Below are 71,413 nucleotides of genomic sequence, written 5' to 3'. Positions count from 1 at the left end.
AGAGGGTCCCTCACAAGGAGCTGTGGCTCCTCGTCCATGATCCGTGGACCAGATGGTGCTTTGCAGCCTGAGCAGAGGAAGGCGCTGCCCTCCTCCAGGGTGCTGGCCCTTGTCTCTGTCTTTCTTATCAGTGTTGCCAGGCAGAATTGGCATGTAACGCTGGGTAAAGAAAGGTCTCAGGTTACAGCATTCCATGTGGTGGGACAGTGGGGGAATTTGTGTGAGACAGTGTGCAGCAGTTTGAAGAAGAAGAATTGGAACTGTGGACAAGACTGAAGACTTTGTCAAAAATTGCAAGAGCTTGCAAACAGCTGAACTCAGGACTTTTTACACAGCAAGGACTTTGAAGCAAAGAACCCTCTCTGGGCTCAGAGAGCGAGAGAGAATACTACCTGTAATATCTGTAAACAGTGTGTATATGAAGAGTGTGTGTTGGTGTTATCATGGTAAGGATTACTCTGCTAAGCGGCTGTTTTCTGCAGGGAGCTTAACTGATTGACCAAGCTTCTGCAGCTCATACACTCAGCACCCAACAAAGCAACCATCTTTGGTTTCTGGATGGGGCATATTTGGGTATCCCTGTGGAACTAGCCTGACTTGCTGGTGTTTGCTGTTGGAATACAATGGGGAAGTTGATCTAGTTTATGCACTAGTTTAGACACAAAAAACAACCAGTGTGTGGAATACTAACTGCAGCTGAAATAAAATTGACAGAAGGTTCAGGACACTTTTGCAGACGTCAAAATAAAATAGATTCCACAAAGGAACATTTTGAAAATAAGAGTCACGTGTACATAAGACAGCCTCACCACATAGAGGCAACTGTTGTTGGGGGCCTCTGCAGCATGATATTGTTATTTAGAAACCATATAAATGTAACGTAGGGCTTTTGAAGTAAAATAAGTCTGGCCTCAAAATTGTCAGTCACTTGCCCAACCAGGTTCCCAGGGAGGGCTCGTCTGAGGAAGAGGCATGGGCGCCATGAACTGGGGATACAGAAGAGCCTGCTCCAGTCCCAAGGCAGTCTGGTGTGTTTGATCTCATGAAAATCTTGCCTGCCACCCAAACACCCCCTCCAATTTTCACCCTGAAACCCCTCTTGACCCCCCTAATGGTCCCCCTTTGCCCCCCTGGATCTCAAGAGTGGCAGCAGCCGCTGCCCAGTGGGAAGCCAGGGTGTTTCTGCCAGGAGAAAAGGTCTACTTAGGAGGAGGGAGAAAGCTGAAAAGGCTTGACTGTGAACCAGGCAAGGGCAAAACAAGACCCTCATATTTTCCTGGGCCTTTGGTAGCTTATCACCTTCAACTGCCCTAATCTCTCTCTTTCTCTCTCAATCTCTCCCCCCCCCCCCCCATTGTGAGGTGCTGGTTATAGAGCAAAATCCAAATGTTGAACTCAAAAAAGAGACATTTTGATCCCACATTCCTATATGGCAAGGGTGTCCAATTCTCAAGAGATTGCGATCTATTTTCAGAATTAAAAACTGGCAGTGACACCCCCCCCCCCCGGTTTGGGGGGTTCAGCTAAAGTTGTTGAGCTTTTTAGGGAGGAGAAAAGCCCCATTTTTTAGGGGTTATAAAAAAAGCTTGGGGGGGAGTTCTGTTTTGCGGGGGGTTAAAAGGACAAAGGGGTATAGTTACAGAAAGAGCACTATAGATCAAAACAGCAGCCAGACAAAGCTCTGTCTTCCCTTCCAGAGATCATACAACAATGGAGGGCAGGGCAAGGGGGAATGGCAGGAGTCAGTTTCAGCGACGCTAAGGAAAGGGAGCCAGAGATAGACCACAATCTACCAAAACCTTGCAGGGATCTACCAGTAGTTCACGATCAACCTGATGGACATTCCTGCTATATGGAACCTCCAGGTTTTGAGGCAGCCTACCTCAAAATGTCCATTGTTGGGCAGGGGAGGGGAGGGTGATCAGGGTGACAGATATCTTGAAACCCAATGGAGATGCTGCAGCAAGAATGGAGTCTATTCTTATCTTCTTGCTTAAATAGAAATTGAAATTTGTGATGGTTCTACTAGCTGAAAGATTTACAATCACTGAACATTATAGACACAGCTAGTTCAGGTGGATTTTGTCCCTAGCAGACCAGTTCTGCACCATCCATGTGGGAAGTATGTAGCAGCATTCATCTGCAAGGTTTTGTTCATAGGCTCTCTCTTGGAATTGTGGTGCGAGGAGCAGAAAAAGCATATGATCGTCTAGAGTGGAAATTTCCCAACACCACAAACTGAAGGATTATCTCTGGGCAGAGATATGGCAGGGACTGACTGTGGCATCCGCATATGCTCAACAATTGGATACTTCTTCATTAAGGATGAGGCTCAGTGCCCCCTCCCGTATTTATTACCTCCTTTTTTGCAGTGACAGTTACAGTCCTTTACAAAGGTGATCAGGCTGAATCTTAGAATTCAAAAATGGGCCCTACACAATGCCACTTACTAATGGGCAGCCGTAAAGTAAAGTAAAGTAAAGTAAAGTAAAGTAAAGTAAAGTAAAGATTCAGGTTTAAACTTGATAAACCAGAGATCCTGGGCCGAGTTCTTCTCTTGTCCGGAGTAATTAAAATTCCTGTCACTGAAAGCAATCTATAAGAGAATGTGGCTAAAAGCAGAGTTTGCAATAAAGAGTATAATGAAACTGAAGCCTTGAAACTCAGCTGAAGGAGATAGCATGGGGAAATGTCAATAATTGTGGCCTGGCCAGATTGCAACTGTGGAATTGAGCATTGTTAACTGGAATAAATCTTTTGCTTCAGGCAAATGCTTAAAGAACCCGTGTGGTGTAGTGGTTAAGAGCAGTGGACTCATAATCTGGTGAACGGGGTTCAATTCCCCACTCCTCCACATGCAGCTGCTGGGTGAGCTTGGGCCAGTCACACTTCTCTGAAGTCTCACCTCACAGAGTGTTTCTTGTGGGGGAGGAAGGGAAAGGAGATTGTTAGCCACTTTGAGACTCCTTCAGGTAGTGATAAAGCGGGATATCAAATCCAAACTCTTCTTCCTCCTCTTCCTCCTCTTCTTCTTCTTCTTAAAAAGGAAGAGTGGTTAAATTTTTATTATGGGGGGGGGGCAGGGACAGGATGGGACAAAAAAAATCTCTTTGGGCAACTTAGCAAATGTCCATGGGAACACAGTGAGGAGCCTTGTACAAAGTGAGACCATTGGTCCCTCTAGCTCAGCATTGTCCAGACTGGCTGCCAGCAAGAGCGTCCAGGGTTACAGGGTGAGGGTCTTTGCAGCCCTGCCTAGAAAGGCTCCTGCATGCAAATGTTGTGCTTTGCTACTGAAGCATATTGCCTTCCCTTCAGAGAGGCAGCATGGGACTCCCTGGGGACTTGTCCTATATGACCAGAACTCTGTGGGAGGTCACTGGAGAGGCCACTTCCCCCAGGGATTTTCCTTTTGGCTGGATCCATTTTGGGGATGAGAATAAAGACTAAGCAACCAGATGGCAATGTGGGAAGCAGATATTGGGGAGAGATTGGTTGGTCATCTCAAAACAGGCACTAGAACAACATATCCTGACCCTTATCAGAGAGAGAGAGAGAGAGAGAGAGAGAGAGAGAGGGAGAGAGAGCGGTTTCCTACTGAGATGCTACATCAAGCCAAGATGGACTTAAGTTGTAGATTGAGGCTTGTTTTATTTTGTTTAAGAAAATGTTTAACTACTTTAGTGAAACCTCAAAGCAGTTTTGCAAGAAATATTAGAATTTTCAATAAGGAACAATTACAAATGTTTAAAAATAATTACAATTAACTGGGTTGTTTTAGTTCCTCTGGAAAAATTGCAGGGATTGTTGCAAAGGCTTCAGTAGTCATAGCAGTTATGATTCACTAATCAAACACCTAGATACGGCACAGAGATTAAAATATAAGGCAGCCTCTCTCACAGCCTTATAGTTTAATAGAAACAGTACAAAAGGAAAAGGGGGTTGGGGAGGGAAGAGGAAAAGAAGCAGCAAACTCAGCTCTCATTGCCATCTGTTCCATATTATCAAGGACTCAGGCCTTCCCCCTTGGCTAGCGGCAGAGGTCAGAGGGCATTTTGCCCCTTCAGCCCTGTAGTCAGAGGGCAACTGGCAGATGGAGTTGATTTCTCTTTGGATAAACACTTGCTTGGTGTTCTTGACTGTTTTGCTTCAAGAGGAAGAGGTTGGAGCAGTGGTTCCCAAAGTGGGGGGTAGCGCCCCCTGGGGAGTGGAATTATCTAAGGGCAGTAAGAGGAGCGCTGATGGTACAAATAGCTATCAAACTTCTGAAAAGCGGGTATCATGGGATCAAGTTAATCAGCCTTTTTTATTTAATCAAACAAAATAGTTTTAATCGGATTTTTAGTAAACGTGCAATTAATTGGTAGTGTCTCGAACTTTATTGTGTTATTTTCTTCCTCCGTGTAAACCACTAAACAATCCTCCTTATTGGGCAGGGTAGGGAGCACTAGGCCTGAGTTTATGGAACCAAGGAGACAGTGGTCCCGTCCCCCCAAAGTTTGGGAACCACCGAGTTAGATATTGTGCACATGAGAACTTTTCACCTCTCTCCAAAAATAAGCAAAGGGAACTGGTTCCAAAAGGGCTTCAGTTGGCAGCACCTGCAAGGATTCAGTTCCAGATGGAGGTTTACTTACCTACCTACCTACCTACCTACCTACCTACCTACTTATTTATTTATTTATTTATTTATTTATTTATTTATTTATTTATTTATTTATTTAAAGCTAAGTTATGACAAGTGTCCCTGAGGTGGTGGTGATGGAGCTACGCTTGGTGCATGCAAAATGGTGAGCTTTTATTTCTTTTAAGAGTGAAGCAAGCTATAGCCAGAAGTAGGCATTGATTTGGGGGAAATGTTGATGATGGAGAAGTTTTCTCACCTAGTGAAGCTGTCTGAAGGGCTGAAGGAATCAGAGGACTGTTTTATAAGTTACCTATTCCTTTGAGAAAGGGAGGAATCTGAAGTTTGCTTGCATCAGTTGAGAGAATGACTTCCGGAAGACCTGAACCCAACCAGGCTGCGTGTGACTGCGGTGAAAGGCAGGGCGGTGGCAGCGGGTGAGACCTCAGCCTTTTCCGTGCAGCTCCTTTGAAAGCGGACGTGTCATTCCTGAGAGCCTCCTTTCCTTTCGCAGCCTTTGAACTGCTGGGAGAGGAATGGGAAGGCCGCAGGGAAGTGCAGAGCTGAATGCTAAGTCTCCAAACTGAAAAATATGTGAGGAAAACACTGCCAGAATGAGAGGGGCCTTCTGCCGAACACCCAGTTTAGCAGAAAATGTGGGATGGCACATTAATTTAACAAATCTCCCCCAGAAAAGCTTTGTCTGCCACCCAGCACGTCGCTCCCCCTGGCCCCTTCTCTCCCCCCCCCCCCCCGCTTCTGTCCCCACATCCCCACAGCCAGGCACCACCGTACTGGAACAGGCAGCTCGAAAGTAAACAGTGTCTGAAACCTATTCTCATTAGGCTAATTTACGAATAAATTACCATATTCAATGGCCTTATTTTTACTGCTCGTTAACAGGCCCATGATAGGATGATAATTATGGGATTTTAAGTGGCTAATGGCAGCTGGGGCTTGAAAAGCCGTTTTTACGAATCTGTTTATGGCAGAGAAGGTGACAAGGGGGTGGAGCAGTCGACGCTGGCATCTCATGTCAGGAAGACAGCTTTAATTGTTGAGTATTTATTAGAGAGGAGGGAAGACTGTAATTTAAAAATGAAACTTTGAAGAAACAAAAAGGAAATTAATTAGCCTGCCGGTGCTGGGGTGGCTGGCGTTTCAGGAGGCCACTGAAATGCTCCTGTGCTTGTGCATCACTTTCAGGACTCCACTGGGCTGGTCCTGCCGCCCCTCCTCCTCCCTCGGCTGATTTGGCTTCCTGTGCCTGCTGCAGCTAAATGGGGTGTGTGTGTGTGTGTGTGTGTAGCTGCAAGGCTAGAAGCAGCCCATAATCCTGCTTCATAATCCTTGAAGATTCTGGAACTAGATTCTAGATTTTGTGCTTTTGGTGGAATCAAACAACCTGTGCTTTGAACACATAGGCAGTGTCTTAATCCATTATAGGCTAAAAATGCTACCTTCATCTTCTGTGCCTCTCGTAAACAGCCATTGGCTGGGTAGCTGTGATGTTCAAGCAACTTACTAACAGCTCAGGACAAAGTTGTCAACTATAGAAAGCAAAAAGCAAAAGTACTGAAGGGTCTGAGAAAACTCACCCAAGTGGCCTAAGCTGAGGAGGAATAGTTTGCAACAGAGGAACTTCAGCAGCTCTGGAGCCCCCCGCACTGAGCAGCACTGAATGGGTTAGGTGACTTTTGCGGATCCTGAAGCTCCATGGATCTCTGAGGGAAGGGGAAGCAAAGCAGCATTGAAGTCACAGTGATTCATGGCCAGCTAAAACCCACAGGCCAATCTGACACAGCCAATCCAGACCTGAATGGGCGTGTGCCAATTTCCTTCCATGCCTTTCTTGTTCCTGCCATCCCGAGGGCTTGGGGCAAGTGGCAGGAGAGCTTTGTGGAGTTTTGCTGATCTCAGCACTCCAGCATGATCTCTCCCTTGACCTAATGCTGTGGCTTCTAAACTTCCCCATCCCCCCCCCCCCCCGACCACCTGAAAACTGCTGAGGGTCTTTGAGGAGGACTTAATGATTTTTCTGCCCATTGTAGCTATTGTAATTCCATAGAATTGAAATTGTAATACAATAAAATACAATTATATAAGGAGTAGAAGTTTATACAATAAAATACAATTATATAAGGAGTAGAATGGCTCTGCTATTGAGTTGTGACCCTTCCCTAAAAGAGGTTGAGTACATGACATTATACAATTAAAATTAGGTTACTTCAAGCATCATTTTGAAATTCGGCTTTCCCTATCTTTGGCTTCCAGTTTTTTGCCATCCCACCCTCTCTATCATGCCTAAATTAATTCTGGTTACTCTTAAATACATTCTCTACAAACTTTTGATTGCACAGGTAAGCTATAATGATCAACCAGAGATCCACTGGCAACAAAATGCAGCTGTGTTTAATAGTATCTATTACTTCAAATTAGCATCACTTTATCCCTCTCTTCAGGCACACTAGTTTGCTAGTGAGCTGGGTTTGAGACGCATCTGCTGTAAGACCAGGGGTTGTTTAATGGGCTCAAATCTGTTTGAATGCCTTGTCTTTGTTTTTATCTAGGTATTTGGTGATAACTGGAATTTTTTAGTTTTCTTAGTGTAGTTTTGCTTGTTTGCCTCATGACAAAATTGCTAGGTTGTCATTTATTGGGCCTGCTTGTATGATTTTTAATTTGGGATACATTGTTTTTCTCTGTTTAATTTTATTACATTATTCCCTCTCTGGGATTGAAAATATTCAGTGAAGGGTGGGCTATACACACTGTAAACAAAATAACTAATATTATTCTGAATTTAAAGGCAGCCATTGTGGCCCGTAAGAAGAAATTACAAAATCTACATTTGGGGAATGCCTTTATGAGGCCAGCCACCAAAATGTCACAGAATAATATGCAAGCTTTTCAGCTCTCCAGAACTCTCCAGGAAACTAGATGGCAAACCAAACGGGGGGGGGGGGGGGCAATGGTGGTTCCTGGTGATGGCACCAGGGGTGTGCATCTGGTCACAGGCTCAAGGTGGAATGGGGGAGGGCATGGTCACAGATGGTTAGGCCTGAGGCCACTCACAACATGGTTGGAGAGGAGAAGAAGAACCCAATGGTTGATCTTCCATTCATGAAGATGTAAAATCCAACTGTTTCCCAGGTCTGTCTCCATCCTGAGGCAAGGGACAATGTTTCATTCGGTTCCTTAGTAGGCAGAAAAACAGAAAGAAAGAAAAACTCAGCAGTTTTTATATTAACAAAACTGGAGATTACTTTTAGGCGATGCATGGTGGATTAAAAACAAAAACACAAAAAGAGTCAAATTGAGTAGCTCAGCTAGCAAGTTGGAGAGAGTTCTATTTTTGCACAGAATAAAGTCCTCTCTTCAGGTGCTCCTGTCCTCCAGCTTGTTCTCCATGCGCAGCCTGCCCTAGTTATGATTACATAAGATGTACATGAGGAGCACATGGATCTCTAAATAGTGTTAATAACAAAAATGCCTTCATTGGGAATGAAGCATCTTGGCCAGGGCTATATCTCGGTCTTATGTGTATGCTGAGTATGAAACCTTTGATGGAGTTGTTTTTGCAAAAGTTTTCTGGAACGATACAAACAGAATGTTTTGGATACTGATCCCTTTCCACCAAAGGTAAAGGTAAAGGGACCTCTGACCATTAGGTCCAGTCGTGACCAACTCTGGGATTGTGGCGCTCATCTTGCTGTATTGGCCAAGGGAACCGACGGTTGTCCGCAGAGAGCTTCCGGGTCATGTGACCAGTAGGACTAAGCCGCTTCTGGCAAACCAGAGCAGCGCACAGAAACGCCGTTTACCTTCCTGCCGGAGCGGTATGTATTTATCTACTTGCACTTTGACATGCTTTCGAACTGCTAGGTTGGCAGGAGCAGGGACCGAGCAACGGGAGCTCACCCCGTCGCGGGGATTCGAACTGCCGACCTTCTGATCGGCAAGCCCTAGGTTCTGTGGTTTAACCCACAGCGCCACCCACATCCCCTTTCCACCAAAGGTAGTGGTGTGTTATTTGCTGGTTCTAACAAAGACTGATGTTTTACTTCTTATTTTCAAACCTTACTTTGTTGAATGGTCTCTTTAAATTTGAATAGTATAGCAGGTGCGGCTAAGTTGTGTTAACAGTATAGCAGGTGCTGCTAAGTTTTGTTAATTAAGCTGTGTCAGCAATTGGGTGTAGTATATAAAGAGCAGCACCTAGCTCTCTCAGTACCCTGGGGGATGGGTTGGTGGTTGGGTCATGCTTGTTGATATGTTTAGTGTAAAAGGAGTTTTTGTTTTTGTTATTAAAACCTTGTTAAAGTTATTTTTGAGTTCTTTGTAATTTTGTAATGCGTGGTCTCCCCAGCAAGCTTTCTGCAGTGCAATTAAACTGCAAATAGCCAACACACTTTGCATAAAACAGTGCAAACCTTCTGTAAGAAACCCCTTTAAAATACCAGTAGCTTTTTCTTTGAAAGGATTTATCTAAAAAGGATGATCGTTTAAGCTTTTCAGTGGCATCCTCAGTTTGGTGGTTGCAAAGCAAATTCACTCTAGCAATATTTGCCAAAGACTGACTAGAAATTGAGCCTGTGGCCATAGGTGACTTGGTGCACTGCCCCCCTTTGCCCCGTCCATCTGACTGCCCCCCTCTCGCACTACAGCCATGCTCAGGCCTCTTCTGCTCTGCTGCTTCCCCCGCGCTTAGCATGCCATGCTCGGAGCACAAGCGCCCACCAGACGGTCAGTGGAATGGAAATGGTGGAGGAGAAGGCGATTAGCATTTGATCCCAGCTGGGCCCCTGCATGATGCAGCGCTGGAATGCCTTGGCAGCTCTTTAATGCAGGATAATTTGATTAGATCAGTGACTGAGCCCGCTGCTGCGGGCAAGATAAACCTTCCAAAGTCAGGGCAGGGCAGAGGGAGGGAGGGAGGGAGGGAAGGAGAGAGAGACATCCCCCCTCTCCTCTGAAGCTTCTCTCCTCCTCCTCCCCCCTTTCCGTTCTGTTGGGCTTCCGCTTTTCCCCACTTGGCCTTCCAAGTCAGCTCTGAAATTCCGCCTTTGCTGGGTCTTTGCCCTGCACCCCTCTCCCCACCCGGCCAGCTTCCGGCCTTTTCTTTGACCCCTCAGCCTCTGACCCTTCTGATGGGAAAGCTGGGTGAGAGAAGGAAAGAGGCCCAAGGCCAAATGGATGAGGTGGGGAGCACCATGCAGCGCCAGAACCATCCCTGGTCCCACAGAGAGCTTTTCATCTGCCATTACTGTATTTAATTCTCAACCACGAGGTTTGGTGGAGCTCAATCTTTGCAGAGATGCTCAGCCTGTGCTTGCGTGTTCTAAGAGCCTGTGTGACATAGTGGTCAAAGGGCTTGTCCACACTTACTTTTCCTCTGCTCTTTGCAGGCATGGACTGTTCAAGCACCCTTTTCTTTTTGCTCCAGACCTTCCCCCCAAAAACCTGAATTAATGTTCGCTCTAATTCAGCTTTAAAGAGGGAGTTTTCGCAAAGAATGCTCGGGGGGGGGGGGGGGAACCAAACTTCAGACATGGAGTGGTTAAGTGTGGAGCTGTGCCTGGAAAGAGAGGGGCAAAAGAGAAATGTGGACTAGGACTTGGGAGAGATCTGGGTTCAAATCCCTTACTCATCCAAGAAGCTCCCTTGGGCCATTCATGGCCTCACTCAGCCTAACCTACCTCACAGGGTTGTTGTGGGAAATAAATAAGGAGGAGGAAACCAGTGCGTCCCAGGTACGACTTTTCTTTGGACGAAGCCTCTCAGTATTTTACCCTTGTATTGCTTTCTTAAATATCTTATGTATTTCTTTACCATAAATCGATTCAGGACACCTATTGATCTGAGAAGCAAATATATAAACATAACAAACTTACTAAGCTAAGCATTGTGCTCTCCGAAAACCTTTTGAGACAGTGCAGCAAAGTCATAAGCAAACTCTTGCACGTAAATCAGCAGATAGTGGTGATGACTGCCCAGCGAGGTGGCCGGGTGTGCACAGAATCAAAAAGAGCAAGGTAGAAAAGGGAAGCTTTTGGGGCGGGGGGGGGGAGGCTGCTGTGGGATGGACAGGGAGAGATGCTTGGTCAAGCGAACAACACTTAGGGTCTTCTTGGGAAACTTCTGGCTTATCCACACTTCCTCTTGCCCTGCTGCTTCCTCCCCCCTTGAAACTGCTCTTTAGTGCTCAATTGGAGCAATTCAGTTCCTCCCCCCAGATTGCCATTTGCTCCTGGGGAAGGAGTGGGGCAAGGGGGAATCCCTCGGAGTCGGGCTTGCTGGGCACGGAACAAGTGGGAGCGCGGATGAGCCCAGGATTAGTTTCCACATCCCAGGCAGTCTCCTGTTTTTGTGCTGCAGAACCCAGAACTAGGCTGCTAGCTTTCTGGAGAAGGGCAGTGCTTTTTCCCGGGGGGGGGCATCCCCCTAAACATTTTGGGAATCTAAGTTTGGCCTCATTGAGGGGCAGTATTTCAATATGAGTAGGAAAATGAGAGCACGCCTAAACAGTTTTAAAGAAAAAAAGCATTGGAGCAGGGCATGAGGCTTCCCAAGCTTTTCTTGGTGTTGAAATCCTTGAAACATCCAGGAGGAGCCTCCTGCCTTCCAAGGGGAAGCTTTTCACTTCTGCCTTTTGCCATTTTTCAGCTGGGGCTGATTTGCGCCCCCCAGGGGGCTTATCTACACATCCTCCTCTTCTACTGCTGCTCTCCACTCCCAAAAAGCCACTTCAGCACTCACTTGGAGCAAATGGCAATTCAGGGTTTCCTCGAATTGCCATTTGCTCCGCTCTATCACCAAAGAAAGGTGCAGAGCAGGGGAAAGCCGCTGGCACCTCTGCTTCCCAGGCAGGGCACAGGCAGAAGTGTGGGCGATGCCTCTGGTGGGCTGGCTGGCTTGCCACTGCAGCCTTTCATCCTCAGCGCTCGGAAGCCAGGCATTCTCTTTCCAAAGTGCTGACAGGCCTGCACACCCCGTTGTGCCTGGCCCTGGAGTGCTCGGCGCAGTTGTTAACTTGTTAGACAGCAGCTAGATTGCAATCATAAATAAATGATTTGCTGTCTCCTTACATTCAGACATGTAGCTTTTAAAGTGTAGCTGTCATCCCAGCATCAGATTTAGTCAAATGCTGCGTAACTGCAAAATTATCCTCCCTTGCCTTTTCTCCCTCTCTTCTTATTCTCTGTATAACAGACAGTTAAATTGGATTTTCAAATTTGAAGTGCATATTCTGCCCCCCCTCCGAAATCCCCTAGAGGTTTGCTATTTTTTTATATTATTTCTAAAGCAACTCACTAATGTTTATCATTACCACACAGAAATTTCACTATTCTTAAGGGGCACCTTAGAAAGTTGGCGGAGGGAAAGGATGCAATTGTGTCTCAAAATGAAATCAATTTCGCAGCTGATTTGCAGTTTATTTACATGTTAGCATTTGATTTTCTGCTGATTTATAAGCCACCCACCCACATGCTTCTGTGTCCCTTGACTGCTTTCTAAACAAGCAGGCTTGGCAAGGGGGGAGGAAGAGGACTGGGAAGAGAGAGGGGGTGTGCTTGGGATGGCGCCTTCTCCGGGATTAGTACAGCAGCCTTCCTCTTACACCTCCTGGCTGACGGACAACACACCCAGCCTTATAAGTCATGGGTGTTTCCATCTGCTTTAGAGGGCCGAGTCTGCTTCAGGCACCCACCACCCTGGTGGGTGATGTTTGCTGGGCAAAGGAAGCAGGAATAAAAGCAGTGCTTTTGCCTCTTTGGGATTGTCTAGTCGCCTGGATTGTGAATTAAGCTCTAAGGAGTATTGTTTAAAATTGGCATTTTAAAATTAATGTTGTATTTTAAGCATTGCAACCCACCCTGGGACCTTGGGTCGAAGGGCGAGTATTAAATTATTGTTGTTGTTTGGTTGTAGAACTGTGCTGCAAAATGCCAAGGCTGTACTATAGTTTCCCTAGAAGAGGGGCAGTAGCAAGGAGAAAAAACAGGCCCTTTGTTTTGTGAAATTCCAGCCCAGGCAATGAGACCTGCCCAGACCATCGCCTGAGGTTCACTTAAAAGAGCAGCGAAAAGGTTTCCTTCAATATGGTCTTTTAAGATTTTGTTCTGCTGATTTTTATTTTTATTTTTGGGTTTGTTTTTACAGACACTTTGCTGAAAGTGGCCCCTCAATAAAGAAGACCACTGCTGCTTCTAAACACCACCATCTTTATCCAAAGCAAATGTGGGCTCTGCTCTCTGAGAAAGAGAGTTGCTGCTTCTCCAGAGGCCTCGGAGACAGCCCAGCCCTGGGGTGGCCCTTCCCCGCAGCCCTGCCTGCTGGGTGTGGCTGGCTTCTGCTTGCCACCTGAAAGGCTGCCTGCAAGGGCCGTCTCTAACTACACATCCCGGGGCCCAGCCAGGATTTGTTTGCTATTGCCTTTCTATCCACCTTTCCTCCAAGGAGCTCAAGGTGACGTACATCGTTCTCTTCCCCACCCCCATTTTATCCTCACAGCAACCCTGTGGGGTGGGGTAGGCTGAGAGGCCGGGACTGGCCCAAGGCTGCTTTCCTCCGGGGAACCTGCTCTTCACTTCTGAATCAGAGCAAACGTGAGTCGGGTTTTTTGCAGGTGTCCCCAGGGCAAGTGGAAAAGAAGTGCTCGGACCCATGCCAGTTAAATACAATTGTTTAATTGACACTGACATGGCGAATGGCTGTGTGTATTGATGAAAAAGTTTAAAATGAGGAAATTCCACTGGAGTATACTAAGTGGCTGCTGAACTCCTTGATGGGTTGATAATTAACTATTGGTGCTTTCTACACGTGCAAGTTTAGCCTTAGATCAGGTGGCAAAGGTGTTTGGTTGCAAATCTCCATTTTGAAAGGGAGCTGCCTTTGAGTCACTATTCTCAGGCTCTGGGAGTGAGATGCTTGTCCAGGAGGACGCAGCCTCAGGCTGGCATGGAAGCTGGAATGCAGGAGAAACAGAGTGATGACCCCAATCCTGTTTAAAGTTATTTCTAAGATGATGAAGAGCCTGTGCTGGATGAATACCAGATATGGAGTTATTTGGATGTATCACCTACTGTTTTTTATTCTGTTTTTGAAGAAAGATCTGCAAATAAAGCATTAATGAAACTTGACAATGTTTTACAGTATTTCCAAAAGGAGTCAGTTTTTATGCATCCAGCCGCTTCAAGTTGCGCAATATTAATATCTGCAATATTATTGTTTTATCATTTATTAAATTTGTATACTGCCCTATCCCCATAGATCTCAGGGTGGTTCACAACATAAAATCACAATATCAAAAAACAGAAAGTACATAATAAAAAGAAAGACAACCCAATAATACCCCCCTTTCCACAATAGTGCTTAGAAAACATGGGACAAGCAGAAAACCTCTTGGGCGGAAGGAAGAGTGGACAAGCCCTCAGTGAGCTCGTGGCTGAGAAGGCAACTGAAGCCTGGTCTCTCCCAGGGCCTTCTTCAGCGCGCAGAGATGGGAAACCTCCAGAGACCAGGGGTGGGCGAGGCCAGGGGCAAGGCAAGTGAAGCAGCCAATGCAGCTCTGACTGTTGCACACTGGGGCACATTCCAGCCACACAAAAGCCCCTTCTCCTGCCAGGAAGGCGAGAGGCTTTCTTGCCCCTTGAGGGCACCTTCCAGCCAGGGAAAAGCCCTCCTGGAGGGGGCGGAGCAGGGCTGGAGAGGGGGTGTGGCCTGAGGAGGCTTGTAGGGCAGGCTTTGACCCCTGGGCTGGAGGTGAAGGGCACCTTCACGTTCAAGGGCTGCCCCCTGACGTGCAGGGCATGCAAACACCCCATGGCAGGGCGTGCTGAAGGGGGAAGAGCCCAAGTGGCCCTCCCTCCCAGTGGGGTGGGGGGAAGGGGTTCCCCACCCAGAGAGGAGGTCTGCATCCAGTTCCGCGCTGGGGGAGAGTGAGGCTCAGCCAAGGCAAGCTGGATGATTACCGAATTGCCATCATCCCTGAAAGATCACCAGGCAGATCCCAGAGCCTCGCCTCCCGGAGCAGAAGCAGCAGAGCCATTTGCACCCACGGAGTTTTCTTTCTCGAGGGTTTTGACCCCAACCCTTAACGCAGAAAGCCAAGCCCCGACTCTGCGCCTCAGTCACGGGGGAAAGACACCTCTTTGGCGATGGAAGGTGCCTGTGCAAATGCCATGGATAATTAATGCCTTCCTTAATTCAGAAACATCAAAGGGGCCTCTGTTTAATTCAACATCCTCCGAGTGTTGCAGGATGACAGAAGAGTGATGGCAGCAGTGGCAGCAGAGAGCATCAAGCATGCCTCCGAAATCCACCCGCTTCTGGGCTGTGTGGGGCGACGGGTGTGCCTCCCGCGGCATTAATTAGACAAGCAGCTGCCACGCCTGCGCCAGAGGGGGCTCTCACCCAGCCGGGCCCCAGAACCACCCCTGCCACCCAACCCAGCAGCCTGGAAATGCTTGGCAAGGGTTCTGCAGGCAGTGAAAATGGGGAAGACGTCCGATCTGGGCAGCTCCTGGCAGCAAGGCAGTCTCCTGCAAAATGCTGATGACCACCCAGCCCTTTCTAGGAATATACAACAAAAGGATCCATTCTGTCATTTGTATTGAAGTAAACCTCTGGAATGTATTTTGTATAGCTAAGCATTTAGCTCTATCTTCAGCATATTGTATTTTATTTTATTGCTATGGCTAGTGGTTAATGCAAATAAAGTTTCTGTGTATGTACGTGCATGTAATATACAACAAACATTGTGTGTCCAATGCAGACACGGTGGCTTCAGTCTGAAGCTACTTCGCCTCTCTGGCTCATCCGTGCTTTGCTCAAGCTCCAGCCTGGGGAAGAGTTCTGTCAGACTGAAAAGCCGGCTCACTCTTTTGGGATGTTTAGGTTGGTTGTCATAAAGGGACTTCTCCACTATTCCAGAGGAAAGTGGTGGCTTAGCCATTAGCCGCACATGTCTGCTTAGCTTTTTTGGTGAGGGACTGTCTGAAAAAAAGCTTATTCCTTTGGCCTGCAGCAGACTTGACAAGCACCAGCCCAGGAGATGATGCCACAGATGCCATGGGACAACTGGAGGTGCTTCATTACTGACCGCCCCCTCCTCACCCCTCCACCATGCCCCTCAACCTGGCCCTAGGTTTGGTCACCTGCCAAGAGTGACCAAAGTTTTTGGTCCATTTGGACCATTTCACTTTAAACATTTCCACGGGTTGGGGGGGGGGGCACACACTCATTTCAGGCGGCTTTCATGCCTCCAAACCAAGGAATGATCACATAATGTAAATCAAATCCATGCTAAAAGAGCAGAACCCACTCAGAGAAGCAGTCATGAGCATTGTAGGAATGCCCAGGAAAAATCAGTCATGATTATTATGATTCTGTAATGTTACTGTAAACAGAGGCCTGTTTTATCTTGGTGCCTATAAGGTGAATGAGTCTGTCTGGAACAAAAGCGGGAGGGGATTCCACCCCACTCCTCGGCCAGAGGAGAGATCCCCCTCCTTCCTATGTGGCTCCTCTGGTTGTGGGGCCACAGGTGGACTTGGTCTCCAAAGGTGTCCACAAGGTAGAGGCAGGTGTGTTCTGGAGACTGGAGAAGATGGCCCCAGAGAAAGGTCTGGCCAGGAGGAAGAGAAGACACATTCCCCCACAAGAGACACCACTTGGGTCTTTGGGATTCATTGCCACAGGACATGCTAGGGAAGAGGAGGAGGCGGAGGCGGAGTGTGCTGGTCCCGTGGGTTACCCGAGAGGCAAGGTTCAAGTCCGGTCCGTGGTCAAAAGTGCAACATGGAGGCAGTCCATAGTAGCTGGAGCTGGGAGCAGGGCAGAGAGTTGGGTGAAGTCAGGAACAGACATGCAAGCAGGGAGCCAGGGCGGGTCAGGAGCTCAGGCAGGAAAGCAGGACAGGGTTCCAGCAGGAACTAGCAACCAACAATGTTGCTCCCACAACACTTGGGACTGGGGCTGGTCGGCTTTTATCTGCCCCGAGGCATAGGGCGGCCCCGATCCTTGGGTGACTCGCCTCTCCTGGCCTGGAGGCGAGCACTTCTCCTGCGGGAACTTAGTTCCCTCCACCTCTCTGCCCTAAGCCTCTGCAGCTCAGGAGAGGCTGGAGGGTGACCGGACCCAGAGGCAACCTCAGCTTCCCCTGACGGGGCTGAGAGTGGAGCACCTGCAGGCAATGGGTCCTCCATCACCTCAGGAGCCAGAGCAGACTCAGCTGGTGCCTGCACCTGAGAATGCAGCACAGCTGAGGACCCTTCAGGCTCATGCCCCAGCCCCGGCTCAGCTGGTTCTGGAGGCAGGGAATCCTGTGCAGGCTGGGATCCCTCAGGTTCAGCATCCAAGTCCGAATCCCAGGCCATCACAAGGAGGAGGCAGCGGCATGGGAGGACTGAAGAAGCAAAGAGAGATGGAAATCCTCCTGCTAGCTACTCAGATGATCTGGCTGTCAGAGCAAAGAATGGTTCTGTTGGGCCAGGCGAGCAGCCCCTGGCTCATCTTTGAGCTGCAGCAGAGAAGCCACAAAGTTGCCCCCCTCCACTGTGGTTTGCTCCCCCCCCCCCGCCCCTCAACCAGGCAGCCCCTAGTTGGAGGTGCCACAGAGGATGTCTCAAAGCAGCAGCAGGCTGAACAGAGCCTCCCCACCACCACCAACACCCTGCCATCAACACATCACCCAAACCTGTGGCAGTCAGGATGTCCAAGGTAGGGTTACCAGACGTCCCCGTTTCCCGGGGACAATCTAATGTCCCCGGGAAATGTGGCAGTGGCAGCCTCAGCAGCCCGGAGCCAGCCTGGTAGCGCAGTTGGCTCTGGCTGGCTTCAGAAGCTGCTCGCTGCCGTGGTGCCCGCCATTTTGCCTTGCTGGAAGTCCCCATATGATGGTGGTGCAGGGGCTCTAAGATGCAGCTTCTGGGCTGCCTCCACCTTCCCTGACCCCAGCAACTAAGCTGTGAAGGGAGGCTTCATGCTGCCTGCCGGAGCAGCCCTGATCCCAACTCCTACTTGTGTGCAAGCAGGAGCGGGGCGGGGATCTCTCAGATAGGCAACGGGAAGCCTCCCTTCCCAGCTCAGGGATCCCTGCTGCTTGCTAGGAATGGGATCGGGGCTGCTCCAATGGGAAGGGAGGCATCGCGCTGCCTGAGCCTCGCTGCTGCTGCTGCCGCCGCTCTCGGCCCTCCTTTTCTGCCTTCTGTGCCTGACCCACCACACACTGCTTCCCCACCACCACCACCGAAGAACCGACAACTCCCGGGCTGGCCAGGCTCATGGAGAAAGGAGATAGAAGCCTTGGAGGAAGGGGAAACGTGGCAGTTGAGGTCAAGGCAGCGGCAGCCCCTCTGCCACCGCCATCGCTGCAGCATCAACATCCTGAACGTGATTGATTGGTTGATTTAAAGTGTCCCCAGATTCACTGAAAAAATTCTGGTAACCTTAGTCCAAGGTAGAAATCTCTAAGCAGAGCCAATGCAGGTCCCTGCAGGCCCTGAGCTCCCTGGGTGACCTTAGGCCAGCCACTGCCTCTCCCTCTGACCTGCCCCACAGGGTATGAAATGAGGAGGAGGAGAACTCCCTAGGCCACCTTGAGCTCCTTGGAGGAAAAGGCTATATATGAATAAATAAAGGGGAAGTAAGGCCTCTGACCAAGTGCAGAGTGCACTGCCTTCCTTGCCACATGACCACCCGCAACCAAGGTGAGGAAGGGCTTCCTGGCCAAAGGATGTTGCTTCCTGCTGGGCTTTAGCACTGACGAAGCTTCACAGGCGTCCTGTATCCTGGAGGAGGCTTTCCAACAGCCTGACCGTCCGCACCCCCAATTTGCGGAGCGGGAGACTGAGGCCAAGGGAGGGGGGGTTTCCTTCAGGCCACCCAGGGTCTCCTCTGCTTACGCTCTTCACCGCCACGGCAGCTCCGTTACTTAAGCTAATTAAACGGCTGATAATTAATTATAATAATAATAATAGGTATTCTTATCAGCCCTCCTAATGTCATCCGACCCAGGGAGGAAAGGAGAAGGCTTGGCTGAGATCCAGCCGGGGGATCCGAGGGAGGCGCCTCCTCGCCCGCTTCCCTTCTAGCCGTGGCCGGTCCAGGAAGCGGGGCTTGGCCGTAGGAGGAGCTGCATTTGCCCGGCTCCCGTCAAGGCATAAGGCAGAGGCTCCCCTGCTTTCTCCTTCCATTTTATCCCATCAGCTGCATTTTGGGGAGGGGGCTCACCCCCTCCTCTCCCACCTTCATGCTGCTGGCTTATTTATTTATAGTTATTTATTTATTTATTCATCCATTCATTCATTCATTCATTCTCCCTCTCCTCTCTCCCTGCCCCCCCCCCCGGTGCTGAGGGAGGGGATTCTGACAGGGACAAGTGACAGCTCACTAATTATTCCCTTCCTGCCGCGGCTGCTCCTTGTTTTGGACGTGTTGCTCATTTTCCTCTGGCGCTCGCCGCTGAATAATGCATGGGGGTCCCGATCAGTATTCAAGCGGGGGACCCTCGGGAGCTGCCAGACTAACTAGCTGATAACTGATGCAGTTTGTAACCGGGGCCTTCGGGGAGTTGCAAGGAAAAGTAGCCAAGAACAAATTTAACACTTCTGTCTCATTCCGGCTTCAGAACGTCAAGGAGGAGCCGCCGCCGCCGCCGCCGCCGCCGCCGCCGCCGCCGAGGAGGAGGGAGCGGGAGGAGGAGGGCAGAGGAGGAGGAGGAGGAGGAGAAGCCTGGGTCCTTGGGTGGGCGGGAGACCCTGCAGCGGGGAGGTCTAGCGCTGCTGGAGCTGGGGGTCCCACGGGTGCTCCATTGCCCCACAGGGTCTCGCTCGCCCCAACAACAGGTTCTGTGACCTAGTGTGGCATCGCCCGGGGCCATGAAACTCCCCAGATGTTGAGATCCTGAGCTAACTCACTGGGTTGTTGCGGGGATTAAATGTGGAGCAGAGAGACCCACACCTGCCAGCTTGAGCAACAAGAAAAACCAGTAAGGGTCCCGCTTGCCCACCCCCTTTCCGGCTGCTGCAATTACAGCCCCTCTCTTCCCCTCTCCCCAGATGCAATGAAACTCAAATACTGCTTCCTGCAGACCCTCCAAGTGTCCCTATTTTACAGGAACAGTCCCGGATTTACAGAAGCCATCCCAGTTTCTGATTTGATCCCAGAATGCCCCTATTTTCCTTAGGATGTCTGTATTTTCATTGGAGAAATGTAGGAGAATATGGAGTTATGTGAGCCCTGAGCCAAGGAGATAACTATACAACCTTTAGAAAGCTCTGTATAGGGAAGTTTCTAATTTCTCCCAGTCAGTTGGGGAGGGTATAAATAATAAAATTATTATTATTATTGCTCTTGATTTTAGATTTGTGGGTTTGAGGCCCATTTTGGGTGAAAGTTTCCTGCTCTGCAGGGGGTTGGACTTGTTGATTCTTGTGGTCCCTTCCAACTCTGCAATTCTGTGTTCCTATGATTCTGTGGAATAGGATGACCCTATTTTCATCAGAGAGATGATAGAGGGTATGCTTCCCGCAGCACATACTTTGCACTCAGGAAGGATGAAGCAAGTGCAGAGTTTTCCTTCAAGTGAGGCAAGGAGGGCTCCCTGGAGCTCTGAAACCACTTGGGGCCTGATCTAGGACTGCTGCCTCTGGCAAGGTGGGCTCTAAGCCCCACAAGCTTCATGCAGAAGAAACCTTTAAGGTGAGGCCAGGCTCTGCTGTAGAGGCATCTCTGCGTGGGAGCAGGCTTGTGTCAACCTGAACGTCTTCTGTGGTTTATTCCCGTAGCTCATGGCATGAGTGATGATTGGCATGGCAGAGATCTCCATTATGGACATTTCTTGACCCGGGTACAAGTCTTATCTCAAACGTGTCCTAGAAGGCTTCGAGGAGACAGATTGAGCTCCTAATACTTTGCTTAAAGATCAGCCCATGTCATCTAGTTACCAGCAAACGTTGAGCAACACCTCCTGCTCAAGAATGGTTCCCACACAGATAACGAGTAAGACAGGAAACAAACAAGGACAACCAGTTCAGTCATTGCTCACTAGGATTCCCCCCCCCCCTACTTTCAATTAAGAATAATAAAAAACAGCCAGGAAGCTCTAGGAAGAGAACATAGGCAATAGAAATATTGGAATTATAGGAATTGCTCATCTGAAAGCCCCCTCCCTTCTCCATTAGAATGGATTGGCTAAAATTAGTACAAAACCCCTAGATTTTCAATGGTTAGTAAGCTCTCAAATCTCCAACTTGGACTCAAGGAGCCAAGACATGCTTTGCCTTAGGAAAGGTCTACACTTGCTGCTCCATTTCTTGCCTTGCTCTTAGTGTGGGTTCTGTGGCAGAACTCACTTTCTGTAGGCTTTTGAGAATATTTAGGGATCATTTTACCCTTTAGCTCAAGAAGTGTATGTATTGTAGGGTTTCATACCCTCCAACATTTCTCCAATGAAAATATGGATGTCCTATTCCATCATCATCATCATCACCACCAACATTTTATTATTTATATGTCACCCATCAAACATTAAAAAACGTTCCTATACAGGGCTGACTTCAGATGCCTTCTAACGGTTCTATAGTTACTTATCTCCTTGTCTCCCAGGGGTGTTGCATAACTCTATACCCTCCAACAATTCTCCAGTGAAAATAGGGATATCATAAAGAAAAGTGGGACATTCTGGGATCAGATCAGAAACAGGGACAACTTCTGTAAATCCAGAACAGTCCCTGGAAAACAGGGACACTTGGAGGGTCTGAGGTGTGCTGCCTGCTTAAACTGTAATGTTGTCTGAAGCAGCATTTATATATTCTGTCATTTTTGTTTCATGCAATAACCAATCTTCCTTTGTTCCTTTTGTGTGAGAACTTCTTGCGGGCAAAAGGTTAAGAGTAAACACGTATTCACAATGAACAAACACCATAACTCTAGCAAAAGTTCCTAAACCTCTTGGTTGCTAGACACACGTGTGGGTCCAAACACATGCACTGTCACAGCTGGGGCTGCTGGGAGTCAGAGCCTGAGCACATCCATAGGACCACAGACCTTCCTCACTCCCCTTGTAGGGAATAGTCCAGATTTGGTGGGAAAGAGCATTGAATAAATCTTTTACTTCTAGCCCAGGAATGGGGGTGGGTGGGTGTAACGTTTTTCTATTAAGCTGAAGCTTTTGCAGCCACCTCCTTTCCGAGGTGTCCATTTAAGTGCCGTCAGTGAAACTGGCAAGTGAGAGGGCACCTTTGTGCTTCTCAGCATATGAGATGGAAGCCTCCAGAGCTTTCCCACTGCTGCATGCTCAGGAGAAACAAATGGGGCGGATTTTGCACGGCTTCCTCCTTGTCTGTAGACATGAAGGAGGAAAGTTGGAGCAGACAATTAATTAGATTAAAACAAGTCAGGCTGTTAAGGCTCCCAAGTTACATAAAAGGCCCTCCAGGGATAAAGCAGTTAATGAAAAATGAAGAGAGAGAGAGAGAGAGAATCCCTTTGGAAATATGAAAAACTATCTCTTGCACTATGCAGACCTCTCAGAAGACCGAAAGCAGCAAGGCTGGGAGGGGCCTCTGGGGATGGAGGGACAGACAGACGGACAGACGGATCTGTCACTTTGAGTTCCTCTCAGTTTTCTCGTGTTTTTTCCCCAATCTCACCCCATTTCTATATCAATTTGCAAATTTTTATTTAAAAAGTCAGCAAAAATAGTATTTGCATGAATTTTCATGCACATTTCCCTAATATATGCATTTTTATTCAGTTTTCCCTAACATGCACGTTTTTTGCAATTCCCCCATATATAATATAGTTTAGTATGCCACTTTCATGAATTTGGGGGGAGGAGGGGCCTGGGAGAGGACAGCGCTCTCTCTTGGCCCCGCCCCCAGCACACCTGGCTCCCTAATTCTATCATTTTCATTGTATCCTGATGACACACCACTTTGACTGCTGAGAGATGCATTGAGGAGGCATCCTGTTTTCTTGAATCTTTTTTTATTTATATATAATTTTTATTAGGTTTTTTAGCATATCATTTTCAACAGTAATTAAACATACTTTTACATCTTATTCAAATTTTTGACTTCCATCAATCCTGTCTGAAAATTTTCCAATCTAATCTCTTAGTATGCATTTCTTATCTTCCCTATTACATTTCAAACTCATAACCAATATCTCTATCTTTTCCTACTTTGTAACACTTTGTATATTTCTCCTTACAAAACTTCTTGTAGTCCTACTACCATAATTTGTTGATTGCAGTTGCTCTTCAAACAGTTCCTATACCTGTTCCAATCTTCTGTAAATCTCTGGACCCGCAGGTTTCAAATCCTTCCTGTCATTTTGTCCAATTCTGCATAGTCCATTAATTTCGTCTGCCATTCTTCTTTCATTGGAATTTCTTCTTGTTTCCATTTCTTGGCTAACAATACTCTTGCCGCAGTTGTTGTATAGAAAAACAATCCAACATCTTGCCTATTAATGTCCTGACCTATAATACCAAGTAAAAATGCTTCTGGTTTTTAAAAAAATGTATATTTCAACATGTTTTTCATCTCATTATATATCATTTCCCAGAAGTTCTTTACTTTTTTACATTCCCACCACATATGATAAAATGTTCCTTCTTTTTCTTTACATTTCCAACATTTATTATTTGTCTTATACATTTTAGCTAATTTCACTGGTGTAATATACCATCTATACATCATTTTCATCATATTCTCTTTCAAAGCATTACAGGCTGTAAATTTTATCCTTTCATTCCACAACCTTTCCCATTCTTCAAGCTGTATAATATATCCAAATTCTTTTGCCCAATGTATCATTACCGATTTCATTTCCTCATTTTTCAAACACCATTTCAACAGTATTTTAGACATTGTTTTACATTCATTCTTTAATATTTCTATTTTGATTTTTGATTTTTTTATCATCAAATCCTTTTCCCTTTACATCCTCTTTATATATTTAATTGACTTGGCGATAGTGCAACCAATCATTTACATATTCTTTAACCTCTTCATATGGTTTCATTTTCCATTTATTTCCTCCCCCCCCAACAATTTCTCATAGGTAACCCAATTTTTACTCGTATTTATCTTTTTCACACTCATAGCTTCTAATGGAGATAACCACCACAGTGTTTTACGTTCTAATAAGTTTTTATACCTGTCCCATACTTCATATAAAGATATTCAAAATATGTGATTACCAAATCCTTTAGGGATTTTTGTTTTATTATTGTTTTGTTTATTATAGATATGCGTGCCAACCAAATCTATTATCATAACCTTCCAAATCCAACAAATCTGTATTTCTTAACAGCATCCATTCCTTTAACCAACAGAGGCATACCGCTTCATAGTACAACTTCAAGTCTGGCAGGGCGAAGCCCCCTCTTTCTTTAACATCTGTTAAGAATTTATATTGTATTCTCAGTTTCTTCCCCTGCCAGACATATCTTGAAATTGCTTTTTGCCATTCTCTAAAAATTGCTGCCCCCTTGATTATAGGAATTGATTGAAACAAAAATAACATCTTTGGTAGCACATTCATTTTTATAGTTGAAATCCTTCCCCAAAATGATAAATTCATTATTCCTCATATTTCCATGTCTCTCTTAATTCCATTCCACACCGGTGTATAGTTATTTTGAAATAAATCTATGTTCATTGTGGTTAACCAAATTCCTAAATACTTAACTTTTTTGACTACTTCTATACCAATTTCCTGCTGCAACATATCAACCAAGTCTTGTTTCATATTTTTAACTAATATTCTAGTCTTGCTTTTGTTTATTTTGAAACCTGCTACTTGTCCCAATTATTCTATTTCTTTAATAACTTCTTTGGCATTATTTAATGGTTCTTCTATAGTTAGCACCAAGTCGTCTGCAAAGGCTTTCACTTTATGTTCTCTTCAGCCAACTGAAATTCCTCTGTTTTCTTGATTGTAATCTGCTTTAATTATTTTATATGTAGTCTTGTATACTCATCCACACTTCTGCTTGTTCCATGCCTGGAAAGCATGGTTCCAGGTGGTTTTCCCCTTTTCCCGCTCCTTCCCCAGGCAAAACCTGCTCTTTGGTGCTAAAACAGAGCAAATGTCAATCTGGAGAATACCTGAATTGTTGTTTGCTCTGGTTGAGCGCAAAAGAGAGGCTTTTCCCAGAGGGGAAGCAGTGCAAAAAGAGGAAAGGTGGATGAGCCCTTAGAAAGGTTTCAAAATGGAATACATTTGCACTTGAGCCATTTGTGCACAAATGAACATGCATGCAAATGATACCTTTTTTTGGCCACGGCAAGGTGGTACCCCACCATCGTGACATCACAGTGGGCATGTGCCACAGCAGAGCAATCCCCCTTCCTGTCTGCCCCTCAGGACAGTCACTTAGTTTCCAAGGGTTCATTCACTTCAACCAGAGCCCTACCAGTGGGCTTACTGGTGGGTGTTTTAAACCCATTATTTTGTGAAAATCTAGTACAGTGGTAGCTTGGTTCTCAAACGCTGAAAATCCGGAAGTAAATGTTCTGGTTTTTGAACATTTTCAGAAGCCGAAAGTCTGATGCAGCTGTCGGCTATTGTTTCCGGGGCACCTGCACCAATCAGAAGTTGCACCTTGGTTTTCAAACATTTTGAAAGTCAGATGGACTTCTGGAACGGATTAAGTTTGGTCCTGTTGTTTTTGCTATTTATTTTGTGGTTTTGTTTTTGAGGCTTTTTTGGTTAATTTGTTTTTGTGACTGTGTGGAAGCCAGTTCAGCTACTGATTCATTGATTGATTGTGTGACTGCAGAAATGGACAAAAGCCCCCCATCCAAACAATGACTATCACCAGTGCAGGTAAGAAAAAAATAATAATTTTAATTTTTATCATCTACAATACTGTCTTATTTATTTTATAGTACAGTACACTGATTATTGCTTTCATTTTATGGATCAATGGTCTTGTTAGATAGTAAAATTCACATTAAATTGCTGTTTTTGGGGTTGTTTTTAAAAGTCTGGAATGGATTAATCTGTTTTGCATTACTTTCTATGGGAAAACGCACCTTGGTTTTGGAACACTTTGGTTTTGGAACGGACATCCGAAATGGGTTACGTTTGAGAACCAAGGTACCACTGTATACTGGGAAACCTGTATCTCAAAAATATAAAAGTTGTCTGTGCGTACACAGGTAAGCCAATACTTTTGCACCTGCCCACAAAGCACTGGTCCTGCCAAGTCCAGCCCACCTGAGTGTGAGGAGAGCAGCAATACTGTTGGTACAGCACACACAAATGGACAGTGTTTTTTGTTTTTGTTTTAAATTTTTAAAAAATAATTTCCCAACAATACAACTATTCACACATTAATGATAAAGAGTACGTTAATCATTGGGTTCCTTTTCGCCCTTCCATGGTTTCCTCTAATTCCCAATTGCTGCTGCATGTTATAATCAGTCTATACCTTCTTTTTCTCATTTTGATCTCAATATCCCTTTTACTGCTAACTTTAGTTGTTTTACCTGTTTACAATAATTCTTCATATTATCTACAAACATTTTCCATTCCTCCTTAAAAGATGTTTTGTCTTGTTCTCTAATTCCACTGGTTAGACTCACTAATTCTGCATACTCCGTCATCTTCAACTGCCACTCCTCTTTCGTGGGAACTGCCCCCTCCCACCAATTTTGAGCGTGTAGAATTCAGGCGGCAGTAATTGGGTACAGAAATAAATTCATTGGATTCTTTGGTGCATCTGACTCAGTTATTCCCACAGACAGACAATGGTGAAGCAATGTGCACAGAAGTGCTCTGGGGAAAAACATGAGCACTTAGCGTGCACCCACCCTTCCCCGGCTTCTTAGGGTACCTCTGCCCTTGTCTGTGGGGCGATAGCTCAGTGTTAAAGCCCCTGCTTTCTTTGCAAAATGGTCTAGTTCAATTCTTGGCATCTCTAAGAAAGGCTGGAGGAAAACACCAGCCTGGAGCTCTGGAGAACTGAGCCAGGTGGATCTGGGTTCTGACTTCATCTGCGACAACTCCTGGGCTTCTCTGGCCTCCATGCTGGTGTGAGCAGGAGGTGCAATAACAAGGAGGGTGGCTGTGCAAAGGCTGGGGCTGCTCCAGCTTCCAGAGTGCTACTTGCAGCCTCCCCTCAGCCACACACAACCACCTATCATAGAATCATAGAATCATAGAGTTGGAAGAGACCACAAGGGCCATCGAGTCCAACCCCCTGCCAAGCAGGAAACACCATCAGAGCACTCCTGACATATGGTTGTCAAGCCTCTGCTTAAAGACCTCCAAAGAAGGAGACTCCACCACACTCCTTGGCAGCAAATTCCACTGTCGAACAGCTCTTACTGTCAGGAAGTTCTTCCTAATGTTTAGGTGGAATCTTCTTTCTTGTAGTTTGGATCCATTGCTCCGTGTCCGCTTCTCTGGAGCAGCAGAAAACAACCTTTCTCCCTCCTCTATGTGACATCCTTTTATATATTTGAACATGGCTATCATATCCCCCCTTAACCTCCTCTTCTCCAGGCTAAACATGCCCAGCTCCCTTAGCCGTTCCTCATAAGGCATCATTTCCAGGCCTTTGACCATTTTGGTTGCCCTCCTCTGGACACGTTCCAGTTTGTCAGTGTCCTTCTTGAACTGTGGTGCCCAGAACTGGACACAGTACTCCAGGTGAGGTCTGACCAGAGCAGAATACAGTGGCACTATAACTTCCCTTGATCTAGATGCTATACTCCTATTGATGCAGCCCAGCATTGCATTGGCTTTTTTAGCTGCCGCGTCACACTGTTGGCTCATGTCAAGTTTGTGGTCAACCAAGACTCCTAGATCCTTTTCACATGTACTGCTCTCAAGCCAGGTGTCACCCATCTTGTATTTGTGCCTCTCATTTTTTTTGCCCAAGTGCAATACTTTACATTTCTCCCTGTTAAAATTCATCTTGTTTGTTATGGCCCAGTTCTCTAATCTGTCAAGGTCGTTTTGAAATGTGATCCTGTCCTCTGGGGTGTTAGCCACCCCTCCCAGTTTGGTGTCATCTGCGGAGGCAAAAGGAATGCTTTGTAAGGGGGTATTCCTGCATTGCAGAGAGTTGGACGAGATGACCCTTTGGTCCATGAGTCTAAGATATGAGGTAGAAGGAAAGGTTTTAAGGCAGGAGGAGAGGGAAACTCAAGAGCAAAGGTACAGAGCATCTGCAAAGAGGAAGGACCCTTGCAGGGCGAGGGTCAATGGCTGCTTGCAGAGCTGATCCAGGCTGGGCACGGGGTGAGGTGCACCGGAGGGCACACCTTACCCATAGAATTTTCCTTCTCTGGGACCAGCCAGTGACCCAGAGCAGAGGTCCAGGGCATCCCAGTGCTCCTTTCACAGCTGCCTAGTGAGGCCTCTTGGTGTCCATGAGGTCAGCGCTGCCTCTAGCCTGCTCAGGTTCCACCTGGCTGGGCAGTGGGTGCCATCCATCCCTCAGGTTCATTTTCTGCTCCTTTGTTCTGCTGCTGTTTGTGCTCGTTCTCTGGAGTTGATGCCAGCTCTGATGCTCACTCACCCGGTTGCTCCATTCTCCCGGCTGCTGCTGCTGCTGCTGCTGGCATCTTCCCAAATGACAGCCCAATCTCCAGTGGGTCAGGCAGCGCCAAACGGGGCTCCAAACAGGAGGCAGCCAAGTGGAAGCAATTTTCCCATGGAAGGCGGGGGTTGGCAGGGTGGGAGGGTCAAAGAGCCGCTCAACAAATTGAAGGCCTGCTTATTTTCATTATCAAGCTGGGCCATTGGAGTCGGTACATTTAAGCAGAATTCTCAAGCTATGGAGTGGAGGAGAAGGGGAAATAACAGAATCATAGAATTGTAGAGTTGCCCAGGTCAGAGTATTCCCCTTGAAGCAAACTCAGCAATAGGCAGGAGACAGCAGTGGCCTACTTTATAGGGCTGTTGGGAGGATCAAAACAAGGTAATGTATCTGAAGCACTTTGACCTGGTGTTTGAATATGGGGGCATGGCCAGGGAGTCCCCAGAGTCATTGCCTTTTGTGACGGCCCAGCATTATCATTTTTAAAAGCTATGGGGTCACAATTTGAATAAAATCAGAGGAAGTAGGGCCTCTGGGTAGTACTTATGCCCCATAAGCACTACTAAAGTTTGAAGGCTGAAAAGCACCTTAGAAGACTTATAATGCTGCTGCTGCTGCTACTGTTTAATGAACAAACCCAGCTTTTGCTAGAGACAGTAGCCACTGGCCCACTTTGCCAACCATGGGCTCATCGTTGTTGCGCTTGTGCGCCAAGTCAATGAGCTTCTCTTGTTTGTTCCCCTGCTCTGGGAGACTTGAGGCCCAAGTCAGGTTCCTCAGCATCCTTCTTTCTTCTGACTGCTTAGCCACAGGGATTGTGTGTTCTTAGCAAGAGCAGCTTCTTGGCATTCACCGTAGAACTTCACACCCTCCGATAATAGTAATAATAATAATACCCCTCCCATCTGACTGGGTAGCCCCAGCCATTCTGGATGGCTTCCAACACCAATAACAACAACAACAACAACATTACACATTAGAACTTACCTATAGAGGGACTGAGGTCAGTGCTTTAAAGCTCCGTGTCTGTTTTTGTTTTTTGGTCCTGGCACTTTCCCTGGAGGAACCTGCATTTTACCTTTGAATTGGAGCAGATGGCAATTCATGGAGAAACTGAATTCAGTTTGCTTTGATTCAGTGGTGGAAAAAAATCCCAACTGCTGAGACATGGAGCTTTAAAGGCCAGACATGCGCCTAGGAACATGGCACGAAAGGAGGTCTGGATGAGCCCTGAATCAGTGTCAAATATTCTGATTATATTTGGCAAAACGTTTAACATCAAAACTGACAGGGGAGAATAAAAAGGGCAGCACATTCATTTCACCTCCAGATCATCAGGGAAAGTGGCCCCGAGGGGCCCTCCCCACCCGTGGAAAGAGGCTGGGAGGGGATCCTGTTCTTGACTCATGCTTTCCGAAGGCTGTGCCTGAAAAGGCTCCATCAAGGGGGACCTTGTGTGAGGACAGCCTGCCTCCTGCCAAGACAGAGGTAATAAATAAGTTCCTTGGCTGGTTTTATTGTCCCCTTCCACCCTCATAGTTGCCCAAGCCAAGCCCCATCTGATTCAACAGGGTTATTAATAAATCCCAGATGTGGTTCATGAGTGGCAGAAAACACAGTAATTAAGTGCAGTCGTAATTTAAGAGCAGAGAACGAGGCGTGTGTTTCTCGCTGACTTGCCTAATCCCCATGCCGTACGTTCAGCTGCCTACCTCTCCAATTTGGCTGGGTCACAAAGGTCTCCAAGCCAACCTTCAGATGTTTAGATGGACTCACTTTCAATCGCTGGGCAAGAGGAGGAGGAGGATTGATCTGAACCAAACAGATACATTCAGTTGTGCCTCTTCTCTGATTTTTCCCTATCCCATTCTTTCAAACAAACCCAAGAACATATACAGTATTTGATTGCACTAGCTGTAAACTTTAAATGAATAAAACTACTTTGAATGAATTCACATCTCCAGGGCCTGATGAACTGCACCCAAGGGTACTAAAGGAGCTTGTGAGTGTAATCTCAGAGCCCCTGTCTATAATCTGTGAGAATTATTGGAGAACAGGTGAGGCAGACTGGAGGCAGGCAAATGTTTTCCTAATGTTCAGAAGGGGGGAGGGGAGGACCCAGGTAACTATTGACTGGTCAGCTTGACGTTGGTACCAGTAAAGGTCCTAATTAAACAGTTGGTCTATGAGTACTTAGAAAAGGATACTGTGATTACTAAGACCCAGCATGGATTTCTCAAAATCAAGTCATGCCAGATGAACCTCATTTTTTAAAAATAGAGTTAAAAGCTTAGTGAATCAGGGGAATGCTATGGGTGTGATGCATCTTTATTTCAGTAAGGCTTTTGACAAAGCCCCCATGATATTCTTGCAGAGAAGCTAGTAAAATATGGGCTGGACAAGGTGACTGTTAGGTGGATTTGTAGCTGGTTGACTGACTGAAGTCTGGAAAAAAGTGACAAGTGGGGTGCTGCAGGGTTCTGTCCTGGGCCCGTTGTTGTTCAATGTCTTTATAAATGACCTGGATGAAGGAATTGAGGAGATACTAATCAAATTTGCAGATGACACCAAACTGGGAGGGGTAGCTAGTGCCGCAGAAGACAGAATCAGAATTCAAAATGAATTGAACAGCTGGGCCCTAGCTAACAAAATGAATTTTAATAGGGACAAATGTAAAGTTCTGCACTTAGGCAGGAAGAACCAGGTGTACAAATATAGGAAGGGGGACACCTGGCTTACTAGCAGTACATGTGAAGAGGATCTAGGGTTCTTGGTGGACCACAAGCTTAATATGAATCAACAGTGTGATGCAGCAGCAAAAAAGCTAATGCTATTCTAGGCTACATCAACAAAAGTATAGTGTCCAGATCAAGAGAAGTTATAGTCCAGTTCTATTCTGTCTTGGTCAGACCACACCTGGAATACTGTGTCTAGTTGTGGGCACCACAATTTAAGAAGAATGTTGACAAGATGGAAGTTGTGCAGAGTAGGGCAAGCAAGATGACAAAGGGTCTTCAAATAAAGCCATCTTCAGATAACTCAAGGGCTGTCACATGGAAGATGGAGCAAGCTTGTTTCTCCTGCTCTGGAGGATAGGACCTGAACCAATGACTTTAAATTACAAGAAAGGGGATTCTCACTAAACATCAGGAAGAACTTTTTGACAGAGGCACCAGCTTCTCAGGATGATTGACAGGGCTTGACGTGATGTCCTGACATCACACGTGCAATGTCATGAGGAACCAGGGGGTGGAGGGAAATGTCCTCTGAACATTGTGGGGTCCTGGCCCCCTCAAAAAATAAAAAGAGGGAGCCAATACCTACGCTGTTCGACAGACTCTCCTTCCACGGAGGTTTTTAAGCAGAGGTTGGATGGTTATCCATCATGGATGTTTTAGTTGAGATTCCTGCATTTTAGGGGGTTGAGCTAGGTTATTCTTGGGGTTCCTTCCAACTCTATGATTCTACAGTTCTATGAAAACCAGTTGGAAGATCAAGCAAAGGTATCATCCTGAGAGGTCCTGCTGGAGGTTCATGATACACAGGAAGGAGCCTTCTAGCCACAGCAGAGAGCTAAATGTGCAAAGACTTGCAGCAAAGGCAAAGAAGAGAGCAGCCCTTGGGAAAATCCCAAGAGGAGTTGAACAGAGAAGCCTGGAGATTTGGCAGCAGAAGGCAGATCCGTGTCTGGTGGCCAAGCAACTGGGATGCTCCTGGTCCATAAAGGAAAACCATGTTCTGCAAGATAACTGTGGCTGGTTTCTGAAGAACTGGGAAATGACAGAAACTGACAGGCTGCACCCATGATCCACCAGGCTGTGTCCTCACTGCACTGCTGACATGCACCCCCCTCAATATTTTGCCATGAATGCTGCAACCCCAGAACAGAGCAGCTCTTGAGCACAGTTAAAGGGCCCACGAACAGCCCACAGCCACTGCTCTAGACGGCATCACAGAGGTTGAGTTCACATTTTAATACTTCCCAAAGCAGTTTGTGAACCCAAATGCAGCTATCCCACCTTGCAAGTCACATGTCTCCACATTTTGTGGTGCAGTTGTGGAGCCAGAAGAGAGCGGGGGAGGGGATGCTAAGTGTCCAGTGGAGGATACTCTGCGGCGGCGGGGGGGGGGGGGGGAGGTTGTGTGCAGAGGGAAGGGTCCATGGCAGAGCAAATGCTTGGAGTTGATGGGGGGGGGGTTCAAAACGGGAGCTGAACAGGGCTGCCTGGAGGAGCCTCCTTCACTCAAGATTGAGAGCCAGGATTTATCCTTTCCGAAATGGCTGTAAAATCTTGGCCCCTTCCTTGTATGGCAAGCACATCCATGGTTGAATTATGGGAAGCTCCCGGCAAGGATGCTCATCTTTGGGGACTCTCCTTCCTCAGAGAAGCCAAGCACCAAGAGGAGAGCCCAGAGCCAGATTAAACTGCTTGGATGCAGCCCCTCCTGGCTGCTGTTTTCTTTGGCTCCAATTCCTCCCCCCCCCTCCCTCCCTGCCCCCCTCCCCAATTTCCCCTTGCCGTCCTCCCAAGCCCAAGGATCAGTTTTCAGACATCCGTGCCCCACCGCCCTGCCCTGCACTAGACTATTTAGTCTGGTTTTCTTGACCCTGTCTGACTGCAGAGGAATGAGCGCTCGCCTTCTCCCCCCCCCCCCACTTCTTCCTCTCCTCTACGGTTGCCACAGTTGCTGCCGCTGCTGCCCCCACACTCACACTTTTTCTTTTAAATATTAACTGCCCCTCCTGCCCCACCCCCACTTCTAAACTCCAGAGTCTTACTCTGAGGTAAGACAGTCCTCTGCAATGGCTGTCCTGCTCCGAAGACAGCAGAGAGCAAGAAGGCCTTTTCTGCTGACTCAGCATGGAGCATCCTTGCTCTCTCAGAAGACACATCTTTACCTATTCATCAATTAATTTTCTTTTAATTACCAGGCCCCAAGTAAAAGCAGCTAATTGCTCATCATGGATTGTAATGTAGCATATTGCCATACAGTTGCAAACTCCTCAATCGGGGGGGGGGGGGGATATTCCAGAATGGGCAGTTGTGTGAGTCCTGTTGTAATAAAATGGCAAACAGTCTTGTGACTTCTAAAATAGAATAGAAGCTTTTAAATAGAATAAATATAATAGAAGCTTTTAAAGAGCTAGAAGAGTCCATTAGATGTGTGCGGTGTGATGCCAAATTGGAATAAAATATCCCTGGAGTTAAGTTGGGAACACGTTTCTCAGAGGGTTAAATCACAATTTATTTACTCTACAGTGGTGCCTTGGGTTACAGACGCTTCAGGTTACAGACTCCGCTAACCTAGAAATAGTACCTTGGGTTAAGAACTTTGCTTCAGGATAAGAACAGAAATCATGCTCTGGCGGCGCGGCAGCAGCAGGAGGCCCCATTAGCTAAAGTGGTGCTTCAGGTTAAGAACAGTTTCAGGTTAAGAACGGACCTTCAGAACATAGCTGTCAACTTTTCCCTTTTCTTGCGAGGAATCCTATTTGGAATAAGGAAATTTCCCTTTAAAAAAGGGGAAAGTTGACAGCTATGCTCCAGAACAAAATAAGTTCTTAACCCGAGGTACTACTGTGCTTTGTTTAAAAAGCGCCCACCTTGCAATTTTCAGAGTTTTCTTAAAGTCTGAAATAATGAAACTTGACTTAAAATTTCAGTTTGCATTGGGGGAAAGCCACACAACCGAAAAGTGCCTTAGGCTCACTATTGCAGCTGGAAGGATCCTTCGAGCACCAGGATTTCCAGATCAGCCTGTAGACCTGGATTTGAAACTGTGGCTTCCTAAAGGAAAGTCCAGGCTCCTTCCAAGGCTGCCTTTGGGCTGGCTCCGGTTTCTCCCAGTCCAGCCAGGGCATGTCAGCTGCTTTCACCCTCCCCCCCCTCCATCACTGGGAAGGCTCTTCCTGCTGCCCTAAAAATTCCACTCCCCTCGGGGCCAAAACGCTGCAGCCTGGACAATCTAAGACATCCCATGGGGATGCCATTCTGTGGTAAAAACATTGAGGATATTTCGCTTTTTTAAAAACCCACAACTCCACAGCTCTGAGAAAGTGGCCCACTGCTGAGGTGTGTTAGTACCACCTAGGATTGCCAGCGGTAATGGAGGCTGTCAGTCCAGAAACAGATCAGCTTTCTGATGGGGAGACAGCGAGGGGAGTCGGCAAAGTGAAGGAGCAAGACGCTAGCCTGGCTCCAGTTCCTCCCATGCCCTGTTCCTTACAGAACTATTCTGCTGCACCGTAATGTGACCTAAAGTTGCAGCTTTGTAAGGAACAGTGTGGGTGGAGAGAGAGAAAGAGAGAAAACAAGAAGAGAGGAAGAGAGTGGCAGAAGAACTGGGTCCCTCTCTCCAATGGATCTTGAGATGATTGCTTTCCACTACTATGAGCAGCCCAATGTGGCCCCAGCTCCAGGTCTGAATGCTGTTGAAATGTGATAAACAGGGTTGGCAGGTAAACAGGGCAAGTGTGTGTTGTGGTCATTTTGTTCAGTTTGCGGAGGACCTTCCTAGTTTCTACTGGCAGCTGTGGCTTCCCCCTAACTCTGACCCTGCAACCTAGAAACAGTCTGGAAGCTATTGCAATAAACACCTCAGCCGCAACCATTCATTAGCATATGAGCTCGCTTTAATTTTGATGAAGTATGCAAATGTATGCAAAATGAAATTCATTTCATAATGACACAAGGCGATTAAACAATTTTTATGCTTAAATATTCTGTTTAATGAAATCAAACAGACCCCGTGCATGTCTCTGTGTGTACGTGTGACACATTTGCCTCCATGTGCAAAAACAAGCAGATATCTATATTTGAAACTGGGTGCAACTTTCCAGAAATGTAGGGACAGAGCACTTTGCATCCATGTCAGGGTGCTGGGCTGGCTGGAGAGGGTTAAACTTCTGTAACCGCTCCTAGTGGTGGTACCACTTCATTTTTTTTGTCACCACCAGTGCCAAAAATTGTGGGATCCTGCGATGGGGGTGTGCCAGGCCGGTCTTAAGGCACTCCTTTAGAGCAGACTTGGCAGGATCAGCACAAAACCATTTTGAGCAAGAAGGTCAAGTCATAGTTGCAATTGGAATTTTGCAGACTCCTTTGCTAAAGAAGACAAAACACCCTCAAACCTACAGAACACCCCTGCTTCCTTCTAGAGGTTGGTGTGGGTGGCCCCCCCCCCGGCCACCAAAGCGAACCCCAGGGAGGCTCTCCCCTTGCAGAGAAAGAGCCCATCCAGCCTCCCAGGTTTGCTAGCACTGCGTGGATTTGTTTTACGAGACACAGGCACCCAGTGGAGCGAGTGAACTTGGAGACAGCCGGCCTGCACTTCAACACTCCATTTGAAGCTTCTAGCAGGCTCATTAAAGCCCTTCCTCTGTGTTTTCATTGCAGCCCTGCGAAGTTCTCCAGCCCAGTTGCTTGGGGGGGTCGAGAGCCAAGCTCCTAGGGTTCTTGGACAAGAGCACTCTGTGTGGCCAGGAGGGGAGCTGGGCCTGTGTGTGCCTTGAGAGGCAGCTTGGAAGGGCAGAAAAAATATAATGGCAAAGGACAGCTGTTCCCGCTTCCCCAACACATAGACACAGGGCTCAAACACTGATAAATGTTTGCTGTGGGGAGAAGATGGAGAAAGCAGGAAGAGAAGCAGAGAAAGCAGAGAAAATTCAAAACAGGGCCGACCCCCCCCCCCCAATTTTCACATTAAATTATTCAAATATATTCAGATTTTAAAATAGCTTGTTCTCCAGAAGGAAGACCCTGAAAAAAGAATCTCAAAGATAAGTTAGGAGGAAGCCTTTCCTATACATTGGGGTATCTCTGTGCAAGAGCAGCGGCAGCAGCATATACAGCTGCAAATAAAACGTTTTAAGTGTGTTGTAAAGTGCATCATACAAATGTGACACTAGATGGCAAAGGTGAGCTATGGCAAATTCAATATATTTTTCAAAACGTTTTTTAATAAAGCATTTTTAAAATATGTGTTTAGATTCCACTTGAGTCAGCTGCTCTCGGGCGGCAGCTGGGGTGGCGGCATCAGCGGGAGGCAATGGCAGCCCCTGGCTGTTTTCCTCTCTTGGGAGACAGAGCTGCGGTTGCCACGTTCCCTGTTCTCTACACTGCATAAAGTGGAGGAGCCGAGGAGGGCACCGCTGTCCCACTGCCAGTGCTGACATCAGAGTCAACTGCTAGTCTAGTTGGCTTCTGTTTGTGAATGGGGGGGGGGGCAGGGGAGGAGCGCCTTGTCCTTTACTTCAAGCAGCGAAGTGTGTTAGAGGCAGGATACGAAGGGCCGCCCCGCAGAGAATGGACCAGCTTTGTACTTTTTTGCCCTGAAGGACAGACACTGCAGAGAAGTCCCTTGTGGCTCCACCTTCGGAGAAGGTAGCAGATTCTCCTTTGCTGGAGTCATTTAACTGAGGGCTGAGCAGCCCTCCCCTAGGGATGTGGTTGCTGCAAGGACCCTGCCTTGCAGACCTTGTCCTTAGCAGTGGGCTGGATTAGACAACCTCTTGGGACCTCCTTTCCCAACTCTACAGCTTATGCCCAATGTTGCTTGGCACCAGGCCCTTGTGCCACCTGGGTGGCAGGAAGGCTTTCCAGCAGGGGTGCAGACCATTCAACATGCCACTGTGGGTCTGCACCTGGTACCGGCAAACCTGCCAGCCCTGTATCTGTGCAGAGAAGGGAGAATCAGCCAGACATTTCTGTTTCACAAAAACATGCACACACAATTTGTTATACAGTATGTATATGTTCCACTATTGCATGGTATTCCAAGGAAGTATCCCGTTGAGGTCCGACTGGGCCAGATCCCCACCAGCTTGGCTTCAAGCACCAGGCACACCTTGACCCTGAGATCCTTTCCACATGCCCTGCTGGCAAGACAGGTGCCCCCCCCCCCCATTTGTGCCTTGGGATGTTCCTGCCTAAGTGCAGAACCTGACATTTTGGGCCCATTTCTTCAATCTGGTAAGGTCATCTTGGACCCTGATTCTATCTTCTGAGGTATGAGCTACACCCTCCCAGTTTGGTGCAGCCTGCCTGCCTGGTGCCCTCCCCATCCTGGACCCCCCCCCCCCATGTGTGGAATACAAAGAGGCAACTTTGGGAGGTAGGTTCAAGTAGGGTGTGGGGGTGTTGCTATGGTGCAGTACTCAAAGCTGCCCTCTCAGGATTTGTTTTCATCAACATGAATTACGTCTGAACTTTCTAAACTAAGAAGCTTTCCCTTGCAAACCATTCCAATGACTCATCACTTGGCTGATGTCTTGGAGCTGCTCTGGCAGGGGAGGCTGATGGGAGGCTGCCTTCTCCTCTGCAGCCGCCTTGAGTCACTGCAAGGACCTTTCTCCAAGGCTCTGCCTCCGCTTGCTTTCCCTGCCCTTCATTCTTCTGCCCTTCACTCCCTAAATGCAAGAGATCTCTGTACCAAGGGCAGGATCTATCTCAGAGGCATCATTGAGAGTGGAGATAGAAAGTGGGCTGAAAGGGTGTCCAGTTGCCAGTTGCACTGGATTGGGTCAGAAGGTCTTTCACCTAGAAAAAGATGCTGACCTTTTCCACCTGGCAGCCAAAGCACCAGTTCTCCAGAATAGCCTCCCACTCTCGCTTTTTGTGGCTCAGGCACACAGTCAGGTCAGTAACCGTGCAGTTCTGTGCCCCATTTATATCAGGCCCCCTGGAATTGCTGAAGCCTGGATAAGACACACACACACTTCCAAGTATCTGTTTGTCACATTCACACCTTGTAGCTGAACACCGAAATAACGTCCTGTGTGAGGAGGAGGCCAAGCGCAGGGCTGCTGCCATGACGCCTGCCACCGGAGAAGGGAAGCCTTGCATCCAAGCATGTGGTTCTTCCCTCAGTGGGAATCTCACATTCCCCCTTTCGAGAGGAATCTCACATTTCTGCCCCTTCAGCTCCAGGAGGCTCTTTCTTTTCCGAGATGTGGAGTTTGCATGAAACATAATCTACATGTTTAAACGGGGGGGGGGGGGGGGAATGACCCAGCAAAGTTCACTTCTGTTCTCATAACTGAATAGAGCAAAACTCTCCCTGCGTTCCGAGACCAAGTTTGTTAGCAATAATGGCTGCCCAGTTCCATTACATTCAGGGTCCCAGTTTCAAAATGGACGAATTGTGGTAATTGAATGCTGCACCAGAGAATTTCAGGTGGATTATTTTTCTCTGGACTATTTTTATAACAAATAAGAAATGGGGGGAGGAAATTGCCACTGATACTTTTCCCAGATTCCAGTTAAAGGGTGCTTTTCCTCGATAGACATGGAAAAGGTTACTAACCAGAGGCTGAGGTGGCTGCCATGAGATCATGTGCCGAAACCTTCAAGAACAGGATGAGGCCTGTGCTAGCTGTAAGACTGCAATGGCAGGCAGGGGCTGGTGGGGACTGGCTTAGGGTGAACTTCTCCCATCGCTCGGTCTTTCTTGGAGTCCTCAGTGACCACAGATCAGTTCCCTTGACAGCTGTCAGTAGAGCATGAGACTCTTAATCTCAGGGTCCTGGGTTTGAGTCTTGCGTTGCAGGGCTTGGACCAGGTGGTTCTCGTGGTCCCTTCCAGCTCTACAATTCTATGTCTCTCTCTCTCTCTCTCTCTCTCCATGGGCTGGGTCTTCTCAGAGGACGAGGATCCCACAGAGTGGATCTCCACACTTCTAGTGACCCTGAAACCCCATTAGACCTGGACACCCCTACTCAGGACCAGGGCTGAGGGGACCCTCACCAGGTGCTTGGGCAGAGGAGTGATGGGGAGCCAGGTAGAGCTTCAGAGCTAAGGGTGTGTGAGGAGGAAGTCCTAGGAAGCACTCCTGGGTCTGTCCTGTGTGAGCTGCTGAGCTGCTTCCTTGCAGAAGAAACAAACTCCTCCCTCCCAGCAGTGGGGGAATGGACACTCACCAACACATATGGCGAGTGGTAAAGGGTTATGGGGTAACAGGCAAGGCTTCCATGGGGGTGGGGAAAAGGCAGTTTGGTTTGCACTGTGGGCAAAGGAGAGCTATCTGCAGCCCCAAAGGGCAACCAGCCTTTGAAATACACACACCTATGAATTTTGCCAAGCAGCACTCTAGCTAAGGGATGAAGGCAAAACCGAGGGGGTTGAAAGCAGCAGGCATGGGGGTGGGGGAAGATGCTACACAGACAGGCCTATATTAGGTGAAATTGCATACATGGCCATTCACTCTGATAAAATGCTGGATTTTCATACGGAAATCTCTTTTTTAAAAAAATACAGGCTGATGAGGAAATGTGGAGAATTTCACTTAAGGATGGAAAAAGGAGAAACTGAGAGAAGCTGAGATGGATAGATCTGCCTTCCCTCTTTCGCAACCTTCACCGCTCCAGGGGGTGCCAGCTTGGCCCACCTCCATGGGTGCCCGGGGCCGTGGGTGCCATGCAGCATGGCCCTGGCCCCTTCGTGGGGAATTTTGTGGGCCTGAGGGAGTTGGCACCTGTCCCCCTCCAGCAACTCTGCCTGCCCCCTCCACCACAGGCAGACACAGACAATTTGGGGACCACCTCGCCCCAGAAAGCCTGAGAAGGACCCTTGGACCTTCTCTCAGACCTGGGAATGGAGAAGCCACCATTTGAATGGCATTTGCCAGCCTGGTGCCCACCAGCTCCAGCATCCTGGGGCTTGGTTATCTGAGGCTGCTAGGAGCTGCTGTCCAAATTAGCCAGAGGGCACCAGGTCTGGGGTGGTTGCATGGCACCTTTCTGCCTATTGGCTGTTCAGGGTTGTTTTTAGATGCAAATTAACTGTGAATAATTTTGATTTGTTCCAATTTAATTTGCCTTGGGAGTTGTTATGACTGGAAGGAGGTCTATAAGTATTGTCAGTAAATATAAATTGAAATCTGTTTCTGAAGGTCTGGAAAGGGCCCTTGGCGCTGGTGCAACGGAACCCACTCTTTGCCCAAGTAAGAGCTCTGCAGTCTGGCCCAGCTCCGGAAGAGATCTGCCAGGTGTGCCTGCCGCTTGGCTCTGGCCTCCTGCTTCACAGAAGCCCCACTAAGCACCCACAAAAGCCCCCTATCCCAGGGATACTGCTTCTGCAGCAGCAAGGCAGCTGGGCCAAGTGCTTGAGAAAGATGCCTCTGTGCTGATTCTGCCATCCGCCCTCCTTGACGTTCCTCAAACTTACCAAGAGGAGCACCGGCTGCTCTGGTGCAGCACCCTGGGCAACAGCGCTGAGAACACACCAGACCCCCACCAGGCCTCATAGCACAGCCATGAGGTCACTGCAATAAGATCTTGGAGGAATTTTCTGAAAAAGAGCAACTCTCCCCCCACCCTTTTGCAGGAACATTAACCCTTGAGGGCCTGACAGGACAGTGAAAGGATGGGCTTTGTCATAGAGGAACCATGGGAGTCAAGCTTACAGCTCCCCACTTGTTTGAATTTGGCTTTAATAATAATAATAATTCCTGTTACCTCTTTTCCACTGCCAGGCTGATGGTGCCCTGAAGAACACCAGGCTGGAGAAAGGGCATGTGGGCCTTGGAGTTGGCAGAGTGTAGCGGCAAGGAGCTCAAACTGTGGGTCGGAAGGTCCCCAGTTCAAAGCTCATCTCTGCCCCCTGCTCACTCCATGGCAAGCCACTCTCTACCCTATTTTGCAGTGGGGTGCCCCAGAGCTCCAGCATGTCTCTTCTCATCAGCAGGTGCACACCTTGGGCTCGTCTGCACTTACCTTTCCTCTGCTCCTTCCAGTCCGTGCTTTAAAGCTCCGTGTCTGAGCATCCCACCCCCACCCTTTTGTAGCTTCCCCTGCAAAAGCTCGCTCTTTAAAGCTCAATTAGAGCAAACGTCAGTCGGGGGACCTGCTCAGAAGCAGAGCTTTTCAGTGTGGACTAGTGCCTGGAAACAGCAGGGCAAATGTGGACAAGCCCTTAGCCCTCTTTGCTTATATTCCTGACCCATAGTTTGCCCCAGATTCTGCAAACTTCCTTCCCCCTTGGAATCATTCACCATCCCTTTTAGTTCAGCTGCAAACTCGCCTCCTAATTCACCACTGGTGATACTCAATCCCCTTATTCCAGCTTTAGTTAGCATCTTACTGCTATCTCTGGTGCAGAAGTCCAGGTTCATGAGTTTGTATGAAACCAGTTAATATTTCTGCCTCAGGGTCCCTGTCTCCAGCGCCGTAGAGCCGCCCAATCAGCACAAAAGGGGAGCTTTTAATTTTTATTAATTTTATTTTTCATTTTCTCATTTTACAAATATTTTAACGAAAAAGCAAAGTCTTTACATAATCAAGCTGCATTTCCCTCAACTTCCCTCCCCTCCTTTCTGCGGTTACTAAGTTTACCATATTGGCCCAAATATAAGACGCACCTGCAAATAAGATGCACCTGCAAATAAGACGCACCTTTAAAATTCAAGGCTTATTTGCAGGCGCGACCTGCCTCTAGGCACTACTGCCCTGAACAGGGGGCGGCCAGCACTGGCACTCAGCGCCTCACTCCCCAAGCTGGCACTAGCGCTCTTTTTCTTCTTCTTCTTCTTTTCTTTTTTCCAGGCGCAAATATATTTTATTGGTTCATTTCTTGCACTTGCAGTACTTTTGGATGGCATCTTTGGCCTGGGATTCCTTGCCATAGTCTTTGACAACGACACAACTGCAGCCCACGACAAGCACGCTGCGCACCTGCCTTCCAACACTACCTCCTCCTGGCACTACTTCCCCAAGCCAGCGCTGGGGGAGGCTTGGGAGCAGCAGGCAGGCTGTGCGCTGTTGCCCTGGGCTCCCGGGCTGCTTCGGGGGGGGGGGGGGCTTTGTTGGCGGCCTCCCCCCTCCCCCGTCCCTAAGGTGGCTCAGTGGAGGCTTGAGTCGGGACGGGCACCATTGTCCCGCACCCCCAACGGCCCTTGTGGGCAGCTGTTTCAGCAGCGATACTGTAAGGTTGCGAATATAAGGCACACTTTAACTTTTCACAATTGGAAATTGGAGGGAAAGTGCGGCTTATATTCAGGCCAATACGGTATATTTCTTTGTTATTGCATTTCCAGTTCAAACCTATTTACTAATTTTCCCTTTGTATTCTCTTTTAATTATTTCTTACAGCACATACATCTTCAAATAGTAAATGAATTTTCCCCATTCTATTTTTTTAAGACTCTCTTTTTGGTTTTTTATTCTTCTGGTAAGTTTCGCAATTTCAGCATACTCCATCCACTCTAGTTGCCTGTCCTCCGTTGGAACTGTTTCCTCTTTCCATCTCTGGGCATAAATCATTCGGGCAGCCATTGGGACATGCATAATTTTTTTCCTGTTCTTTGCGTACCTCTCCACCAATTATACCTAAAATAAAGGCTTCTGTTTTTTTAACAAAAGTTATCTTCAACATTTTTTTCAACTCATTATAAATCATTTCCCAGAAAGCTTCTGCTACATTACGTGACCACCACATATGGGAAAAGGTCCCCCCCCCTTTACATTTCCAACAGGTACATAATTCCGACTTATATATTTCCACTAATTTCCTGGGAGTCCGATACCATCCCAAAGGAGACAAAGTCTTCTCCCCCTCTGTGCTGCTCAGAGCGATGAGTTAGCTGCTGAGGATGTGCTCCAAGGGTCATTCTGGAGAAATTGTTCCGTGTGCTCAAAAGCTAAGCATTTAGAACACAGAAAACGTTTTCATGCGAATGGTGTGAAAATTCTGTACAACGGAACTTCAAGGAAAAAGCAACTTGAGTCACTCTGAAAGAAGAAATTGGAGCACTCCAAATTGTTTGCCCAGAAAATATTAGATCTAAAGGAAAGGCAACACATGGAGATCTGCACTGATTGTTGCAATGCATCCCTTGTTGTTGTATGATAATTGCAAGATTATGGTACAGTCTCAGAAGTGGGCATGGCTGTGACTGTCACGAAGGGAAGCTGCCCTCTGTCTCCTCCTGCATGCTCTCCCTTGTTTGCTTGATGTTCCAGGATTCTCTGAGGGGTCTAGCACATTATGCTTGAGCTGCTAGACAAAGAGGATGCAATTCCAGGTTCATTTCATGTTGCTGTAAGACAGGAGTAAAACTGTTTTTCTCCTGACCTTGTTGCAGCCACTTGCAAAGTCTGTGGAGAAAATGGCACTTCTAAATCAATTGTCCTCTGTTCTTCCCTCTCCTCAAAGTACATTTTTAAACAGGGAATGGAAGTGAATAGGAATTGCAAGATATTCTGAATCCCAGCCTGCATGCTCCCTGGGCCTGGCAGGATGGTACTTAGTCTTAAGAGCCGTCTCCCAGCAGGGCATGCAAAGGTTACCGATTGACCAAGTTGCGCTGGTGGGTGGGTGGTCGGTGGCTTTGAAGGCAAAGCATCTCATTCCTTATCAAAACTTCAAAGGTGTGTGCAGAATGCAAGATTTTCTTTTTATCTACTTTATCTACTTTTCTATTTATCCACTTGCACTGGTGTGCTTTCGAACTGCTAGGTTGGCAGGAGCTGGAACAGAGCAATGGGATCTCACCCCATCGTGTGGATTCGAATCACTGACCTTCTGATCGGCAAGCCCAAGAGGCTCTGTGGTTAGGTCCAAAGTGCCACCCGCATTCCTAGGGGGCCCTAATAATGACACCTGGATCTGTGGAATAGGCAGCTTTGGATTCTTGCACCTGGGGTGCGCTTGACCTCCTCCACCGCCACCATAGCATGAAGCCTCTGGCGGCCCTCTGCCTTTTGCATTAAAGGGCTCTTCTCTGGGGATCTGGGATCTCCCCAGTCATGTCCCTGTGAAGGAGGAGTGGTTGGGCTGTCTTTTATTTGTTATGTTTTATATTTTTCATAAAATTTATACACTGCTTGACAGTCAAGGTGGTTCACAAAGTGGTTTTAAAATATTTATATAACACTATTTTGTTTATTAAAATATCAAAGCAGTATACCACAAATATATGTATAACCATACAGGAGAAACCAATTAAAAAGTTAAGAGCAGCTTCCTGCTGAGGCTGGGAGTGGGGTGGGTTGCAGACCAGCTGAGATCCCTTCCAAGGCCAGAGGTGGGCTTTGCGGGGGGGGGGGATCTGCCTGGCAGGAGCAGGTCCCAGGACTCAGGTTCAGTCCCCTTCAGTACCACCCAAGCAGAGATGAGAAAGGGCCCATGCCTGGAGTACTGCTGCCAGTTGTGTAGGCAGCCCACAGCTAGCTGGGCAACTTCCTGCATCGCCAGGCCTTGCCTTGCCCCCTCTTTCCGGAGGGGCGAGTGCTGCCAAGCCAGCCCTTCCTCACTGGAGCCTTGTGGGGAAACCTTGGCCCCTGAGCTGTGGTTCAGTGAGCCTGCCTAATGATATTCCTGGGGGAGCTGGTCAGGCATCATAAACCCCAGCAATTTGCCCCAGAAGTAGGGAAGGCTGATGCAAATGTGCCGAAGGGGCTGCCTGAGCAAGCTGTTTCCTGGCTGTGCTTGGAGAGACAGGGATAATAAGGCCTGCCCTTCACAAAGGCGCCCCGGCATGGGTCACTGGTGACAAAGCGGATCCCTGCCAGCACCCAGCGCTGGGGCCTGAGTTCCAGCCCCCTCCCCCACCAGCCACCACATGTACAGGATGGCATCCCCTCCCCTATTTCCCAGCACCACATCTTCTCCAGAAAAAGGGAGGTGGAGGCTCTGGGTCCCTGATCTTGACATGCCCATTCCTCTGAGGCCCCCACGACTCGAGAGGACCCAGTGCAGGAGCTGCTCTGCAGAGATGTTGTGCAGACTGCAAAGCCCCTCCTGAGCGCAGGGGCCTCTGGAAAATGCCGCCTTCATCTCCAGTTACTATGGGAACACAACAAAAACCAGTCCCAACCACTTTTGTTGGTAGGCAAAGCGGGGCTGGATCAATGGGGCAGAAAGGTGCATTTGGTCATGCCAGGCTGGTGGCTGCCATCTAGGTAGAAGCCTCAAGGACATCCGTGACCCTTGAGGTCTTTCAGACCCCTGGTATCCTAACTCCTGAAAAAGAGGCCTGGGAGAAGGATGAAGGTTCTGGCCACCACCTCCCCTCCAGTGTTAACCAAACCAGCAAAAGATAGTGAGGACAAATGGACCTCAGGACAACTTTGGACACACAGGGCTCAAAGAGGAGATCTCTAAAGATGGGGAGGCAGCTGTAACAGGGATCGGGGAGGATCTCGTTTTGTCTGCTTTGTCAAGAAAACCAATCTGATTCACAGAGCCTGGACTTTGATGTGGGTTGGAATGCAGTTAAATCAGATTTTGCACTTCTCCAAATTGTGAGATAAAGTTTCAGTTCAAAAAATCTGCATGCTGCTTTTAAAAATGCATTTTTGAAAGCATATATTCATGAGAAATGCAAAAATAAGCATTCAATTATGCCTATATTAGAAAAAATGCATACAAAATGCATATTTTATGGGAAAGAGTGCAATTAAAATGTGGTTTTCTGCCCATAGGTTTTTTTTAAAAAGTTCTGACTATAAGGGAACAGACTATAAGGGAACAGAAATTGACCTAGAAATTGACTGCTCTGTTTATGCCTCATGTGTGAATGAGCTTAACGGACCAGGAGGTGGTGGTGATCAGGGCTGGGTGAACCTTTGGGAGCACCTGAGTCCGGAAGATCCTCCTCTGGTTCTGAAGCATTGAGACCTCCCAGACGTTGTGGCGATGCCTGTCTGCTTCACGCAGCTTCTGGGAGCGTCTCCTGCCTGGGGCAATGAGAAGCCCTGGTTTGGGTTCAATAACGACTCAGGACTCACCCACACTTCTGTTTGTTGCATGATTTCTAGGCACAGGTCCAAGAGGTGTTTCTTCTGCCTCACTGCTTTCCCTTGAGGAACCTTCCATTTACTGCTGAATCAGAACAAAGTCAATCGGGTTTGCTGCAGATTGATGTTTTCAGTTCATCAGTAAACAACAGGGAAAGCGGCAGGATGAAAGAAAACCCTCTCTGACCCGTGCCTGGGAACCATAGGACAAACGGAATCAACCACGGAGCAAGCAGAAGTAGGGATTAGCCCTCTGTTCCAGCTGGGCAGAGGCTTTTGCTATGGACAGTCACCTTGGGAAGATGCATTTCCAAAACCCTCCAACTTGAATGCTGCCCGAGGCTTTGCCCCAAGACACCATGCTGAGCCTTGTGCCAAGTGCAAGTTTGGCATTTGAAGAAAACACAAAGGCGAAACCCCCAAGGAAAAAGAGGGGCAGAGCACCCTCTCTGTGAACTGCCAAGGTGCCCTATAGCCTCACACTTGCCCTGAAGATCACAGAAGGACAGAATAAGAAAAGCCGGGGCCAGTTGGTCCAGCCTTTCAACAGCAGTAGCAGCAGCAGCAGCAGCAGCAGGAGGAGAATCCAGCAGGATGGGGTTGCCTCTATGTGCCCTAGACACAGCATGGATCCACACACCTGAAATGGAACTTGTACAAAACCCTTTGAGAAGGACAACTCTAGGGACTCGCACAAATGGCATTTTCCGAAGGCAAACTTAAAGAGGTAACAGAAGCGGTAATTTTCTAGGGCAGGGAGCAGGCAATAGAGTTTCCCTAGGAACAGACAAGAGGTGGAGTGTTTACAGCTGAAAGCCTGACCAGGGAACTTGTGGAGAAGCCAAGGAAGCCAATAATAATAATAATAATAATAATAATAATAATAATAATAATAATTTATTATTTATGCCCTGCCCATCTGGCTGAGTTTCCCCAGCCACTCTGGGCGGCTCCCAATCAAGTATTAAATATTAATACAGCATTAAATATTAAAAACTTCCCTAAACAGGGCTGCCTTCAGATGTCTTTTAAAGATAGGATAGCTGCTTATTTCCTTCACGTCTGAAAGGAGGGTGTTCCACAGGGTGGGCACCACTACCAAGAAGGCCCTCTGCCTGGTTCCCTGTAACCTCACTTCTCACAATTAGGGAACCACCAGAATGTCCTCGGCGCTGGATCTGAGTGTCTGGGTTGAATGATGGGGGTGGAGACGCTCCTTCAGGTATACTGGACCGAGGCCGTTTAGGGCTTTAAAGGTCAGCACCAACACTTTGAATTGTGCTTGGAAACGTACTGGGAGCCAATGTAGGTCTTTCACGACCGGTGTTATAAAGTCCCAGCAACCACTCCCAGTCACCAGTCTAGCTGCCGCATTCTGGATTAATTGCAGTTTTTGGGTCACCTTCAAAGGTAGCCCTACGTAGAGTGCATTGCAGTAGTCCAAGCAGGAGATAACTTTGGACTCGATGACCCTTGTGGTCTCTTCCAACTCTATGATTCTAGAGCATGCACCACTCTGGCGAGACAGTCTGTGGGCAGGTAAGGTCTTAGCCTGCGTATCAGGTGGAGCTGGTAGGCAACTGCCATGGACACAGAATTAACCTGCGCATCCATGGACAACTGTGAGTCCAAAATGACTCCCAGGCTGCGCACCTGGTCCTTCAAGGGCACAGTTACCCCATTCAGGACCAGGAGATCCCCCACACCTGTCCGTCCCCTGTCCCCCCAAAACAGTACTTCTGTCTTGTCAGGATTCAACCTCAATCTGTTAGCCGCCATCCATCCTCCAGACACTCACACAGGACCTTCACCGCCTTCACTGGTTCTGATTTAAAAGAGGTAAAGCTGGGTATCATCTGCATATTGATGGACACTCAGTCCAAACCCCCTGATGATCCCTCCCAGTGGCTTCATATAGATATTAAAAAGCATGGGGGAGAGGACAGAACCCTGAGGCACCCCACAAGTGAGGGTCCAGGGGTCTGAGCACTCATCCCCCAACACCACTTTCTGCACATGGCCCAGGAGGAAGGAGCGGAACCACCGTATAACAGTGCTCCCAGCCCCTCTAGACAGTCCAGAAGGGTGTTATGGTCAAGGCAGTGTTTCGCTTTCGCATGGCACCAACTCAGAAGTGGAGGCAAGACCCCGGCAGGGGAAGAGGGCTGCTGCACCAGCTGTTCACATGGGGATATTGTCCATGGTGCAAAGAGCCACCTCACATAGCTTATGCAGGGTATCCTGACCTGGTCTCTCCACCAGCGAGCAGCTCAGAGGGAAGAACTAGACCCAAGAGGGAGGCCCAGCTGGAACCCTCTTGAGTCACCTGTTTCCTGCTGAGTTGCCAGCTGCAGCTATACTAAGACACACGCACACACGCACACACGCACACACACACACACACACACACACAAACACACACGTGCTTGCCCTGAAATGTCTCACACAGCCCTGCAAAGCTCTGATTCACTGCTCCTGTGCCTGATTGGTTTTCCAAAGGTCCAGCCTGGGTTTCTTCAACCAAGAACCTGGTGAAGGTGGCGGGGAGTTGCTTGTTCTCTTTCTGAAGCACTTCAGTTCCTTCCAAAGGGCCAAGAAAACACGACTGTGGGCTGCCTACCTGGGCTCGCTTGACCATCCTCTGAAATGGGCAGCATTGCTCTTCCCCTCTGCTTCATCTACTGTTCACAGATCCTGTCTTGGACGGGAGCCAGAGGCAATCAGGACTTTCAAAGACACGCTAAGTGCATTCAGCAAAGGAATTTAATTAGCCTCTTCCCATCCTCAAGAAGTATTTAAAGAGAAAAGCACCAGCCCATTTGACATCTTTCATTCTAGACTCCTTTTCTGCATTTGCCACAGCATCCCTGTCATCCGGAGCAAGTCTGTAATTGTACCTCTGGCTCAGAAAGAGACCTGAACCAGTGGAGGGCAGGCACAGGGGCTGCCATTGTTCTGCTTCACCTTTGAGAGGATTCTCACAGAAGGAGCCATGGGAAACAGCCCAAGAGTCCCTTGAAACAGGACGGCCAGGAGTCATGGCTGCATCGACATGGGCATCGTTTTGATTTATGAGGTGGCTTGCAAGAAGGTGAGATGAGAGCCATGAGTTTAGCTGGCTTTTAACAAATATTAGACAAAATTCGTGGAAGCTCAGGGCCCATCACTTCCTGCAGAGGTCTTCTCTTGTGGCACCGGATGGAGCCTTCTGATTCCAGGTGCCTGGCGGAAGCAGCAAGAGAACACTATTGCCGTGTTGGAAATGACAAGCTGGGCTAGATGAACCATTGCATACCACCCACCATTTCACTAATGAAAATAGGGGCATCCTAAGGAACAGTGGAACATTCTGGGATCAAATCAGAAACTGGAATGGCTTCTGTGAATCTGGGGCAGTCCCTGGAAAATAGGGACAATTGGAGGGTCTGCTCTTGGGGTCTGATCCAGCAAGGTGAATTCTTAGGTGACACCAAGCCTCTTGGGGCAGAAGAACCTTCTGCAGGCACCACAAACTGTTGGGCCATCTCCCTTTTCCAGTCTCTCCCCAACCCTCTGTTTGCATATTTAATAATTCCTTGGAAATCTTAGGAAGTTGCCACAGGGTGGGAGAGGCATGTACAGCTGTCTCAAAGGTTTCATCTTCTGAAAAACCCACAGCTGACCAGCCCTGCTGTTGCTTCATGGCGTTAGCATGATGGAGAACAAGATTGCTTCACAGGACCCTGAAGGGTTAAATGGACATGCCCCCCCCCCAAGCTCCCAGCCTAGAAGAGGAATGTGGCCATTGCTGTTTCCCTGCACATTCCGTGCAGTGATATATTTAAATCTCTATTTAGCAAAAATACTGTAGGTCAAACTCCAGACCCATTCCCCAATTATATTTTCTGTATTAGATGAAATATGTTTCTATTTGGCTCAGGGTTTGTTTTATTAGGCCTGGAAGAGCTGAGTGACCCAGCCTCAGAATAACCTTTTCATATCACTTGGTTCTAGGCCTCAGCAAACAGAAGTTGATAGAGCAAAAAAGGAGAGGACCTGACTCTCTTGCAGGGCAGACACAAGGAGCCCAAAGGAACTCCAAGCATGCTCAGGAACTCTGTTTGATCTTTTCTGATCAGCTGGATAGTCATCTTCCCTTCCACCCCAATTAGGGATTGTTTTTGTTAAGTTGTGGGTGAACATATCGGACAACACAGCGATTCTTCAAACAGCTCTTATTTATTCACAGGCCAGAACAGAACTGAACTGAAGGGTTCAGCCAGCCTGCTTATATAGAGCTCAACTAGAATGCAACAGTAACCATTTTCTGTAACTATCCAATCACTGAATGTCACTTTCGATCCCTTATTTGCATATGTGGACCTGAGTGAAAACTATCTACAGTATCCCCCTGCTGGCCCAGGGTGAGAACTTCAGTACATAACAGTTTTGTTTTATTTTTTACATGATGCATTTTGAATTTTCGCCTTCCTTGTGGTTTATCTGATCTACTTTTTCCCTAGCAAGGGCTTTATTCTCTTTAGCTTCTTTGGCGGTTCTAAGCTCTTTTCTCCCAGGCAGTTTCTAAGAGCTTTGAAGCTCCCATTCACCTGCCTCTGTGTCAGATATCCATCACCCTGGATGGTGGGCCGCTGCCTGCTGGCAAATCCACGGAGGAGCTGGAGAATGCAGCAAGAGGCGTCTGTGGAAAATTTGCTCCCAAATGCCAGCAGACAGGGCAGCGGCACCTTCTGGGAAGCAAACATCTCCCGGCCCCAAAGACTTCCATGCCATTTTTAAACGCAGATGTGGCATTGCAAGGAGATGCTTGTGTGAAGTCAAGAGAGGAAGGAAGCCCTTTCAGAGCCTCTTAGCAGACTGCTGGATGGGCAGGTGGTGGCACACAGTGAGATGAAAGAGAGTGCAAAGCGGGGGAAAGGAAGCTTTCACTCTGAAGTGACCAGAAGGAGCAACATGGCCATATGAACACAAGAGAGGGTAAGAACAGAGGGAGAGCTTGCTGGATGAGGCCAGCGGCCCATCTAGTTCGGCCACTTGTTCTCACTGAGACCAACCAGGTGCCCCCACCCCCAGGGGCGTGGGGGTGCGGGGGGTGCTGTCTGCCCCGGGTGTCATCCCTGAGGGGGTGACAAATGGCACATCGCGGGGGGCGGCACTTGCCATGGGGCCTGGCCTGCGGTGCTTCCGAGCCAGGCGTCTCTCCTGGGAGTGACGTGGTGGCTCGGGCCCTGCACTGCCCGAAACGTCAGCATGGGACTTGCATCTGGCAGGCAGACTCCATGGGCAGCTCACCGCAGCGCCCCCCTGGGCGAATCACCCCGCCCCCGCCGCTAGCTAGCTACACCCCTGGCCCCCATGGGAAACCTGTATCAGGACCGGAGCATGACAGCACTTTCCCCTCTTCCCATGGCTCCCAGCAACTGGCTTCCAGGGCTCATCCACACTTCTGCTTGTCTCGAGTGATTTTTCCACTCCATCTGAGCTTTCTGGACGTGAGTCTGGGCAGTTTCCCCCTTGCCCTGCTCCTTTCCCATGCAAAACATGCTCTTTAGTGCTAAATTGGAGCAAAGGCCAATCTGGAGTAAACCCAAGTTGCTCCAACTGAGGGCTGCAGAGTGCCCTCCCCCCCTCCCCCCGCACCCAGTGAAGTGTGGAGAAGACCTCTGAAGCATGGCTGCCTCTGACTGTGCAGAGGAGTGTGAATGTGGATAAAAAACAGGCATGGCAAGGAGGGTCACATTTCCATTCCTTCCTCTGCCCATTTTGCCCGCGGCCCCGCCCACCACTGGCATATGGCCCCTGAAAGATTGTCAAGAAGGGAACGTGGCCCTCAAGCTGATAAAGGTTCCCCACCTCTGATCCAGAGGCTATCTGGAAGAAGCAGTGTGTGGCTTCCCGCGAGGGAACCCAGGGAGAGGGGGTGGGGAGAGAGAGAGAGAGCCGCAACCTGCTTCCTGTCCATCACTCCCCGTCTCCCGTGGAGCTGAGACAAAGGCAGCCTCATCTGGGCCTCCTGGCACATACTTCTAGCGTCCATTTCTGTTGCAGGAGACCTCCCAACCACAGGAGGAGGAGGAACCTGATTGCTAGGCAAAACATACATATAGCCAAAGGTTTCAGCTTGAAACGGGGGTGGGAGGGGAGAAGTAGGGGGCGGTGGAGGGGCCAGCGGCTGACTGGGCCTTTTCCCAGCAGCTCAGTCAAGTGGGACTTCTTCCTGGGCCTGGCTCAGGCGGATTCCAAAGAGCAGTTCTGCTCCGTACGAGGAGGAAATCCAGCTCTCAGGCTGAGCCGGTTTCGCCTGGTACCTGCAGTTTGGGCTCTTTGTTCCATCAGCTCGTTCCAGACAAACAGCTGGACATTTCTTGGAGATACTCCACAATTCCACAAACAGTGTGATCCGCAGCATTTTCCTTCCTCTCCCTTTTGGATGTACTTCCCCACCCCCAAATTGTATTTCAGATGTGGCTGCCGTCAGAAATCAGGCGGAATCCATGGTGGCCTTTGGCTTTTCCTGTGAAGCAGAAAGGTGTTGCTTGATGCAGATGAAGAGGGACCCTCACTGGCCTCAGCTAGAAAGGCCGCCTTGGGTAGGGCAGCAAATGCAAAATCTCCAGGCATAAGGTTTGTTGAGCCACAAATCCACAAAGAGTGACTCCTCAACATGGTATCAATTCCGCCTGTTCAGCCTGGGGTTAGATTTCTGACCAACATGTTGTCTCCCCCACACCCCACCTGCAAAAAAATAATAATAATGTTCCTTGCCACGATAGTTCATAAGTTGTTGAGAATTTCCCATCTTAGGTCTCTGCCCCTCCTCATAGAATAACAGTTTCTGGAGTTCTCTAAACAAAAAACAAACAAAAAAAACCCCAGCCAGTTCCCAGGCGATCTGCAAAGTGGGGTCTCTGGATCCACAAACTTGAGACATCACCCATCCCTACCCCAGAGTGGGTACTAAACGGACTTCAGAGGGGGAAAGGACCTCCCACACCTCAAGGGATCGTGAATGGGAATAAATTTCACAAACACACAGAGTCCTGATTGCAAGCGTCTGCCTTGGAGCAAAAAGAGATTCCTGCACATCAGTGGAGGGAGCCTTACATCCTGGTGTAGTCACCACCCCTTGTTTTTAAATACCTTTGGAGATACTGTTTTAGCAGGGGCAGGGGAGCCAGGCCTGGGGGCAGTCCCAAGAAGGCCCTTCTTCTTCTTCTTCTTCTTCTTCTTCTTCTTCTTCTTCTTCTTCTTCTTCTTCTTCTTCTTCTTCTTCTTCTTCTTCTTCTTCTTCTTCTTCTTCTTCTTCTTCTTCTTCTTCTTCTTCTTCTTCTTCTTCTTCTCCTCCTCCTCCTCCTCCTCCTCCTCCTCCTCCTCCTCCTCCTCCTCCTCCTCCTCCTCCTCCTCCTCCTCCTCCTCACTAGGGCACCCAGTCTGGGAAGAGGGCTTCTTTCCTTCCTCTCCTATTTCAGTTGAAACATCAGCTTTCCAAACTCTGATTGTAACCCATTGGCTGCAGGGCAGAGTGATGACATCCACTCCTGCTAGGAAGCCATGGAGCTGAGGGGCTTTAGCTGTGGGCTTCTGGGTCATCAGCACACCCAGCCTTCATGCCATCCAGGCAGAAGGACACTCACCTAAAGGAGCTTCTCCACAAGAGGCCCAGCTCCCCCTTGGCAAGGCCCCTTCCCTCTGCAAGACACTTTGAAATACTCTCAAGACAGAAGCCATGGGGTGGGGGTTGCTGAAGCTTTTGCCACAGGCCCTGGACCTCTAATTTTCTAATTTTCCTTTGCTTTTAGGGTGGCTGAGCAATCTGGAGAACGGGTGGGATGGATCCAGGCAGCCACCATGCCAATTTCCCAGAGGCACTAATGCAAGTACCTTGGCATATGCAGATTCATATGCCACCAGGAGTCCTGGCAGTGCCCGGTGGCAAGGTTTCCACTCCTCTTTCAGTCTGAAACCCCACCCTGAGTCTTTTTGAGGGGGCAGGGGAGGGGAGGGTTACAGTATAATTTGTTCTCTGTCTTTCCACAAAATTTTAAGGCGACTCTTGGAATTGAGGGAAATAATTAAATCTTGTAATAGTTAATAAACAATCAGAAAAACAATGACATCAGACAAAAGCCCTAAAGCAGAGGCAACAGTGCAAGGCTGTGACCATTAAATTCTTAAAGTTTACATAGACCTTGCTTGTCCAGACATTGGCCCATCTTCCATGCCCCGCCCCTAATTGGGTGGCAAACGTTTTCTCAGCTGAGGGTGCTAACTGAGTGACTCCAGCTTAACTCAGAGGTCCCCCCCCCACAAGTGGAGGTTGCAAAAATGTGCCCCTGGAGGGAGCCCCCTTCCCTTTTTCCTTGGCTAATTCTCCTGCCCTTCATCTTTGCACCAGGTCTCCTGGTGCAGATAGAAATCTCCCTCTATATCCATATATTTCTTTACTGACAACCTTCTCCAGCTGATCTTGTTCTCCTTTGAAGGAAGGCATTTTCCCTCACTGTCTGAAAGGAGAGCCAAAAAGCAAGCAAACACACAGGAGAGGTGGACTGAGGGGAGAGGGGCATTTCCCAGAGGGGAAAATGAGGCAACAAGGATGTCTGTGAAGCACCATGCATTCTTAGCTGTGTTGGCCAATGCAGGGGCTGTTCTGAAATACAATGCACCGGGTTTGTTGCCTTCTGCCCACCTCTTACACTAATGCACCCCCCCCCATTTTGCCTACATGTACCACATCACACTCTCTGTGTACCCTACCTTTGACAACCTTTGACAACAGTCACATTTGCGCTGAGAGAGAAGGGTGTTCTTAGTTTTAAATTACTTAATTCAGGCAAGAATTGTGTTGACTCATATGCAGTGTGGGCTGTGGAACAATAAAGGCCCCTCCCTTTCCACTTAAAGAGCAGTATTTTGAGCTCTTGGCATTTTCCAGGGATATTTGCGAAGCATCATTGCATACACTCTCAGATGGGATGAGCTGCAGAGCTGAGAATAGTTCCAGGTTGTGTTCAGACAACTATTTCTGTAGGTTGTAAGCCTAGTTGTGGGGCAGGACTGCATCAGGTCTACGCAGAGCCCAGCCCAGCAGCCTCTTGCTCTAAGAACAGGAAGAGGAGACGGTGCAGCTGGGACATCCTTCCTCTTCCTCTTCGTCTTGTGCTGCAAAACTGAACCTTCCATTTCTACCCCACCCAATATTCTTTAATTGTTCCTTTAAAAAAAAAACACAACAAATTATCAGCTTGTGAAAGGAGATGAGTTACCATTTTGCACAAATGTTTGGTTGTCAAAACCTCCAGATTTCTGCTTTCCCAGGACACTTTCCGTTGCCAAAAGCGATCAAAGGAGAGAAAGTGAATTCCTGCCGAGCGAGCAACAAGGACGGCTGTTTCCCTGTCATGGTTTCATTGGTTACTGCTCCTCAACTGCATGCAAATGGCAGGACACCCTCTTTCTTTCTTTCTTTCTTTCTTTCTTTCTTTCTTTCTTTCTTTCTTTCTTTCTTTCTTTCTCCCCTTCCTATGCTGCATGCCTAAAGCCTCCCTGCGTCTCCCTGCTTTCTCTGAGTTATTAGCTTGACTTTTTATTGGGTCTGCCTCGTCAGATGTCGAAGTATTTCATCCATCAAGTCAGACTCTTTTTAACACTAATACTGAATTTATAGAAGTGGTTAAATGAAGTGTTGACAATATGGACCACGTGTTTCTGATTAGCACTGCAATTTAAAGAGAGAGGCAGCCAACTCCTTTGAGCCACTGAAATAGGGCCTGGTGAGTGAGAGAGCTTCCCTTTTCCCTTTCAGAGCTGATGGGGGCAAGGCGGAAGACAGCCCCCCCCCCCCCCGAGCACTAACAGATGCTGGTCCTGGAACTTGCCATGGATTCAGGGCTGGTCTGCTTAGAGGCAAGGAGGGCTCTCCTCCCAATGCTTTGTGGTGCCTCTGTGGCCACTAAGCCCCATGCTGTGGTCGGAGTTCTCTCCTTTCTATTGTCTGGATTGGGCCTAGTTGCCAATTTGCTTTCTTTTTTTGCTAGCAGCCAAGGCATCTTTCAAACCCTTTAAAAAGATCCCCATCCCACCACCCGCCACCACTGACAGTGCCGGATTTAGGGTGGTGCGGGCAGTTCCCTCGAACAAGGTGCTGAGCTGAAGAGGCACAAAACTGAAAAGTTCCATAACTGAGAAGATCCATTTTGGGGCGCTAAATTTTGGCCTTGCACAGGGTGCCATATTATGAAAGATTACCAAAGTCCACCTCTGTCACCTCTGCACCTCTGTCAGCAAGAGCCTTGCTAACCCCAAAGAGCCTTGTGGCACCCTGAATGGAGTCCTTGCTGTGGCACAACAAGCATCTCAAACATAGTCCCCAAGAAATGCTCCGTTCTTTTGTCCTCCTCTCTACCAGTTCTCTGCAGTATAGAGTGTGGATACATTTTATTTTTAAAAACATTTTTGGATTCCGCCCAACTGGATACCAGCCCAGTGGTGGTGTAACCAGAGCTTAGTGGAATGCCTGCGCCGCAAGGTCCTTTCAGTGGCTTCGGAGAGGAAGCCCCAGGAAAGGAGGCAGAGGGCGGGGACCACTTCAGCACTGACCAAGAGGTGAAAGGGTTAATTGCACCCTAACCTTTCTGACAAGCTTGTGGTGGCCATGTGGTTAGACCGCTTAACTATGTGCTCAGTGCTGCTGCAGTAACAAATGATGTTGACAAATTGGAAAGAGCTCTGAGGAGGAGAGCAGCAGCAATATGCTGGAAGCCAAGCCTGAGAGCACAGCCTGGAGGAGCAACCAGGGAAGTTTATCCTGGGGGGCAACATTAAGCCATGGAGGAGATATGTTGGATGTGACCAAATATTTTAAAAAGGCCAGATAGAGGACAGCCACAGTTGCCTGCCCGTCTTTCAAGGACAGCACAAGATGCAATGCTTTTTGGAGGCAGAGTTGGGTGGAGTCACACGGAATTTTCTGCAGAGAACTTAAGAGAACAGGGCCACTTCCAGGTCATCAAAAAGTGGACATAAAATTTGCACATGCTAATTTATCTGTGGGACGCGGGTGGCACTGTGGGTTAAACCACAGAGCCTAGGACTTGCCAATCAGAATGTCGGCGGTTTGAATCCCCGTGACAGGGTGAGCTCCTGTTGCTCGGTCCCTGCTCCTGCCAACCTAGCAGTTCAAAAGCACATCAAAGTGCAAATAGATAAATAGGTACCGCTCCGGCGGGAAGGTAAACGGTGTTTCCCGTGCACTGCTCTGGTTTGCCAGAAGCGGCTTAGTCATGCTGGCCACATGACCCAGAAGCTGTACGCCGGCTCCCTCGGCTAGTAAAGCGAGATGAGCACCGTAACCCCAGAGTCAGTCACGACGACCTAATGGTCACGGGTCCCTTTACCTTTACCTTTAATTTATCTGTATCAATGTGCATTTAGAAATAATTGCAGTGATTTGTGGAGCAATACAATTCATCTCAACGCAGCACAGAAGCTTGTAACCAGGTGAGCTGGGTGCCCTCGCAGCTCAGCCTATTGTCCAGATGATGCTAACTGTGGATGGGCTACAAACGCACACATACAAACACGCACACACACAAGCACACGCACACACACACCCTTCCTTCTTAGGGTGCTTTACCTTTATTTGGATCTGGACTAGACAGCCCTTCAAACAAAGGACTCTCTTCCACAATGCAGGACACATGGCCACCCTGGAACTCAGAAGCCTTGCAGAGAGAGTTACTGCTGATCCCCAGAGAGCCTGTGTGGGTCTGGCTAGGAAAAGGCAGTCTTCAGAGTGAAAACTTGGACAGGGTGCAAGAAAGCACAACAATGCCTTGGCATCTCCAAGAGTTCTCCCAACTAGCTTGCAATCTTGGGTCTTTCCCCTGTAACTCTAAACCTTAGCTGTGTTTAATTCCCGCCGCCCCCCTCCCATCTTTCCCAAGGAGTGAATCACTTCTTGAAAAACAACCCAACTCCTTCCTGATGGACTATGCTGTGTGCATGTCAAGAAGGAAAAGCACCCCAGAGTTTGAGCTGGTGGGGCCTGGGCTTGGGGAGCTGACAAAGAGAAGACCTGCCAGCGCTGCTCTCTGCCTTTGCTGGCTGAGTGAGGGGGATGCTGGACTCAAGAGAGCACATGGCTGCCTATAATTAAAGTGGTACATGGCTGCATTAGAGAAGGGGTTCCCCAACCTTTTCCACTCCCCACCCCAGTTCCATAAACACATAAAGCCAGTGCCCCCTAGCCTACCCTTTAAAAAATATCATTTAGAATAGTGGTTTGCACAACCCACTAAGGAATAAAATAACTTGATATAATTCAAAACACTAACCATTAATTGCACATTTATTCAAAATCCAGTTAAAACTATCCCCCCGACTATTCCAACTGAGCTATTTCGTTTAGTTAATTCAACAAAACTGGGGAACCTGATCCAGTGATGCCAGCTTTTTGAAATCTGATAGTTATTTACACTTCCTGTACCCCCTGTCCTGCCCCCCCAGCCTCTCTCCACCCCCCAGGTAATCCCACTTCTCCCCAGGTGCCTCTGGCCACCTCTGATCAGGCCACCTCCAGGAGTTGACATCTATTCAGTTCTGCTTCGGCTGAAATGGACCACGAGTCCATCTGCTCAAATTGGTTGCCATTATTGGAGATCAAGGAGGCTCTAGATTCCCAAAAACAAGAGAAAGGGGGGTTAAGAGAAAAGGTTTGTTTGTTTTCAAGGGAAAGGTGTTTTAATCTAGGCTCCTCCTACTTTGTGGCCTCAGATGTTTTGAACCAGCGCAGCTTCCATCTGCTGCAGCCAGTGCAGCCCAAGACAGGGGCATGATGGCCAGCCCCTACGAAAGGAAGAAGCCTTGGTCAAAGAAGATGAAGAAGACAAAGAAGAGGGGCTAAACAAAATATTGACCTATGCAGGACAAATTAGTACAAAAAAGGGTAACTGTATAATGCACATTTCCTAAGCCTTCTGTACAGATCATCACATTAGCATAACTTCTAAAAGTCACTTGTAATAAGATGAAGAAGTTTTTTAAATTGGATTGTTAAGTATATAAGGTTTAATGGACATGCTGAACAATCATATTGTAATGGAATCAGGAGGGGGAGTGGAGGGAAGTTGACAAAAAAATAATGGTTTACAAATTTGGTTATGATTATTATTTTTCTTTCTTTTTCTTTTTTTGCTTTGTTATTATTGGAAAATTAATAAAATGTTTTTTTTTAAAAAAAAAGATCAGGGGGATGTCAGGGGTTGTGGTCCTGGAGAGCAGTGGGTGAGGCCAAGCCAGGGGAGGAAAGCTGGCTTGGCCCAAGAGCCTCTCCTGCTTGCATTTGTGTCCAGAGGTGGCTGGGGCTGTGCCTTTGGCTGCTCATTCTGTCTGCGGCACCTGACGTCCACCCCCCACCCCCCGTCAGCAAATCAGGTGGCTGGTGGGGTTATTGAGAGCATTACTCCTCCTTGCACCAGGAGATGCAAGGGGGAGGGGCACCCTGGTGTCACTGGTGATGGATGCGCGTGCCGTGCGCCCAGGCAGGAGAGGCAGAGAGGAGCCGGCGCACCATCTTGTTTTCCAAACATGCTGCTGTTCTCAGAGCATGTTGATGGGGCCGTTGCCATGGCAAATAATGCAGCCCAGGCTGGGAAGCCTCTCTTGTTCGGGGCTGTCAAGCAGGCCTCTTTTCCATCCTGTCTCCTCTGACGGAAACAACTGGAGCCCTTCCCCAGAAATGGCATTTCTTTTGCAAAAGCGCTCTCTCTCTCTCTCTCTCTCTCTCTCTCTCTCTCTCTCTGTGTGTGTGTGTGTGTGTGTACTGGCCTCATCAGGAAGCTCCCAGGAAATGCTCCTCTGGGAAGGTCAAGGGGCACAGGGCGTTGGGCTCGGCTGTGGCCATGCCAAAGTCCCTCTCCACAGAGAACACAGTCTTCTCCACAAACAAGACAGGGGTTTGATGGGCCGGGCTTCTTTTTATTGCCCCCAATTTTAACATGGAGCATCTTCTTTCCTCCTTTTGGCTACGGTTTGCTTTTCACTCTTCCCCCCCACCTCCTTGCATTTCTTTTGTTCCTTTGTTTTGCTTTTAACTATTTGTTGCGTTTGTATTTTTAATGGATCGTATTCTACATTTTTATGCCTTCCCAGGTACCTAGAAGCACAGGAAATGGTTTATCATTATATTGTTCGTGCTATTTTTTTTAATGGTGGCCTTTAAGGCAAGCAGTTTGCACAATGGAGGGCCCTGCTTGGTGTGTGGCCACGGACAGCTTTACAGATGCGTGCCACGTTTTCAGCTTTTGTTCTGAGAGAGATGGCCAGGAAAGCCCTCAGATTAGAAAAACAGAGAATGCCAAACCTGCATGGAGAATGGCATGGAGCAGGCAAGGGGGAGGCAGAATGGCAGCAGGGCACACCTCGAGTGATGTGATGGGCACTACCAGTGCCAGTGATATGATGACAGTCCATTTGACAGCAGCAACACACTCCCAGTCCCCCATGGAGGCCCCAGCAGTGTGTGTGTGTTTGTGTGCTGGACCTCAAAGAAAGCCATTCTGAACTCCCGAAATAGCATAGCAATGTCTGTGTAGTTTTGCAACAAATGGAACCATTTCAAAACCTCCAAAGAACCAAGAGATTCCCCTTCCCACATCTTTCTACAATGGTGAAAACTGAAAAACTTCATTCTCCATGGCCACGATTCACCTTACTTAGCCACCAAAAGCCACCATTGTGCCTTCCTGTTTTTCTTTCTAAGTTGTGGGGCAGTCACTCAGGTTGGCCCCTCTCTCTATGTCCACAGCCTTTCCATAAGTGTTCAATCCTCTGTTCCATCCTATTTCTGCATTAATTTGAGACTGGTTGTTTTGTTTTTTGCTTTTAAAAAGACTGCATGAAAAGTCACATTAAAATGTGTATTTTTAAATGAACTTTCTATCAAAACAGACATTTCTAAACACATTTTCTCTTGAAATACACTTTGTAAATGCCCTTCCTCTCAAAATAAGTGTTGTAACATGTATTTTGGCATGTTTGGGGGGGTTGTGTTGGAGCACTGGGGATGTGTGAAAGCCAATGGGCAACTTAAGGTCCAATCTGCACATCAGTTTGGGAAGTTCTGGGCACCACAGTTCAAGAAGGACACTGACAAACTGGAACGTGTCCAGAGGAGGGCAACCAAAATGGTCAAAGGCCTGGAAACGATGCCTTATGAGGAACGGCTAAGGGAGCTGGGCATGTTTAGCCTGGAGAAGAGGAGGTTAAGGGGTGATATGATAGCCATGTTCAAATATATAAAAGGATGTCACATAGAGGAGGGAGTAAGGTTGTTTTCTGCTGCTCCAGAGAAGCAGACACGGAGCAATGGATCCAAACTACAAGAAAGAAGATTCCACCTCAACATTAGGAAGAACTTCCTGACAGTAAGAGCTGTTCGACAGTGGAATTTGCTGCCAAGGAGTGTGGTGGAGTCTCCTTCATTGGAGGTCTTTAAGCAGAGGCTTGACAACCATATGTCAGGAGTGCTCTGATGGTGTTTCCTGCTTGGCAGGGGGTTGGACTCGATGGCCCTTGTGGTCTCTTCCAACTCTATGATTCTATGATTCTAAGTGTGGATAAGGTCAGCCCATATCAGAAGGAGCAAAGAAAGAATTTCCAAGCAATTCTCTAACACCCCCTGAAGGCAGGACAGAAGTTTGCTTTCCCTGTGGTCATGGGAACTGGGCCTGGTGCAAGCTGCAATGCAAGAGTAGGTCTACCAGGTTTAATCCCCTTTGTGACAGAGGTATTTAGACCAGAAGGAGCTGGTGGCTCCTTTTGCCACAACCAGGACACACATCTCGATGAAGCCGCTAGGTGCCGTCATCGGGTTGGGGGGGGGTTGGGGCTCAGTGTTATCATCAGCAGGACAGCCGGTGATGTGCAGCTCTTCCTCTCTCCCTACCTTCTGTGTAGCTGTGTCTCTGCTGAACCAGTGCATGGGCTGGACGAGGGCCCAGGAAACGGAAGTTGAATCCTGATAAAATGGTGCTCCTGCTGGCAGGTGGTTCTTCTGTCTGGGAACTGGGTGTCTGGCCTGTTCTAGATAGTTGCTCCCCACCCAATGAAGAAGCAAGCATGCAGTCTGGTGGTCCTTCCCCTGGATCCACCATTGTCACAGGAAGCCCAGGTGGCCACTTGCAGCTATTGCTGGTTTGCCAGCTATGGCTGTTCCTGGATCAAGATCACTTGGCCAGAGTTTTGCATGCTCCAGGAACATCCTGCTTTTCGTACTGTAATGCGCTCTATGTGAAGACAGCCCAGAAACTGTGGCTAGTACAGCTGGCCTCTAATGCCTTTCTGCATTATGGGTCCAATTCAAGGTGCTGATGCTCACTTATAAAGGCCTCCAGGCAGTCAGCTGGGGCTGTCACATCAGCTGATACGGCCCTTGCTGCTGTGCCACAACTGTGGAACTCCCTGCCCTCGGGGTCCAGATAAACAGCCACATGACTTAGGGGCTTCCACTGCCTTGTCATAACACACGGGAGGGGGGGCTCATTTAAATCAGCCCTGGAGTCTAGGGTTGCCTGGGGGGCCCTTCCTGTGGACCCTCTATAGCTACCACATATCTTGTCAGGGGAGTGGTTTATTTTTGTGTGCTGGAAACTGCTTTGGGACCATGTTGTATAAAAATGCATGTTATAAAATAAAACGAACTTGTGGAGTCCAACTGAGGCAAAGTCTGGACAAACTAGCCTGGTCTGCAGGGCCTCCTGAGTGAAAAGGAAGTAAGGGGGGGGCACACTTTCCAAACGTCCCAAGGCAGTGCTAAGACAACGGATCCAAAGCACATTCGCAACTGCACATAGGGAGAGAAAAATGCATTTTAAAACACGCACGTCCAAGTGCATATTTACATGTCCGGGCGGGGGGCGCTGCAAATGAATGTAGAAATAGGATGAGCTTGGTTGGGTGGGGTGAGCAGGACATCTGGATGTGGCCCAGATGCGCTTTGGGGTTTCCACCAGCCAAGTCGTTCGATGCTGCCCGCGCCCGGCGCCGGCGCGCCTCCCGCTCAGACCCGCAGGCCTGGGGGTCGGAGGGAGCGGGGTCCTGGCGCTCCCCCCTCCGCTCCCCAAGTGCCTCCAGCCAAGCCCGTTGGCACCCGCAGCCGCCAGAGGCGCTTCCTAGCCCCCTCCACCCCCCCCGCCAGCCCTCGCCCGGCTTTCATTCTTTGGCTGGAGGTTCAGGGTCACCCGCGTCGCTTCCCCGCGTGGCGGAGACCCTGGAACATCTCCTGCGCACCTGCCCCGACCGGAGTGGCAGCAGCGGGCGGAGGAGGAGCCGGGCGGCCGGGCGGGGCCCTGTCCCCTCCCCGCGACGGGATTAAAGGGCTTTTGCAACCAAGTAATGCGAGAAGGATTCCCGCATTCCTCGCCGGTGACTCACGGGAGGCCTCGCTCGGGAGGACGGAGGAGGGGAAGGAAGAGAGGGAGCGCGCCAGGCAGGAGGAAGATGCTGCTGGCCCGGGAGGGGGGCACCCGGAGGGCGGGATTGCAACGGGGGGCAGGATGGGGCAGCAGACCTCTGGGCAGGCAGGCGTGCTCCAGGAGAGGCCAGCCCCATCTTGGCCCCAGCTTTTCTACCAAGAACTCTCCCCCATTTTATCCCACTCCACATTTGGCGGGGGGGGGGGCGGCACAGACCGGCCTTGTTCAAGACTAGACTTCTGACATGGGAGGTGCTTAAAGGTAAAGGTAAAGGGACCCTGACCATTAGGTCCAGTCGTGGCCGACTCTGGGGTTGCGGCGCTCACCTCGCTTTACTGGCCAAGGGAGCCGGCGTACAGCTTCTGGGTCATGTGGCCAGCATGACTAGTGAACCAGAGCAGCACACGGAAACGCCGTTTATCTTCCCGCTGGAGCGGTACCTATTTATCTACTTGCACTTTGAGGTGCTTTCAAACTGCTAGGTGGGCAGGAGCAGGGACCAAGCAACGGATTTGAACTGCCAACCTTCTGATCAGCAAAGCCCTAGGCTCTGTGGTTTAACCCACAGCGCCACCTGCGTCCCTCAGGAGATGCTTACCCATGGGCAAATAGTGCAAGAGGGTGCTCACCACGGCGCAGGGGGGAGACACTTCCACCCTGCCGCCCTTGGTCTTGTTGTGCTCCGGGAAGATCCTGCTGCAGTGTGGCATAATGGTTAGAGTGCTGGACTTGGACCTGGGAGATCAGGGTTCAAATCCCCCCTCGGCCATGAAGCTCACTGGGTGCCCTTGCACCCGCTCCTCAGTTGTGAGGAGGAAATAGGGAAGGAGAGGAACCATACAGACCACCTTGAGAACCTTGGAAGATAAAGGTGGTATATAAATGTAATAAATACAAATAAAATAAAATAAAGGCTAGACATACTTGCTCTTGAGTTTTGTCCAGAAGGTTGCATATCCAGAAGGTTGGACAAAGTGGCTCTCATCACAAAATCGGGACTGGTTCCTGTGGACCAATCTGACTCTGACTGGCAGTGGCTCTCGGGGGTGGGGCCAGGGTCTCCGACGGAGAAAGCGCCCATTTCTATCTTTGCACCAGCTTCCAGATCCTCCCGGCCAGAAACGCCTGCTGACCCCACCATCTCTGCACCCAAAGGACTTGAGCTACCACTCACTGTGGCTGAGCCCCTTAAAACAGAAAGCTTCCAGGATGCCTGATACCACTAGTGGGCAACTCACGGCCCCCAGCGCCTTTTAAGTGGCCCCTCTACTCCTCCTGAAGCTGTTCCACTCTTGCCCAAGATATCTCCTTCCTGTTTGTTGCCTTTTCCTTGTTTTCCGGACTTTCTAAAGTCGCTCTCCCCTCATATCTCTTTGTAGTTTTAGATTTAGAACAATTGGAAGAGGCAGCATATTATTTGATAAAAGTAAATGGCCGCTTTGCTTTTGTTTTGTCTCTCTGCTTTCCCTCAGTGGCATTTGTTCATCCAGAACATTTGTGCTTGTGGCTCACCTGTCATGGGCTTGGCCTCCAGCCACTGCCAGCTTGCAGGGGACCCCCAAGAGCCACCCTCATGGGAATGTGGCCCTCAAGAAAAAAAAGCCTGCCCAGGGATGAGGAAGCTTTGGCCCTCAAAATATTGCTGAATTACCGTATAACTCCTGTCATCCCTGGTTTGCTGAGGCTGATGGGAGTTGTAGTTCAGCAACATCTGAAGGACCAAACCTCCCAACCCTTCCCACTGCTCCACCCAGCCAGTATCCTCTACTCCTGCCTCCTGTAATCTGGTAATAGCCAGATCCATCAGTCCCTGTCAGCACTAGAAGAGAAGATGAAGAGTTTGGATTTGATACCCCCTTCATCACTACCCGAAGGAGTCTCAAAGCGGCTGACATTCTCCTTTCCCTTCCTCCCCGACAATAAACACTCTGTGAGGTGAGTGGGGCTGAGAGACTTCAGATAAGTGTGACTAGCCCAAGGTCACCCAGCAGCTGCATGTGGAGGAGCAGAGACGTGAACCCAGTTCACCAGATTACAAGTCTACCCTCTTAACCACTACACCACGCTGGCTCTCTACCAACATCCAGGGACTATGGAGTTGTAGTCAAGAACATCTGGGGGACAGGAGGTTGGGGAAGACTGGTCTCCTCTGACTTGCTGCAGCTCGTGCAGAGAGGCCCTTCCTATCCCCCCCCCCTTACCCCATTTTATCTAGGTTGAGTATATCCTTTCTCATTCTTCCATGGAAACCATCAGATACAACATCCTTGTAGCAGCAGCAAAACCAGTCCTTTTTTCTGGAGGTACTCAAGGGTACGCAGTACAGGCACCCCCTTCAAATGTTAAAAGTGTGGCAGTTGCTGTAACAACTTCATGGTTAGTACTGGCACGTCCCCCCCCCCCCCTTAAATAAAAAAAGCAATGAGCTTTTCAAAAGCAAAGGACCCCATTGGTCATCTTACCTTTAAAAATAAGCCCACTCCAGCCCGGAAGTTCTAAGATCCTCCCCCACAGACCAATCCAATATTTGGGGGTCATTTTCAGCACCCACCCCGAAGGCACAGAAAATGCCTGGAGATGCTGAGCCTGTGGTTTCCTTGCCCACAGAGGGTGTGCTGTGCCACTGGGCATATTGGGCATCCCTGTGTAACATGCCCATCTTGCAATTATGGGAAAGCAAGAAGGCCAGGCAAAAGCATTGGAGGTAGGCAGCAAGATACAGATGGAGATGTATCGCTGGCCTCATGCTAAACACGAGCCTTTTAAAGAATCATCTGAAACCACTCAAAGCCCCATTATTTTAATTTCCCCCTGTGCTCACCATCACTAAAAAAGGAATGAGGGCTTCAGGATTGCCTCAGAGTTTCCAGACACGGGCGGCCTTGGATCCCATGAAAGGAATGGAGGTCTAGCTAACCCAAGGAATCCTCTCCCTTGGACAGCCTTGCAGGGAACACATCTGCTTCCGATTAGAGGGAGAAACATTTCCTAACTTGGGCTGCTTTTCCCTGTGAGGGAGTTTCCTGCCAAGCTCTGGGGCCCAGGAGTGCTCAGGAGAGGTGGTCGAGAATGGGGCTTGTAAGTGGAGCCCCTAAAAGGGGCCTCCCTGCAGATTCATGGGGGGGGGGATTTGCTCCCCCAAGGCAACTAGGTCCCCCAAAGACTCCACGGATGGCATCACTCATGAGAAGGGCAGAGCACTGGCTGAGCATGAAACATGACCACACAGAGGCTTCCCAACAGATGTCCCAGGGAAAGCAGCCCAAGTCCTTCAAATGCCCCACAGCCTGGAAATCCACTCCCAATGTTTGTATCCAGAAGCATTGCTCCCACCAGCTGTGCACACAGAGCATAGCTGGAATGACGAGTGTCCTCATTGAATTTGTCTAATCCCTTTAAGGCCATCTAGATTGTTGGCCGCCTCCTGGAGGAGGGAGTTCCATAGTTTAAATATGTGCTGCCCAAGCAGCCCCAGTGCCCACAGGGCAGTGCCAGGGGCATGAGGCATGCTTGGTGGCCCTGGGGCATTTCTTTGATGGTTACTTGCCCTGAGCCCGTCTTCCTCTCCATCGTCACCATCGGTCTCTTATGCCTTTCTGTCTTTGGAGTGGGTGGCTGTTTGGGCCCCCTTCCTCCTTCCCTTTTTAATTTTTATTTCTTTCTAAGCGGAGGGCTCCTGCCTCTGCATCTCACTCCTGTGTGTTCTCTTTGGCTTCCCCATCTGTTTGGAAAGCTCAGTCCTGCTGAAATCCAGCTGCTCCAATCCGTTCTGTCCAGCCGCTGATCTTATTAGCAGTCTTTAGTCTTGACCTGACTGAACACTTGTGGGCCAGCTTTGTAGTCGTTCTAGGCACTGCCTTGTTGTTAGAGGGGCTTAATCTGTACCCACAAATTCTGGCCCAGCCACTTGGCACAACCCAGAGTCTGAAGCCTCTGACTCCCAAAGCCGCAAGGGCTCTGCAGCCAGTCTTCTTCACATACAAACAGGCATTTCAGATGTGTTTATTCTGCATTCTGCAAACAGCTGGTGATATTTTGACACTTGCCAGCTTGGACTGGACCTTCAGGGAGCCGCCTTCATCCTCCTCTCCTTTCTGTTGCTGGGATTTTCCCTTCTGTCAGATGTTTTTGGAGGTACTTCTTAGCTTTTTTATTTTCCTTTGTACAAACCACCTCTCTTCCCTCCACCTCCCAGCCTGCCAGACACAAACCAGCCAGGAGAATGCAAGAACCAGTGGAGGAATCTTTCTGCTTGAAATGCTTGACCTTTATCTCTTGGCCTTTTAGCTACATTTCATAGATGTTTGAGATCCTGAAGGAGAATGCAGGCGGAGAGGAGAGTTTGAATGGGGTGGTGGTGGAGTGGATTAAGAGGGAAATAGTGCTCCAGTGTGGACAGGCCTCTTTTCTCTCCTGCACCAGATTCCAGGGATCCAATTCCAGGAGAGCAGATGGAAGAGATGGAACAGGCCATCTCCAGAGAGAATCATAGAATCATGGAACTGTAGACTTGGAAAGCCCCCCCGCCCCCAGGACCATCTACTCCAATTCTGGGTTTCCCCCCTTTGCTTAAAGGGCAGGCAGGGCTGCCCCTGTCAGGAATGCTGGAGTGGCTGCAAGACCCCTGAGCTGATGAGGGCCTTGGACAGGATGCCAGCCATCCTCCACAACCCCTTCTGACTAGGACCATGGAAGGAATCTAGGAAGGAAGGAATCTAGGAGCATTTGCTTCCCAGCAGCAAATCCTGCCTGTCTCCTCCAAGCGAGGGTGGAGGCGGGGAGCCTATTCCTAAATTATGGAGCCTCATCTGCCTCCCTCAACCATTTTTTCTGGTCTCCAAGACCCCACCAATTTTGGTGGTGGTGGCAAAAATAAAAAATAAAAGTTGATGAGTCAGATTTGGGCAGGGGAGTGGGGCGAGAGAGCTACCCTGCTCTTGGATCTTTAAGAGCAGCCTGGTGCAGAAATTCAATTTCTCCAGGAAGACAGAGCAGCCCCACACCAGAAGGAGCTACCCAATAGAGTCCCATGCAGGCAGTGCCCCACCTCTGGAGGTGATCAGCCCACCCTTTGCTGAAGGGAAGGGGTGGGGGACTGCGATTCCAGCCACCCCTCTAAGATGGAGCTGGGCTCCTCCTCCTCAGCCTCTCCACTTTCCAAGGGACTAGGTGCAAAGCTGTGAATCTTGAGGCTGCCTCCTGGCTAGAAGCAAAAAGACACCTTTTGTAAATAAGCCAATATTTTTCTTCCTTCCTTTCTGAGGGGAGGCTAACAGAGATCAATACCTGCCTGCAAATGACATTGTGCCCTCTCCCAATAGCCCTTCGCAGAATCATCAATCCAAGATGTCATTACAGTGTGTCAGTGCTGGTGCTGGGTGAGGGGCTGCCTGGGTTCATGGGTGGAGCAACTTGAAGGGGGGGGGGGCAATCTGGAGCTGGCCAAGACCCTGCTTCAAATGCCACACCTCCCATGTGTGGGATGTAATCCACTGGGAGTGGTCAAGTACAACATTACCTGTTTTGCTAGAGTGGTCATGGAGGAGATGTTGGTCCAGCCGGTCGAACTTCCTGTTCCTCCTGGCCTGGAGCATCCTTCCTTTTGCATGTGACTAGTAGGTGGGTGTGACCCTTCCAGACCTGGTAAAAGGCCAAGTCACACAGCCACCTCCCTCTCTTTGATCTTCTTTTTCGTCCTGTGAACTTCCTGATTCACCTGGACTGGACTGCTGACTGCCAGCCAACAGTTCCCCCAGGTTATCTCCCATATGGGGCAAACCTGTTTGTACATGTTTGTAACTTTCAGCCTAAAGCCTGAATTATTATCCTGACTGACCATGTTGTTGTTGTTGTTGTTTAGTCGTGTCCGACTCTTTGTGAGTGCCAGGCACTCCTGTCTTCAGGCTGATTATTATTATTTATTATACAGGGTTGTTTTAAAGAGTCCTGGAATGACTGCTCAGCCTTTAAATACATCTATCCGACTGGCTTACAATAATGTCAATGTGTGTGGAACATTTAAGAGCACAGTATAAAAGTCTTGACTCTACTGCGGTGGCAAGTACTTTAACCTTAAGGACTTGATGATCCAGTTTGGGGGTCCGTCCTGCACTGCACCACAGATGAAGATTCAGGACAGATAAAAGAAAATTAAACTATGGAACTCATGCCCACAGGAGGCAGTGATGGCTACCAACTTGGATGGAGGATCAATTCATAGAGGCTACTGCTACTTATTCATGGCTACTAGACATGATGGCTGTGTTTTTCCTCTACAGCTAGAGATGGTAAGGTTTCTGAAGACCAGTTGCTGGAATCCACACCGGGCTGCATGTGTGCTCTTGTGCTCATGTTCTGCTTATGAGTCTCCCACAGGCACCTGGTTGGCCACCATGAGAACAGGGTGCTGGGCTAGATGGTCCCCATGGGCCTGATCCAACAGGCTGTTCCTAGGTCCAGAGGAAGAAGAAATAGACCACCTGGTTGGTGCCTGTCAGGAGAGAGGAAGAGGTAACCAGCCTTCCCCACCCTCAAGATGGTTTGGACAACTCCTATCATCCCTGATTCCCTGATGATTAGACATATTGGCTAAGGCTGATGGGAGTTGTAGAATCATAGAATTGTAGGGCTGAAAGAGACCTCAAGGGCCATCTAGTCCACCCCCTGCAATGCAATGCAATGCAATGCAATGCAGTCTAAAAAGGCTTGAGGGCACCAGTTTGGGGAAGGCTGCTATCAATGCATGCTTTGAAGCAGGGTTCTCAAACTTGGTTCTGTTGTTGGACTACAACTCCCACCATCCCTAGCTAGCAGGACCAGTGGTCAGGGATGATGGGAGTCATAGTCCAACAACAGCTGGAGACCCAAGTTTGAGAAAGACTGCTTTCAGGGGTGAAAGTGGTGGCAAAGGAAACAGAGCTCACCCTCCAGCAGAGAATCACATTCCAGCTACTGTATTCAGTTTAAAGGGAGAAATATTAAAATATGTTATTTACATCACATCCAAAAGTTTAGCATTTTAGAACCGGCTTGCAAAATAATAAACTGCATTCAGGTATTGATGGGCCTTTGTCCACATGCGCAGTGTCAGAGCATCAGCGTGCAGAAGGTCCCCGGTTCAGTCCTCAACACCATCTCCTGGTAGGCTAGGAAAGATTCTCTGCCTGAAACCCTGGAGAGCTGCTGCCAGCCAGAGCACACAATACTCAGCTAGGTGGACTCCGCCTAAGGCAGCTTCCTGGGTTCCTCTGCAGCTAGCTAACATGTGCTTGACTCTGTCCCTGTTGACACTTATTTGGGGTGAGAATGATCAGCAGAATCAAGCCCCGAGCCCACAAATAGGGGGACCAGCAGTGTCATAGCTGAGCAGGCCAAGGGGGTGGTGAAGACGTGGCACCTCAAGCTCTGGATATGCTCCTTCCCCTAGTGCCCTTTTGGGTGTGCAAGATCTGCTCTGGGGGTTCCTTCTCCATTCAGAGAAGACAGAATTTTGTAAAAACAACCCATATTAGGCTCGTTAATTGTTGGCACTTCATTGGGATAAAAATGCTAAGCTGGTCCAAGTGTGGAGAGAAATCCAGTTACAAATGTCGGTCTATATCTGCTTGCTTCCACCACCTGGTTGACTTGTGCATCCAGAGTGGGCTCTCTAGGCTGAAGGGCCACTTGATAGCCCCCACTTTCCCGTCAACTCCAATCCCCCTTCATATCAGGCAGATGCCTGTGCTCAACACAGGGATTTTTTTTAAGTCACACTTTTTTATTTGTGTCAATTTGCATATTAATAGCTTGCATATTAAACAACTGCTCCAGAGACTGGGTGGGCTAATGACTCTGGCAGTCTCCACTATTTTAACTCAATTTTGTCTCATCCAGATTTCATCGACTTTGGGGATTGGTATTCAGTTTTCATTGAAATTATCCAAGCCAGACCTAATTTGTGCTGCCCTTCCATTAATCCAATTAATTAGCCCTATTGATGTGAGCTGCTTTGTAATGCCGCTTTGTTCAGT

At 48.5% G+C, this 71,413-nt stretch overlaps 1 long non-coding RNA gene across 1 annotated transcript; it reads right to left on the bottom strand.

The window, feature by feature from the left end:
- Positions 1-41,390: 41,390 nt before the first annotated feature.
- Positions 41,391-66,112, bottom strand: LOC310667264. Its single transcript, XR_014506246.1, has 2 exons — positions 65,864-66,112; positions 41,391-43,284 (listed from the first exon to the last, which is right to left on the bottom strand). It is a non-coding gene; the product is annotated as an uncharacterized lncRNA (long non-coding RNA).
- Positions 66,113-71,413: the final 5,301 nt, after the last annotated feature.

Source organism: Podarcis tiliguerta (genome assembly GCF_965153285.1).
Source record: "Podarcis tiliguerta genome assembly, chromosome: 16".
Lineage (NCBI taxonomy): Eukaryota > Metazoa > Chordata > Lepidosauria > Squamata > Lacertidae > Podarcis > Podarcis tiliguerta.
This window is presented reverse-complemented; position numbering and strand designations above follow the sequence as displayed.